The sequence below is a fragment of the Biomphalaria glabrata genome, chromosome 18 (genome assembly GCF_947242115.1).
Source record: "Biomphalaria glabrata chromosome 18, xgBioGlab47.1, whole genome shotgun sequence".
Taxonomy (NCBI): domain Eukaryota; kingdom Metazoa; phylum Mollusca; class Gastropoda; family Planorbidae; genus Biomphalaria; species Biomphalaria glabrata.
In genome coordinates this window covers 8,158,705-8,218,666 of record NC_074728.1, presented here as the reverse complement: position 1 = coordinate 8,218,666, position 59,962 = coordinate 8,158,705, and the positions used below count along the sequence as shown (strand labels likewise).

The window sequence follows — 59,962 nt, the reverse complement described above, 5'->3', positions numbered from 1 at the left end:
ATATTATCGCATGGTATAGACTTCTATTTTTAGTTTTCGGAACTTTCCGTCAGGTCCCGATATCGTGACCGTAATTATAACCTCATGATATTTGCTGATAGACATGTTTTTACAATATGTTAAACAATAGAATACCCACTTCTTTCTACTTTTAAGACTGTTGTTGGGTGTTTAGTTTTGGTTCTTGCTATGCCATGTACGCCTTCTACGGCCTAGAAAAGAAAGAACGACTTCGATATGTAGATATAGCTTCAAGAGTACACGAATGCAAAGTTATAAAGCAGTGATGCTCAAAATATGGCCCGCGGGCCAGATCCGGCCCGTGACGAGGTTCCATCCGGCCCGCCGAAACGTCGGTAAAAAGTGTAGAAAATCTCCCCACCCATTAAGAATATATATAAGGTTGAAAAATGTATCTTTACCTACGTTAAATTGGTACCAAGAGATTTAACACTTATGCCTTTATAAAAAGGAAATTAAGAATCTACAAGAACCATTTTGGTCATGTGGCCCGCGACACGAGTGTCGGAAATTTAAATGGCCCGCAGGCTGAATTAGGTTGGGCATCACTGTTATAAAGGAACTGATTTTACGTGAAAAATAAGTTGGCAGGTAGACTCGGGTAGTTACTTAAACTTTGAAAACTGTCAGGCTAATGTCTTAAATCGAAGATGTAGATATCGATCAATCAGACTTGTGTATCAAACGAATTCTGTCAAGCATTGGCTTATATTAAATCTTCTAGAGTCTTTGGTTCTTTCCATTCATTGTAGGTCCTAGGTTGTAGGTCCCAGGTTGTATTGATTCACACTCAAACGTTCTATTCATTCAACTAAAACCCGGATTCTCAACTAATGGCATCTTGACCCGATGTATGACCAGGTTCTAGTCAACCAGTGCTAAACGTCAAGCTGATCTGTATCCCGGTTACGTCGCCAGGCGTCAAAATCTACCCTTTGTGTCAGGTTTGTTATGAATAAGGCAGGCATTAAAGAAGTTAAGATCTCAGGCAGACATTCAAGAAGATAAGATCTCAGTTGTTTGTTTTTGTGTTGTTTATTGGCAATGTTTTCTGTAGCTCCGCACGTATCTGGTAAGTTGGTTTCCTCATTTGGTGCTGACATAGTTTTGCAGAATCGTGTTAATACAAGAGCTTTAATTTAACTAGCGCCTAGCAGTTTTGACGACACTTGTAGATCCAATCCACTATTTACAATCCGTCTTCCTCTCTCTCTCTCTCCCTTTCACCGTTTATTTCACTATCTCAATCTCTCCACTCTCTTTGACTCCCTCTCTCTCTATTTCACCAGTTCACCCTCATTATTTAACAAAGCTTCTATCAAACTCACTCCTCTCTGTCTGGTAGAAGTTTTGTACACGTTATTTTACCACTCCCGATTCTCCGATCAAGTTGAAACTTTGCACCATTATTCATGAATCAATCAAAACAATTAACCAAGTCGTTAATTAATTAGTGATGATGAATTAATTTTTGTTTTACTTAGAAAATGGAGATAAATCTTGCAGCATTGAGAAATATATCTGTAATTAATCGGTTCTTTTCCTTATAAAAGCTTTTATTTTTTTTTTTTAATTTTTAAAAATAATATCAATTCAACATTTGTGCCTTCAGAAACAAAAGAACGAACTTGTTGAGAGAGAGCTACATGCTACCCGGCTACATTGATAGGCTAAACATTTTCTAATACTTCTCTGTAGCAGTTTTTGCCTCAATGTCAGAGTAGAAGAATGAATGTCGCTTGTTGTAGTTCATTGTAGCTCCTCAATGTCAGAGTAGAAGAAAGAATGTAGCTTGTTGTAGTTCATTGTAGCTCCTCAATGTCAGAGTAGAAGAATGAATGTAGCTTGTTGTAGTTCATTTTAGCTCCTCAATGTCAGAGTAGAAGAAAGAATGTCGCTTGTTGTAGTTCATTTTAGCTCCTCAATGTCAGAGTAGAAGAAAGAATGTCGCCTGTTGTAGTTCCCTTAGCACGGAAATAAAACAGGATTCATGGTTTGTTTATTTCGCTGGGATGTGTTGGTGCTGCTGTCATGCTGAACTATTATGTTTGAGCTTGTGATGAGATACTGAACCGAAGACTTTTTTGAATTGATTTTGTATAGCGCATTTCTCACAATCAGAAGCATCCTTGGTGCGCTTGCTACAATCTCTTTTGTGGACCAGTGTGTGTGTGTGTGTGTGTTTGTGAAAGGGGGGGGGGGTATCTAGGAGAAGGTATAGATGCTGTTTTTAGGGTTCAGCAAACACAACTCAGCTCGAGTCGGGTTTCAAACTCAAGCCCTTTGATAGGTAGCCAAGGCGGCCATTCTGCCACATGACCCTGATTCCAAGTGTAATTCAACCTTAATATTCAAAGTAGATGATTATCAAAATATTGTTTACAACTTTGCAAGAAGAAAACAAGAAAAATATGTTTTAAAAAATTGATTAAGCTTACTTTTATCAATTAGTTTGCATGTAATTAAATTTGTAATAGATCTAGGGATTCTAGACTATCAATAATAAATCCGAGCGATTAGAAATATTTTTACCAATTGTTTTTGTTTAACGTAACTTCATGTTTTTATATACGCTATGATCTTATTACTTGTCTGGACCAGTTGAGAAAAAGGGGGGAGAGAAGAAGGGGGTCTCTGATTAATGTCACCGTGATCGCTTTAAAAAAAAAGTTGTACTACTTGAATTCGAACTCTGATAGACCACTTTGGGAATCATTGAGCTAGATAAATAGAACTGAAATATAACAGGATGTGATAAACATATTTTATTTTGGCCCATCAAGTCAATAAGGTGGCCGACCCTGGTGTAAGGAGGCGCCGTGGCTGAGCGGTAAAAGCGCTTGGTTTTCGAACCTGAGGCCCCCTAATCCTGGTGAAGACTGGGCTTTTAAATTTCTGGATCTTTGGGCGCCTCTGAGTCCACTCAGCTCTAATGGGTACCTGACAATAGTTGGGGAAAAGGCGGTTGTGCTGGCCACATGACACCCTCGTTAACCGTTTGCCACAGAAACAGATGACCTTAACATCATCTGCCATATATATACTAGATTTTTCTAAGGCTTTTGACAAAGTTCACCACCATAGTTTGCTTAAAAAATTAAAATATTTCGGCATTAATGGTCCACTGCATCAGTGGATTAAAGATTTTCTGATAGGGAGAGAACAAACTGTAATAATAAATGGCTCTAAATCAACACCGTTAACAGTAAACTCAGGTGTACCCCAAGGAACAGTCTTGGGTCCACTACTATTTTTAATTTACATAAATGATTTACCAATTTGCATTACTTCAGGAACAAAAGTCAGATTATTTGCAGACGATTGCATAATATATTGAACAATAAAAACAACACAAGACACAGATATTTTACAAAGAGAATTAGATGAATAACAGAAATGGGAATCAAATTGGAGCATGTCTTTCCACCCAAAAAAATGTCAGTTGTTAAGAGTAACAAAAAAAACTAAAACAAATTAATTCCACTTATCTTATTCATGGCAAACCAGTAACAGAGACTAAAAACGCAAAATACCTAGGTGTTATAATAAATGAAAAACTGTCATGGAATCCACATATTGATGAAACTACAAAAAAATCAAACAAAGCATTAGGATTTATTAAAAGAAATTTCTATAAATCAAATAAGAACAAAAAACTAAAATGTTATTTAACCTTAGTTAGGCCAATAATAGAATATGCATCCTCCGTTTGGGACCCCTCAACTCAAGAAAACATTAAGAAACTGGAACAGACACAAAATAGAGCAGTGAGATTCATAACAAACGAATATTCACATTTAACTAGAGTAACACCTTTAGTAAAAATCACTAAATTTAGAAAGCCTTTAGGACAGAAGGCTCAAAAGTAAAGTAGCAATCATACATAAAACACTGAACCATAATCTTCAAATACAAAAACAAAATTTAATAAAATACTCAGAAAGACACAAAGATAAAGGCACATTCCTCGTCCCATATGCTAGGACAAATTTGTACAAATACTCCTTCTTCCCTAGTGCTATTAGAGCATGGAATGGGTTGCCTGAGCTAGCCAGGAAAACCAGTGACTTGGCAGAATTTAAGTCATTGGTGAATATGCATGACTAAATGCATGTCGCGTAGGACGTAATCATCTTCTTTTTTGAAGTAACGTCTGTATTATATAAGATAAGATATCACAAGTCTGAAAGGGGAACTTTATTTTTCTTTTACTACCCTGGTGTAAACAATACAACAGACGTTGAAAAACCAAATCAGATCCAAAATTTAAAAACAAAACGTGGCCTGGGCTACGAGGCCTTCTTCAGTTACAAACAAACTAAGAAAGGAGATATACTAAAGACACAAAAGCTAAGCAGTCTAATATGAGTTAATCATGCAACATTTTGCAGACTTAATTCTTATAATGTATTCTTGGTATAATATGTCATCCTAGGTTGGTTCACTGTCTGTCTGACTCTGTGTACAGCCATCTTACACCTGTCTGATGGAGCTGGCTTCTTCTTCGGTATGTGGCATAGAATATAATGGCAATGTAAAGAAGAAAACATGCAAGGCGCTATGGCCAAGTGAAAGTGGAGCGTGTAGAATTGTAGTGCAAAAAAAAAAGCAATTACTCGACTATTATTATTAATGCTTTTGAATAGCTCTAATGATAGATAGATAGACAGACAGAGTTGATATAAGCTTTGTATGTTCAAAGGCTCTCCACTAGCAGAGTGGTTGTTTACTCTGTTGACTTGGGAACCCTGAGAAGACTTCAGCCATGAGTTCGATCCGCCATTTTTTAAATAATTTTTTATAAATGCTTTTTTATTGTTAGTCTAGAATAGATCTAGTACAAATTTAATTACATGACTGATCCAAATTAATTGATACAACTACGCTTAATATATTTTTTCAAATTTTGTTTATATTTTTCTTTGTATTTTTCTCAATGTGTCCACGTAGCTAATTATACATGGACGTTTCCTGTGTTTACCACTTTAACAACAACCACAGGCACCACCAAGTCGACTACACCTACAACAGAAGCTGTGACCGTATCCACCACTATAGCAGTTACTACAGCTAGCAGCACATCTGCGGCTACGGCTACCACTAAAGCCGCGATCACAGCTAACAGCACGGCTGCACCCTTGTCAGGTGGATATAGTGACACCAGCGTGCCATCGCCGTCTTTACAAAATGACACTACCACATCTGCGTCTTTGTTGAGCTTCAGCAACAAAAGCTATACTGCATTTAATACAACACCAACAGCATTTCCAACGTACAATACGACGTGGTTCAGTTTCAACACATCCTCCAACCCCAACGCCACCCTGGCCACGACCAAGTCTGCTGTCCTCACACCCTCTGGCAGCAACACATCCACTTCTGCTAACAACGCCTCGCTTGCACAAAACACTACATTAGCACCGCCAAACGTCACCACAGCTACGATCAGCACAACTTCTAGTTTGACTAAACTGAATGCCACAAGTGCAGCAACACCATCGTCGTTCGACACATCTCTGTTCACAGCGACTATAAATTCGACCAGACAGAACCTAACATTCACCACTCCTGCTAGCATAAATGCTGAGACAAACGTAACCACGCCCCTTCAATCTGCGTCACTGTTAAGCACAGCCACTCAGAACATTTCAACAACAGCCACGCCCAACAATAACAGCTCACAGACAGTAACGCTGGCTCAGACTACATCAAACCCGAATTCATCTGTAACGTCTATACGCAACGCAACTTTGTCATTAACAACACTCACTCAATCATCAACGACACCCCCTCAATCATCAACCACACCCCCTCAATCATCAGCTACACTCACTCAGTCATCAACCACGCCCATTCACTCATCAACCACGCCTATTCAATCATCAACCACACCCACTCAGTTGTCAACCACACCCACTCAGCCAATCACATCAAACAAAACTGTTACAATATCAACCCTCTCCACTCAATCTGCCCCAACTACCACATCTTCTATAAACGAAACCACAACACCCAAGCAGACACAGACAGTGACAATATACCCCAAGCAGGACGAAGTATCTGGCACGGAGCACTTTTACTATCTGACCCTACCACATGTAGCAAGCGATCTAACTGACAACCCCAACACCACACTGACCACATATTTAACACTCGCTACAACTGAGGGTAAAAATGTTTCCACCAATATTACCGTCCAATCTCCTGTCTATCAAAACGTCCACCTCAGTGTTCAGCCAGGCATTGGTGTCACAGTGGAACTATCACCATCGCTGGTGCCTGTCATGGCAGGCTCATCAGCGCGAGGAATTAAGATTCAATCCTCAGGGTGTCTTCATGTCATTTTATATTGTATTTTGGAAGGTAATTATAATCTAAAGATAAGTTAGCTTTAAGATGGTTTTTACCCTGGTAAATTGGGTTTATTAATAATATGTCTTGATAGATAGATAGATAGATAGATAGATAGATAGATAGATAGATAGATAGATAGATAGATAGATAGATAGATAGACAGACAGACAGACAGATAGATAGATAGATAGATAGATAGATAGATAGATAGATAGATAGATAGATAGATAGATAGATAGACAACATATAGAAGAATGATTAAAATCAAAATATTGGTTTTGTGATAGACTCTCAGCTTGGAGTTGTGATGTCAGCGGCGTCAACCTACATCCATCCTCACTTCAGTCTGTCCTACGACTACCTAGTAGTGATGTCACCAGCATCAGTAACCACACTATCCCGACTTTACATCGTGTCTGTGGCAGACAACAATCACGTGACATTGAGGCAAGCAATTATTATTACACAAAGCTTATATCAACTCACTCCCTTTGTCTGTCTGTATGGTAAAAAGTTTGTACATGTATTTTCCTATACCTAATCTCGGGTTAAGCTGAAATTTTGCACAATTATTTCTTTTTTAGTTAACAACACAAGAATCTATTTGTAATTAATTATTTTGTTTGGTATATTAAACAAATGGTACTTGACCAATGTGGTGGTATAATTTGAATTAGTCAACTTGAAGAATCTTGAGCCCTAAGTGAACATTCCCCCCCCCCCACACACACACACTGGTGCAGACAAATGATAAGACCATAGCGCATTGAGAAAGCTAAAAGCTAAACAAAAACAATTGGTAAAAGTATTTCTATTGCACAGATCAATACGTCAAGCTTCAATGCACACATAGCAAAAATGCTTTAACCAAACTAATTAATAAAATTACATTTAATATTAAGAGCTTTTTTTTTCTTGTTTTAAAGTTTTTTAAAAACTGTTTTTCTTGTTTGTACATTTTTACTTGACCGAAATGATAGATCATAGCGAAACATTGTTGCTGGAGCGTTATGTCCGGTAATGGTTTTGGCTTCACAATTTCAGCAATCCTTTTACGACTGCTATCGATCTAAAGCTGATTTTTACTGATAAGTGTAGTCTGAAAAGACTGTTTTAGTTTTTGACTGGACGTAACTAGTATACGGCTTTTTATTTTTATTTTATCATTTTAATCGTTTTATAGCTTCCTAGTTGTAGGGTATGCACTTCAGACTGTCCATTTTGAACCTCGCCGGCTGCATGACCTAGAAAATCTTTGTTCCTGAATGAAGTTCCAAATATTATTTCGTCTATTTATTTGTATCAAACTATCAAATTGATTATAAATAAATGAATAGAGTACCAAGTTGTTGTTTTTTTTTTAATTAAAAGTGAGTGTTACAGTAAATATAGAAAGAAAAACATTGGGGGAAAATATATCTTCTTTAACAGGATGACGTCGTACCCAACGTCTGCAGTCACAGAGTTTATTATCAACGGTGTCCGAGTGACTAATCCGGACGTTCTCGGCTTCTCGTTGAACCAATCAGATGTCTTCTTATTGGAAAGCCAGTCCGACTTGACAGGTTCCAGAGTCACGGCTACATCCCCTTTTGCCGTCTTTGTAGGAGTGAGGCAGGTTTGTGTAGCCAGAACAGCTAGATCTAGATCCAGAGGCGTGAGAGAGGTCTCTAGCATAGGGTTCCTTTTAAAGGCTCTGTCCTCCGTATCACTCTGTTGATGCGTGGCATTATATATTATCTATCAATCGAATAAGTCTTTTATATCTTGTAGTTTAAAGTTTAAACACACAAACTCACTCATAATTAGTAGATTAAAACAATGTCATGAATACATGTTCGTAATGAAATCTCTTTATTTATTTATTTTTAATGGCTTTTATATAGCACTACTTTCATGCTTTTGGCATGCTCAGGACGCTAATCTCAAGTGTGGGGGAGGGGGTATCTGGGAGAAGGTTTTTCCGTGCTGCCTTTAGGCGCTCAGTAAACCTCGAGCCCCCTTCATAGGTAGCCAAGCCAAGTTCAAACGTACTTGGCCTCTCGACCACGCTTCCCACTCTTCAAAGAACTAAAAGTAAAGTTCCCCTCTCAGACCTGCATTATTACCTTATCTGTATTAAATAAGATAAGATAAGACCTTGAGATCTATAGGGCAGATGGTGTAAAGGCCAACTGTTTCTGTGGCCCAATGTTAATGAGGGTGACACGTAGCCAGCACAACGACCTACCGCCATTACTTTTCCCCAACTACTGCCAGGTGCCCAGCTGGCTGGACGTGGACTCAGAGACGCCTTAGAGATCCCCAAATTCGAGCCCGGGACTACTTAGCAACCGCGACTCCTAGATATTCAAAATCTATTTAAAAGAATCATGTTAATCAGACCTCTTCAACGACTTGAAGATTTCCATGTGCGTTTCCTGTTGTAATGCTGAAAGTTTTGCGTTTTTTGCTGATGCACTCCCACTGGACCTAATAGAGACAAATATAGTCCAGTGAGGAGTATTTTTTTCTCATAGAGTGAACTCTGGAAGTATAAAAATGAAAGTGCTGGAGTTTTGAGTGTAGACTATTGTTGAGTATACAAAACTAGAAAAATATATATATATATATATATTCAAGCCTAACAAACAATTACAAAAGCTAGTCGAAGTGAGCCTATCGAAAAAAGAAATCCTGACTCGTCTTGACACACTTTAATAACATTGACCACAAGTCTCTTTCAGGATACTGTCAAGTCAAGCTGATTTCCAACGTCGTCAAGTCAAGCTGATTTCCAACGTCGTCAAGTCAAACTGATTTCCTACGTCGTCAAGTCAAGCTGATTTCCAACGTCGTCAAGTCAAGCTGATTTCCAACGTCGTCAAGTCAAGCTGATTTCAAACTTCGTCAAGTCAAGCTGATCTCAAACTTCGTCAAGTCAAGCTGATTTCCAACGTTGTCAAGTCAAGCTGATCTCAATCTTCGTCAAGTCAAGCTGATTTCCAACGTCGTCAAGTCAAGCTGATCTCAATCTTCATCAAGTCAAGCTGATTTCCAACGTCGTCAAGTCAAGCTGATCTCAATCTTCATCAAGTCAAGCTGATCTCAATCTTCGTCAAGTCAAGCTGATTTCCAACGTCGTCAAGTCAAGCTGATCTCAATCTTCATCAAGTCAAGCTGATCTCAATCTTCGTCAAGTCAAGCTGATTTCCAACGTCGTCAAGTCAAGCTGATCTCAAACTTCGTCAAGTCAAGCTGATTTCCAACGTCGTCAAGTCAAGCTGATTTCCAACGTCGTCAAGTCAAGCTGATCTCAATCTTCATCAAGTCAAGCTGATCTCAATCTTCGTCAAGTCAAGCTGATCTCAATCTTCATCAAGTCAAGCTGATCTCAAACTTCGTCAAGTCAAGCTGATTTCCAACGTCGTCAAGTCAAGCTGATTTCCAACGTCGTCAAGTCAAGCTGATTTCCAACGTCGTCAAGTCAAGCTGATTTCCAACGTCGTCAAGTCAAGCTGATTTCCAACGTCGTCAAGTCAAGCTGATTTCCAACGTCGTCAAGTCAAGCTGATTTCAAACTTCGTCAAGTCAAGCTGATCTCAAACTTCGTCAAGTCAAGCTGATTTCCAACGTCGTCAAGTCAAGCTGATCTCAATCTTCGTCAAGTCAAGCTGATTTCCAACGTCGTCAAGTCAAGCTGATCTCAATCTTCATCAAGTCAAGCTGATTTCCAACGTCGTCAAGTCAAGCTGATCTCAATCTTCATCAAGTCAAGCTGATCTCAATCTTCGTCAAGTCAAGCTGATTTCCAACGTCGTCAAGTCAAGCTGATCTCAATCTTCATCATGTCAAGCTGATCTCAATCTTCGTCAAGTCAAGCTGATTTCCAACGTCGTCAAGTCAAGCTGATCTCAATCTTCATCAAGTCAAGCTGATCTCAATCTTCGTCAAGTCAAGCTGATCTCAATCTTCATCAAGTCAAGCTGATCTCAATCTTCATCAAGTCAAGCTGATCTCAATCTTCGTCAAGTCAAGCTGATCTCAATCTTCGTCAAGTCAAGCTGATCTCAAACTTCGTCAAGTCAAGCTGATCTCAAACTTCATCAAGTCAAGCTGATCTCAATCTTCGTCAAGTCAAGCTGATCTCAAACTTCGTCAAGTCAAGCTGACCTCAACCTTATCGAAAACATGATCTCATATAACTGGCTACGGCGGATGACTTCCGACCGAGAGAAAATGGAGCGCATTTGGTTGGAATCATCGTCACGGTCAATCCACGAGCTTCAATGTTTTAATTGTTTCGTGATTTGCCTTTTGAAAAAGAAATTTGGGTTTTGTGCTTAGTTAGAATGGAAAAAAAGGTTTTGTAACCGGCAAATTTTTTTCTCTCTCTCTCTCTCTCTTAGGTCAGCGGTTCAATCGCCTTTGAACAACTTACTCCTGTGACTGAAGAAACGAATCAGTTTGTGACGTGGCCGCCTTTAACAGCGTTGACGTCAGTCTATAGAATGGCAACCGTTGATGCCGTGACGTCACTTCAGGTAGGGTTAGACGTTTGTGTGACATTATTGTCTTTAAAGAAACAAAAAAAACAACTATAATTGAAAATAAAACGGATTTATCGCATCAACTGAAAGTGCTGATTAAAAGCTTAATACGATTAACAACAAACGCTATATTTGGACTGTAATCTTCAAGCATGATGTTAAATAGAACATTATCTTGGTTACCAACAACAATCAGGACTAGGGACATTACTCACGCACACAAAAGTACATAGCTCATGTAATACAAATATCAACAGAGACCTGGATCCTGGCAGCAAATCTTACACAGAATTACGTATTCTGTTTTAGGGCCAGCACAAAGTAACCAAATTAAATATAATATTATTTTAAATAGGTAAATTGGAAAAAGAAGTACGTGCTGAATTGTTTGATTTATAGGCCTAGATTTTTTCTTAACAATAAAAAAAAAAAAAAAAAAAATTCCGTCTTCTTCATGATGATAAAGTTTTACACTAAATTACATTATAATTGCATCTGTTCAATGTCTCAAACTTCTATCTCCAGAGACATGTAGTAAAGTAATAGGGTTTCTTTATTAGTGTGTGTTATCATTATAAAATCATGAGGTGATAGTCATTTAATGGAACTCCCATTATAGACATTTTTTAAACGGAAACGAATTGGAAAGTAGAGATTGTCCACTGGGGAATTTACTTGCTATTTGGCAGATCTGCAGCTTTAACAAGAATCTTAAGTTAATTCATAGCCCGATTGATATATGAATTGCCTGTTGTAACCACCCTTTCAACTGGCATTATAATTATTAATTTGTTTCTTTGATTTAAATAGCTATTCTAACTTTTTAAATGTCTAAATGTGCATATACTTGATGCCAAAGACAGAATACAGGTTCTGTTTATGACTTCAGATCAATAGCAGCAGATGGTGTGATCTTCCAGAGCCGGGAGACACCTGCGAAGCTCAGGTCCGAGGAGCTTCTCAAGTCACGGCTGACAAGCCAATCACAGGTCTCCACGCCATCTTCAAGAACGAATCGAATGCCGAGTGCCTGCAGCCACTTGCCTCTAACGGAGCGTGGAGAGACCTTTACACGTGGGTCATTCCGCAAACCTTTGTGAAAACTTCCGGTTTAACGATTGACCTCTTTCTTATTGTCGTTATCAAAGATGTAAGTTGTTTTTAAAAAATCGTACAAACGTGTATCAACATTCCTCCAATGAGCTTGCAATAACTGGTGGACGGGTATTCGAAAACGGCTCTAACGATTTTCCTACACATACATTTTATTTACATCTTTAAGAAAAAAAAAATCTAATTGGTCACACTCTAGTTTGTTGGTTGTATTTTGTTTTCAAAAATATAATTAAAAATAAATTTTGGCTTATCTTTGTTGTTTTAACACTTTCAATATACGGCTTCATCTGAAATTCTCGCACTCCAATGTTTCTTTGCATTCAGTAAAGAATTGAATATATATATATAGAGAGAGAGAGATACACATCATTTTACATGACGGAATTATTCAAAACTCGTTGGGGAAACTCCTTACAAAAGTAAAGCATTAGGAAAATTGTATAGAGTGTGAAAATTAAAGACTACCACCAGCAGCAAATTTCAGAGGAGGAATATCTTATACCAAGTGGCATTGTAACAATTAGTTTGCATCAGTCATATAATTATATTTGTAATGGAATTAGACCAACAACAGTGAATCTGCGACTAGAAATATTTTTACCAATTGTTTTTGTTTAGCGCTGTTTTATGCTTATAGCTTTTTTTTCAATACGCTATGATCCTATCACTTGTCTGGACCAGTTGAGAAAATCGGGGAGGGGGGAGGGAGGGAGGTCTGTATAAACGATCCGAATATGAGACTATGAGTTAATGGCTTAAGCCGACATTCTAACCACTCTGTTAGTAGAGAGCTTATGAATACGGAGGTTTGTATACGATATTATAGATACCTGTTGTTTGTTCCAAACTTAATTTCAAGCGGCGAGCTATATAGGGGACTAATTCAGCTTATACCACCAGGTTCAGTCAATTACAATTTCTTTCCCTTGCTCGAGATACCAAACAAAATAATTTATTACCAATAGTTAATTAACTAATTAGTTTATTTTAGTTTGTATTGACTCGTGTGTTGTCAAGTAAAAGAAATAATTGTGCACATTTTCAGCTTGATCCGAGATTTTTTGATGCTAGAGAAATAACGTGTACAAACTTTTTTACCAGACAGACAGAGTGAGTTGATATAAGCTTTGTAACAAAAAAAAAAAGCATCTATTCGTTATTTGTTTTTTAAAAAAAACTTTTGTTGGAGTGCACTAAATTAAAGAAAATTAATGTGTGTTAAAGAAATAAACTTTAAACTATTATTACACATTCTGTAAATCTATATCTTTTATATATAGTCTATGGTTTTTTCTCACATAGAGCCACTATGAACAAATAATTTTATTGTATTGGTAGAGTTCAAATTTTATTAAATTTGTATTGACTGAATACTTTTTATTGATGTTAATAACTATAGGTGTTTTTTTTATTAAGACGCTATTGAGTGTAGGGTTATATTAAATATTGAGTCAATACTATCTGTTAGAGTTTATAGTGAACAGTTGTTTTATATATAATTCCATATTTCTCAAGAACTTGAAAACACAAATATCATTGGATGATAAACCTTTCATTCCTGATTGGGAGAGCGATTTAGAACCTAATGGAAATTATAGATTTTTAACTAAAAGGTGAGTTTGTTTTTTTCTTCTAATGCATTTTTAATAATTTATATTTGTTTGTAGACAAAGAAGAGCTTTTTTTTTAAAAAAAAAGGAAAAGTTTGACATAGGCCTACTATTTATTTTTAGATAAAGGTTTGTTTAGGGCTTACAGAGACGACCCGAGCTGTTAAGCTCGACACTCCAGACTTTAATTTCGGTATTTTAAACAATAGCCTGTAGCATCATGATAAATATGCATCCATTCTTTGTTGTTTGTTTTTTTTAATCGCCAGTCATTAGGTGAATTAGCGTCAATCCAGCCGTCAATGAGAAAAAAAAACGGTTGTAACAATTTTCCGAGCAAAATGACGGCTTATGTATATCTTTAGGAAAAAAGATATGCCACACATCCACTAGGTGACTAGCGGTCCGATGGGTGGAAGGCGATTGCATGAATCGCCCCTCCCAACTTGTACAACCTTTTTCATTTAATATTTACTAATGATAAAATTTGAGATTAGATTGTGGTGCGACATTATATAAAAATGGGTTCACATATCAATAAGTAGCTTATATTATATAGATATTCACCTAATTTTGTTCACAAACTATGATATCTCCATAAAAATAGGACCGCCCCCAACCACTCATGGGACTAGAGTGGGGGGGGCAATAGATGCAATCGCCCCCCCCCAGCCCACCAAATCGGCCAAGATACCAGAATGGAGCGACATAATATAAACATTGTATAGTAATTCAACCAAGTTTGTTCATAAACGACAATTTCTCCACAAAAATAGGACCGACCCCCCCACTCAAATGGTTTTGTTGGGAAGGGCAGTAAATGTATTCTCCCCCCCCCCCAATCGGCCAACTAAAGAATGACATAATATGACGATCAGTTAAAATATCAATAACAAGTTTTAATCATATAGATTGATTCTGTTAACAAGCTGTGATTTTTACAAATAAATTGGACCGCCCCTCCCCACTCGAAAGTATATGGAGGGGGGCGGGATTGATACCATAGCCCCCTCCCCACCCCACCAATTCGGCCAACATACTGGAAGGGATGGGGGCGAAATAATCTAAAAATAGGTTGAAATATAAATAAATAGTATATATTATTAACATAAGTAATAAAATCGTATACAACTTGTGTGATTTCTTTACTAAAATTCTTCCGCCCCCCCCCACCTGGATCCGCCAGTGCACACATGAAAACTCTGGTTTGCACGTTAAATTTTATCAAAATACAATCACCTTAAAATTAAATTTGGATTACGTCTTTTTCTTTTGCACACGGCCTCAGCGGGAATTCCCGCACTCGCCTCCAATGTCTTATTGTATTCACGAAGCATTAGAAGAATTAAATAGAATGAGAAGTTCGAGACCCCCGTTGGTTTCATACAGGAGAAACGGATTCTTTATTCTACGTTATTTGTTTTTCTATTTCCTTCCATTAGCTTTCATTTGATCATAGTGAAATGATGAGAGATGGTCGAAAATTGAAACGTTTTAAAAAGCACAAGTAAAAAAAACAACTAATCTTTTATTTCAATCTAAAATTTAGCACACAGTAGTATGGCTGGAGAGCAAAGTTGAATAAAACGCCGCGCTAATAAAGCGAGCGTCGTGGGCTCGATCGAGACCATTTGTTTTAGAAGGCCTGAACATTGACCTGCAACGTCGCAACCTGTGGGCAGTGGAGACTAATAGCTCGTTGTCACGTCGTACAGACCTGTGACATTGTCAATCGGTTCACTATATCATTTGAAGTGGGAATAGACCAGTGACATGTCAATCGGTTCACTATATCATTTGAAGTGGGAATTGACCAGTGACATGTCAATCGGTTCACTATATCATTTGAAGTGGGAATTGACCAGTGACATGTCAATCGGTTCACTATATCATTTGAAGTGGGAATTGACCAGTGACATGTCAATCGGTTCACTATATTGTTATAAACCTGGTGGTGGCACAGATGGGGGTAGTGGTGTGTGTGTAGTCAGCCGACGCAAATCGCCCCAGGCCAGCGCTAGACGAGCGGTCAACCGTGACGAGTTACGACTGTCAGCCGAGTCGAGTGTCAACAGGACAGTTCGGGAAGGATCGCAGCGTCACGAGAGTTGTAGTCATCTGACCACCCAGAAAGGTCGAGCGACGTTCTGTCCGGTTCTAGAAGGCCAGCAGGGGCCCTATATAAAGAGCGAAGGTATCAGAGGCCAGGCAGTCACAACATCCCGATCTACAGTTCGTTACAACGGCTCAGTACAAGTCCGAGACGAGACAGAGAGACCAGTGCAAGAGTTGATACGGCGGAGAGATATTTGTACAGTCTTGTGTTACGTGCTGCCAATTGTACAGTATTGGCTGTTATTTATTGACATTAAACTATTACGTTATTTTCAAGGCCTGAGTTGTCAAGTTCTTACAGTTGGTGGTGTCGTTTGGTGCCATTTGCAGCGAGCCTGGATAGGGAGATTCGTAACAATATCATTTGAAGTGGGAATTGACCAGTGACATGTCAATCGGTTCACTATATCATTTGAAGTGGGAATTGACCAGTGACATGTCAATCGGTTCACTATATCATTTGAAGTGGGAATTGACCAGTGACATGTCAATCGGTTCACTATATCATTTGAAGTGGGAATTGACCAGTGATAAGTCAATCGGTTCACTATATCATTTGAAGTGGGAATTGACTTTTCTTTTCATGTTACCGGTTGCCTACTAGTTTTATGGTAATTTTTGTTTGTGTTCTTTGACAGGCTTAATCCAGGTCACCATAGTCTCCGAGGTAACGAGTCCAATTACTTTGGGGCTTATTTGCTTGGCAACATTCAGTCTGCAACCTTTTGTACGACTCTTGGAGTGGACCACTTGGTAAGTTAGATGGCTTTCACGCAGTTATGCCCCTTCGAGATATAGTTTGATGTTAAAACTACAAAAAGTCTTTAGCTTGTAGGAAAACGTGTCTACATCTTCGCCCAATAATAATAGTAACAACGAATCTAGACGTTTCTTCAAAAAAAAGAAGATGATTACGTCCTACGCGACATGCATCTAGTCATGCATGTTAACCAATGACTTAAATTCTGCCAAGTCACTGGATTTCCTAGCTGGCTCTGGCAACCCATTCCATGCTCTAATAGCACTAGGGAAGAAGAATCATTTGTAAAAATTTGTCCTAGCATATGGCACGAGGAATGTGTCTTTATCCTTGTTAAAGAATGTGATTAAATTTTAAATGTGATGCAGAATGGTGAAAGGGTAGTTGTAGTAGAAAGTGGGTTGGAATATTGTTTTTAACAAGAGTTTGTTTAGCTGTTGAATGCAACTGATGGCAGCCAGATTTTTCCAGTCTCTACATTTACTCCAAATGAGCTGCTAAGGATATTTTCTATGGCGATTTTTTTAAATACCTGTATTTCTTTTATTTAGAGCATCTTTCATCCTATTGCATGCTTATTACGCTATAGTCCCATCTCTTTTGTGGACATCTAGATGGATGCCTACGGCGGATCTTTAAAATAATGTAGCAAGATAAATAACCAATGAGGAAGCGCTACGAAGAGCAGAGTGCCACGACATCCGCTGTGTAATCAGCAGCAGACGCTTTGGCTGGCTTGGCCACGTTCATAGAATGCTAGTAGGTCGACTTCCACAAGACATTCTGTATGCGATCTAACAGAAAGCAGGAGAGCTGGTCGCCCACTTTTACGTTATACGGATGTATGCAAACGCGACATGAAGCTCTTCAAAAATCGAACTAGCAGCTGGGGAAAAAAGTGGCACTGGATAGATCCGCATTTAGAGCTAGCATAAAGAAAGGGTCCCGGTTTGCAGATGTCATACACACCAGTAGTAGAAAGAAGGGTGAAAGTGCAACGGCGCCTGGTGATTACATATATGCCCAACCTGTGACCGCAGCTGTGTATCAAAGATTGGCCTCTTTAGTCACACAAGAAGTTGCAAAGACGTTAAATGCCACAGAGGTTGAAACTTCACGTGCTGTATATTCTGTTGTATTTTTTGCACACACACACACACAAAATAATAGTAACAACGAATCTAGTTAACTTTCTTTTTATGCTAATATTGTTATGAGCCGTCCAAACCAAAAAGTCCTTATGCCAGTTGATGCCAGGTGTTCAGAGGTGGGTGTGAACTCATAGCCTTCAATCAAGAATCAATCAATAATAAATCAAGGAAAACCTTAAAATTTGGATCGTTTAACAAACTTTCAAATATAACTACAAATATGCAAACTATTTGTAGACATATATACATGCTTCTTATCTTATCTTATATAATACAGACGTTACTTCAAAAAAGAAGATGATTACGTCCTACGCGTCATGCATTTAGTCATGCATATTAACCAATGACTTAAATTCTGCCAAGTCACTGGTTTTCCTGGCTAGCTCAGGCAACCCATTCCATGCTCTAATAGCACTAGGGAAGAAGGAGTATTTGTACAAATTTGTCCTAGCATATTGGACGAGGAATGTGCCTTTATCTTTGTGTCTTTCAGAGTATTTTATTAAATTTTGTTTTTGTATTTGAAGATTATGGTTCAGTGTTTTATGTATTATTGCTACTTTACTTTTGAGCCTTCTGTCCTGAAGGCTTTCTAAATTTAGTGATTTTACTAAAGGTGTTACTCTAGTCAAATGTGAATATTCGTTTGTTATGAATCGCACTGCTCTATTTTGTATCTGTTCTAGTTTCTTAATGTTTTCTTGAGTTGAGGGGTCCCAAACAGAGGATGCATATTCTATTATTGGCCTAACCAAGGTTAAATAACATTTTAGTTTTATTTTCTTATTTGATTTATAGAAAATTCTTTTAATAAATCCTAATGCTTTGTTTGATTTTTTTGTAGTTTCATCAATATGTGGATTCCATGACAGTTTTTCATTTATTATAACACCTAGGTATTTTGCGTTTTTAGTCTGTGTTACTGGTTTGCCATGAATAAGATAAGTGGAATTAATTTGTTTTAGTTTTTTTGTTACTCTTAACAACTGACATTTTTCTGGGTGGAAAGACATGCTCCAATTTGATTCCCATTTCTGTAATTCATCTAATTCTCTTTGTAAAATATCTGTGTCTTGTGTTGTTTTTATTGTTCTATATATTATGCAATCGTCTGCAAATAATCTGACTTTTGTTCCTGAAGTAATGCAATTTGGTAAATCATTTATGTAAATTAAAAATAGTAGTGGACCCAAGACTGTTCCTTGAGGTACACCTGAGTTTACTGTTATCGGTGTTGATTTAGAACCATTTATTATTACAGTTTGTTCTCTCCCTATCAGAAAGTCTTTAATCCACTGATGCAGTGGACCATTAATGACGAAATATTTTAATTTTTTAAGTAAACTATGGTGGTGAACTTTGTCAAAAGCCTTAGAAAAATCTAGTAAGATAGCATCTATTTGTTCACTATTATCTAAACCTTTTGAAAAATCATCAATTAGTCCTATTAGTTGTGTTTCACATGATCTATATTTCCTAAAGCCATGTTGGTATGGTGTGAGGACATTATGTTTGTCTAAGTGGTTTATGATGTTGCTACATATTATGTGTTCTAGGATTTTACATGTGATGCTGGTAAGTGATACTGGTCTGTAGTTTCCTGGGTCAGATTTTTCTCCTTTTTTAAATAGGGGGGTGACATTAGCTTCTTTCCAGTCCTTTGGTACTCTGCCCTGGTTAAGTGAAGCCTGAAAGAGTATTTTGAACACTGGGGCTAGCTCATTACTTAGTTCTTTGAGTAATCTAGCTGGAATACCATCAGGTCCAGAAGCTTTATTTGGTTTGGTGTTGGCTAATAGTTTTTGAATTCCATTTTCTTGTACTACTATATCTTCTATGTTGTCTACTTGGTTCAAATTCAGTAAAATGTCTTTGTCTCCTGGGGCTGAGAATGCTGATGCAAAGTATTTGTTTAGAATGTTTGCTTTAGTTTCATTATCATTATGTATTATGTTATGTTCATCTTTTAATGGCGCTACGCCTGTTGTTTCCATTTTCTTAGACTTAATGTATGACCATAGGTTTTTGTTGTTATCTTTAGATATTACATTGTTTATGTATTCACTCTGTAGCTGTCTGCTTACTTTTTGGGTTAAGTGTTTAATTTTTATATACTTTTTGTAAACTCTTTCTGCATTAGTTTCTTTAAATTTTCTATATAGGTTTTCCTTCTGTTTACAAAGCTTCTTTAGTCTATTATTAAACCAGCATTTATTTATTTTATTTGATGTGTATTTAGTTGGTATATGATTTTCTATAATGCTTTTAAGATGGTTTTTAATGAAATTCCAGAGGTCATCGACTGGTTGGTTAATGTCTTTTTCTAATAAGAATGTTTGTTGAAAGTTTAATGCAGCTTGGTGTAGTTGTGTTAGGTTACATTTATTCCAGAGTAAGATTTTTCTTTTGGGTTTTGTATTGGCTACTGCTTTTATCTGACTGTGTATTTTTATGATCTCATGGTCTGATAGACCAGGGATAATATCATAATCAACTACCAATCCAGGTCTGTTGGTTAAGAAGAGATCTAATGTGTTGTTTAATCTAGTTGGCTTTTTAATGATTTGATCTAAACTTAGGTTGTGTAAAGTTTCCATGAAAAGCTCATTTATGTCCTTAAGGTTTTGGTGTTTATCTATGGTTAGTGTTTTCCAATTTATATCAGGTAGGTTGAAATCACCCATAATCCAAAAAACTGCATTTTTATTTGTCTCTTTAAGTGTAGTAATCTGATTACATAGTTCCTGCATGTATTCTAAACTAGAATTTGCTTTATTCAACCATCTTGTCGTGTGATATGAGCTCTGGGCTGTCATCACGATAGTCCTAAGTTCGAAACCTGTCCGCCGCCACCCCCCGCCGTCCTGTTGGAAGTTTGGGGTATGGCGTAATAATTTTCAGTTTTGAATACTGAAGGAACATCCGAAAGATGTAAAACAAACAATGAAACAAGATACTAATCCGATAAGGGAAATAATTCATGTACAACATAACGTCCCATATTAACAGTATCTAAGCAGCTTGGTCTTTGAAATATCTGTTTATTTTATCTAAGTGACATCTTAAAACCAACTGCACTGTGCACGCTACTTAAGAGAAAAAAAAATGCAAATTCACATAATTGTGAATCGATACCACAAATTACCTCATGCAATTCTATTGAGTTTTTCACTGCAACTCAAAACGTGGAAGAAAAATGTAATCGATTCTCAAGTTAAAAGTTGATTAAGATCAGGGAGGACAACCTAGGGGCCGCGGGCATAATCCGGACCGTGTTGTGATGCTAACGGCTTCTTCCCACACAAAATGAGTCCGTGTCATTGAATAAAGCTGTGCAACAGTGTGTGTCTTGGGGATGGGAAGTGCAATTACCCTTGTGATAAACCAATGGACCCTAACCTCATATCACCTAACTCACCTTCCCCTTAGTCTGTTGAACCGTTGGGGCACCATACAAGATCTGTTGACCGTCTTTCTCCATCCCTGTCTTTTGCCTAGGATAGAACCTCTTTCAGTGGCAGGCCCGTCCATTCTTTTACTTCGACTTCCCATCGCATTCTCTGTCTGCTTCTTCTTCTTTTTCCTGGTACTGTTCCCTGAAAGAAAGTTTTTGGCGAGCCCTTTAGAACCTTGCGATATGACCATAGAGTTTTTAGTTTGCGCTTTTTGACAATACGTTAGCTCATCGTGTGATCCTATTGCTGTATTAATGTTGTTTGTAATCTCTTCGTTTGTGATGCGGTCTTTGTATGTGATACCTAGGATCTTTCCGTAGCATCTCAATTCCATTGCTAGGATCCTCCTCTCTAGTTTTATAATTTTGTTGACATTGATAAACGTGCAAGTACTCACCCAGTGATTTTGTTTCTAATTTTGCAGAGTCAGCATTTTAGGAGTGTTTGTGAGTTCCCACTGAACGGTAACAAGCTTTATCACGCCACCCCAGGCAACGCTTCATCACCTTCACCCAGCGCCTATACCACGGTTTCCTCAACGGAAACATCTTCTCTCCCGACGGGGACATCGACGTCCACCAGCTCCCACTGGTACAACAACAACAGCCTGACGCTGGAACAGGTCGACGAGGTCCTGAGCGATATCAGGCAAGCCCTTTACCTGGACAACAAGAGGTTGTCCGCCTACAGCCGCAAGCTAACCAGCGCCCGCGACGACAGGCCGTCGTGCAGGAACTTGGGCTGTGTGGGCGTGGCTCTGGTGGTCACTGTCCTCCTCCTAATGGTCATCGGTGACGTTCTCCACGTCTGTGTTTGGACGTACGACAATCTTCACGTGCGCCACAGATGGTATCTCCTTCCAAGAAAGTCTTGAGCAATACTAGTTTCATTTACTCTATAACAAGCAAGGCCGGCCTTAGGCATAGGCAAACTAGGCAGCTGATAAGCGCCTCCGATTGGTAGACGCCTCGCACTGGACTCGAAATAATATTTTTGAAAAAATAAATAGCGAAACTTGTGCCCAATGTTAATGTTGGACTACATTAGGTTTTAAATATATTTTCTAATTTTATTTGTTTGCTGCTTTTTTTTTCTATTGCATTTGGGGGGCCACCAAATTTAGCAATTCGACAAATCTTGCAACAATTAAACCTACTCACTTACGTAACTTATCGTTTCCAATCATGGTCTTTCGATACTAACTTATCACAAATTATTATGTTCAATATTAATAGGCACCTGAATACCTGTAACTTCACAAATTAATAATGTAATTTACTTTTCATTGCTAAGACAATTAAATTAAAACATTTACAAATTTAAGCAAATGGTGTTGTTGTTTTTTTAAATTACCTCAAGACATGCTAAGATTGCAATATAAACAATGAAATGTGTGTACGTATGTCGAAGAGGGCGTCATTATTTGGGGACCTATTTCTATCCTTGCGATGCCGGTATGGACAGGGCAGAGCACGTATCCCGTATGGGGGACGAACTAATGCTAAAGACCAAAAGCAGTCTTTTTTTTTGTGCGCTGAAGGGGAGGTATCCCTAGAGAAAATTGAGTTTTAGGTCTAGGATATCGATTTTTAACTAATAACATAATTAAGTAGATCAATCATTTTTCTTTACATTACAATCATTTTTATTGCTTAAATCTGTGTCTAAAACATGTTTTTTAAATGTTTTTGTAAGGTCTATGAGACAAAATCTTAATAAAATTTATACTTTAAACTCATTTTTCTCAGAATGTTAGTTTTTGCACATGTCATTGTGCTTTACTAGGAATTTCTCCTAAACTACTTGATAGATTTTGATGAAATTTGAAACACTTCTTAAGGACATCATTAACTTTACTCGTACAATGATTTTTTTTCAATATTTTATTTACTTTTTTTTTTAAAGAATTTTTAATTAATATTTATCCTGTTTTTTTAGGTCTAAAAAATACTAAAAATTAAAAAATTTGTAAAAAATTTAACATACTTAAATCTTTAATTCTGACGTTGTATCAATTTAGAGGATCCTTTTTTCTTATCTTTTAATTCAATTTCATGTATTTCTGATCAATAGTTTTTACAAAATTCAGACTTTTAATTTGTATACAATAAACAATATGGCCGCCGTTACCATGGCAACCATCATTTCAAAAAACTTTTTTTTAGCATTATTTATTTTAGAATATCATTATATACTACCATAACAAATTTCAAAGGCCTAGCTTCAGAAATAACAAAAATAAGATTTTCAGGGATACCTCCCCTGAAAGGTGCTCGACGTGAGAAAATCTAAATAGACCACCGGCGGACAATGATTATGCCTGCGCTATATGTGGTAAAATATGTAGGTCACAGCTGAGGCTGCGTAGCCACGGGAAATACTGCCTTCCTCATTCATCATCGGACTCGAAGACAAGCCTTATTATTAAACTAAAACACTTAACAATGTTAAGGACACTAAATGAGTAGATCCCCAAAACGAAAGCGCTCTTCTTCAAGGAAATTAAAAACTCTAACAATCAAGATATCCTGTTAATAAATTCTAAATGTCAATGAGATTTTGCAGTGCAGGGGCGTAGAAAGCATAACTGGCTCCCGGTGCAAGGCACTTTATACACACACCCCTGCTTTATTTATAATGTGAACAAACTCAAGCTGAAATGAGCTAACATAACTGTAGTAGACTTGAGTCATAATATTTTTTTAACAAAATTTAACTCACTCCAATAAGACAAGCTTTCAATCTCACGCTCTGGAGTCGTCTGTCCTTAATAAAACCAAGTGACGACAATGCCACCTATCATTCACAACCCATTGCCAACCTCTTCCCACCGTCACCATATCAAAAATGTATTAACAAATGTTCTGAGCTTTCTTTTTTACGAATGTCACAGCCACTTGATCGGACAAGATATCTGAATTTTAAAAAAATCAAAAAGATGTTATACCATCTAGTTATAGCCAGCTAGCTAATCCCAGCTGTTGACATCCATAAATAGTGCTCGAATGTTTCTTTAAAGACCATAATCATTGCTATTGTTGGAAGTTACAAGGTAGATAATTCTCATTGTGAACCTAGCGGGTATTTGTTTACAATACAGTACAGACAAAAGTAATTTCTAAATATTTCAATGAATTCAAATGAAAAAAAAAAATCTGAAAATATGATGATAAAAATAATTTATTAAGGCTTAAATATTCAATAATTTTATAGACATGAATTCATGGCTTGCATATTATGTTCATAAATTCAGAACAAGAGAATCACATGACATTCTACATAAGATGGAGTCCCAAATGAACAACAAAACGAAATGGAACAGAAATCTTCTTTCAGCCCATAACACATCAACAAGCAAAACAAAAATATTATAAGGAAAAGTTGATAAAACATAACATTGTGCCTCTACCTTGACTGTACACTGATATGCAGTGCCTCTACCTTGACTGCGCACTGGAGAGACACATTTCAGTACATCTATCTAAACTTAGTGTAATATGTCTGGACTGTGTAATTGTTGGTTAGTCCTTGTAACTAAGATGTTTACTTATGTGATGAATCAGTCTCAAAACTGCATATTAATAATTTTTTTTTTAAATCTCAATAAAACGTCCTCAAAATCCAGAGTAAAAATAACTCCTTGTTAGGACTTAAAATCGTGACTCTACTGAGCATACTTGCAGACGTGAACATCTTGCTTCAGTTTTGACTTTTACATTAAATTACGAGGTCAATTTTTCTAAATGATTATGTTTATTTATCAACTACATAAGACAGTTTTGAATTCATTTTCATGTGACTGACCAATATAAGCAATCATTATATATATATATATAGACAATAAAAATACAGAATGTGAAAACTAGGCCATTTAATAAACATCAATAGTAAGCTATTCACTTCAGAAATACCAAGTACTTTTTACAATTACTAAAACACTTGATGTTAGCCATCTATCTTTATCTATAATTCTCTTCATGGCTAAAGAGTTTGGACAAGAAATAAAGGAAAGATCATTCTTTTATTTCTGCAAGTCGGACTTGAGTTACCCTACGAACAAAAAAGAGGGGGGAGGGAGAACAAGTAGTATTCACCCGTCACAAAATAGCAGGGCCGGACTTAACCGTTGTGACCAAGAAGTCATGGAAAGATCACTCTTTTTATTTCTACCCCAAGTATTTTTATCGGCGAAAAAAAAAAGGGTGGGGGAGGAGAACAAGTAATCTATTCTGTATTCACCCGTCACTAAATAGCAGGGCCGGACTCAACCGTTGTGGGGCCCTACTCGAAACGGATTTCGCGGGGCCAAGTATGGGTAGGGATACGGATAATAAGTGAAATTTAAAAGTTTGTAAATTAGAAAATAAATTCGTCTTTGCATTTTATTCATTCTTTATTACGTACAGAACTACTTTACGAGCCTTGTGTGTAGCGAAGTCATACAGTATATCATAAAAATTGTATTACCTACATAGATCACGCTCAATAGCAATAATTACCAAATGTTTCAATCTATCTACGAGAATTGTTGACCTCAAGTAATTCTTCATTAGTTTGAGGCGCGAAAAACTTCTTTCGCCTGATTACACAATTACAGGTAATACATAATGCTGTTTTTATTTATCGCGCGTAGGATTGGCATTTTTCATATTGAATGACACCCCAAAATTACAATTTTTGTCTATATATTTCATGAGATTTGTAAGAGTCTTCCAAAGATTTTTAATAATTTCCGGAGACTTTTTCTTATTTTTGCAATTTCAGGAGATTTCCAGGAGCTCCTGATAAATCAGGCGGCCGTGGGAAATCTGTTATAAGCTATAAAATGGTTTAATTTATAATTTACACCTAGAATTAGCGGCCGTCCTAAGTGTGGGACCCACTGTGGTCGCATAAGTTGCAGTGGCCTAAGGCCGACCCTGCAAAATAACGGTCATGGTTCTCTACAGGGTAAAACTAACAAGGATATCATGTGGCCACCTCAAGGACCAACAGATTTTTCTTTCTCCCCCCCCCCCCCAACCAAAAAAAAAAAAAGGAAAAGCTCTTAGTTTCTGAAGTACAAACCCATTTATAGTATTAAATATAGATTTCTTTTGAGTGATTATGATATGACAGTAGGTGAAGTATTAATCAACAGGAATAAATCTATAAAATAATGTACAGATTAGTTTTAGTTTATCTCAGGTGAATAAGCACATCTAGGAATTATACAAAAAAGTCTTGAGAGCACAGCACGCTTAGAATAATAGATACACATAGAAAATGATCAAAATGGGTATCAAAACATAACATATTGAAAATAAGAAAGGGCAATAATCAGATCACAGTTAAGACAACAGAAGGCAGGCCTAGTATGTTAGGTATACAGTTGTGAAATGAAACAACCATTGAAATGAATCACATCATAGAAACAGAATCTTTGATCAATAATTCAACAGTCTCAACACCCCTTGCTACTATAAATGAAGCCATTAACATTTATGCACACGTGCAAACATCCTTAAGACATGAGCATAATTTAAGACACTTTCTTAACTCAGAAGTCAGAAGAGCATCATGTCGAGATAAGTAAGATTAGTGAATTTCAAAAAACCACCTTTGGTTAAATTGTGCTCATCAGACTCAAGAGACATGCTTTTACTTATAGACTTCAAATGACATTCATAACCTCCAATATGCATTTGTTTCTCTTATTGTGGGCCTAACTAGTTATTGATGACTAAAAAAAAATATAACATGTACATACAGTTCTAATTTAATACAAAATTCTATTTTGAGGATGTAGCTGAGTTCTCTATGCTCTGACTACTGTTTGAATTATAAACAAAGGATTTTGCTTTTAAAAAATTGTATTCTGTGGACTGAAACTGATAAAGGAAGTCCCCTAACCCTAAAGAGAACAAGTTCTATATTTAACTAGCCAAAAAATATAATGCACAACATTACTTAAAAACCCCATGTCAGTGTTTCCAAAAATTTTCCCTTCATGGAACACTTCACACATTCTGAGTATTTAGGGAAACACTTAGATTATTTTTTTTTACAGAAGTTAATTTAAATGGTGGCCTCTACGAATTAATTCTTCCAGTAGTTGGTGAAACACCTATTGAGGCCTTGTGTTCCGTGGAATACAGTTTGGGAAACACTGCCCTATGAGATTTGAACCATATACCTGCCATAACTTTGACCACAATAACTATGCAAGAAAGTATATTGTTTTAATGATGAAATGTCACTTGAACAATGAGACCCCAATATCACATGGAAACAGCTTCTGAGAGAATAAATCCTTACACTGAATATCTGACATTTAATGCTGATGTTCTGCTAACCTATTCCCCTAGCTGTTTCCTTGAAAAGAGACTAGGACACACATTTACAACTAGTTCTAACTGCATTCTTGATAGGCATTTAAAAAAAAACACTTTCCTTTTGGCCATTCATGTATTTTATGAATGTCACAAGGAAATTGTATAGGTCTTTAGGGGAAGTGGCGTTTTAATGGAACGGAAGGTTTTTGCTACTGCTTTCTTAAAAGTGTCCAATGGAGCATGGTGGGGACCATGAATCAAATTAAGCATCCTGATCTCTATAGCCAAGCACCCCAATCAAGGCCATGACAAACTTTCCTCAGACAGATTTTCACCCAAAAAAGACGATGACTTAAAAAAAAATGACATGGCTAACTTTCTCCAAAACAAGGAAAATCAGCCACTTAGAGCTGGGTGAAATCAGCCAGTTAGAGCTGGGTGAAATCAGCCACTTAAAGATGGGTGAACCTAAGTCCAAATGATATGAGGAAAAAAACACAGCCTTCCCAAGACTGAACCCCAGACCTGTATAATAACCACCAAGCAATTAACATCTTAACATTCCTTAATAATTGATTTCAACTAATTTGTATGCATCACATAAAAAATCTGGACATACAAATATGTGTGGAGTCAATGTTTTGACATAAATCCTTACTTCTGGCTAAGTTATTTTAAGAGTTGTTATTAAATGTTATATGAGGTTGTTTTGTTTTGTCAGTTAATTGGGAATAAAATCAAGATCTAGATCCTGACTAGAAAAAGGTTTGCTATAAATTAAAAGTGTTATCTCTTGGCATTACATCAAAAAAAAAAATATATTAAAAAATCAGCAACTATTACAGCAAAGTTGTTTGGGATAAGTTTGGTGAGTTCAAATTCCATCCACACACACATTCTTTAAAGTTTGAAGACACTATTTACATTATGTATGAGCTTATGTGTAAAGCGTTTAGTCTACACCAGTTGTAGCACAAATATTAAAAAAAACTTTTTGGAAAAGAAATAAAACAAAATACTCCAGATAAAAATTTGGCCTCTAAAAATAAACTATCATAAAGAATGACTTGATTACAAAATTGAGTCGCACGCAAAAGAATTATAAAACAACGAGGGGAAACTATGCATATGACTTTGTATCTGAAATTGTTACACACCAAGTTTCCCAGCCCAGCCTTTCTCAACAATTGGTCTTCAGTTAAGACATTGGCATAAATAGACTGCAGATACAAAAAAGTAATACAACACAATATTGCTCAAGTGTACGACTGTCTGACAAGCATTATTTCACTGATATGCTGATAGTGACCAGCTTCTTTACTATTGTTAAACATGGAAGGGACAATGAAAGAGTGGGTTATTTTCCTCTCTTTAATACACCTTTATGGGTCTTACAGACAAAAAAAAAGTTTAAAAGACAAAATAACTGGACACATTGTGTCAAATGTTACAGTACCGTACGAGAATGAAAGTTCACTGATTATCATAAGACAGTGAGTGCAATATTGACCAACATGGTATTTCATCCTGGAGTATTAAAAGTACATATAGCTCACATATTTTACACCTTCATTTTTAAGCATTTCACCTGTAATTGAAAAATCTGATTCATAAACATTCATGAAAATCAAAGAAAAATTGATTCCCTATGTTGATTTATATTGAAATTACTATATATTTGTGAATAAAATGGAAATAGAATAGATTATTTAATTGTACAAAGTCACACCCATGGACAATGATTATAGAATTACCATTATGTATTCCATTAGAAATAACATTCCTTGGATGAACAGTTGAACAAGAACAGCATGGACGAAAATACAATTTTAGAATTAAACTTTTGGATGAACCTGACATAAAACACAACATGAAATTTGTGAAACAATATGACTGGATGAGTAATTCAATCAACAATTTAGACATCAGATGAATGTAACTGTGACAAAATATGTCATGGGGATTGTGCTGCTTCTTTTACTAATCTAAAAGCAATCTGTGTTAACAGCCAATGATAAACCCAGATAAACCCATGCATAGAGTTCTACACAGAATCATGTAGTCAAATGTAGCGCATGTACCATGAACTCATTCTACAGTGCATATAGATATACATATCACTTGAGAAACACATTCACACTAATGCTTTTTTTTTCACAACTACAAGATAGTTTTGGACATGTTGCATAAAAACATTAGCAAACAATAAAAAAAAAACTCTTAAATTACATCATTACTTCAAAAGAGAAGATAATTACATCATAAGCATTTCATGTGTCAATCTAGTCATGCATGTTAACCAACTCTAAATAGTTGGTTTCCCTGGTTGATTCATGCATCCTATGCTTTAATGGCAGTAGAGAAGATGGAGCATTATTATGAATTTTTTTTAGCATATGGTATGAAAAATTTGCCTTTACCTCTGTGTGTCTTTGGTTTTATTTTTGTATTTGTAAATTCTTGTTCAGTTTTACTTTACTTTTTAGTCTTCCCTCCTGAAGCATCTCTAAATATAGTGATTTTACTAAAGGTGTTATTCTAATCTTGTTTTCTTGAGTTAACGATTCCCAAACAGAGGATGCATATTCTAACCTAACCTATCCAAAGCTAAATAGCATTTTTAGTTTTATGTTCTTGTTTGATTTGTAAAAATTTGTTTTAATAAACCCTAATGCTTTATTCGACTTTTTAATTAAAAATTCATCAATACAGGGATTCTACAAAAAAATTTGCATTTATTATAACTGCTAGATATTTTGAAATTTTATTGTGTAACTGGTTTATCATGAATAAAATAAGTAGGTTTTGTTTGTTTTATTTATTTTTTTTTGTTATGATTAGCATTTTACTCTTACTAGTAAAGTGGCATCTAGGGGGATTCAACTGTTACATCATAAACTAGGAGGAAGTAGCTCCTTGTATGACTGGAGGATACCATCCCCTGCATTTTAATTCTTTTCACTACCAACTGAAAGTAGAACAAGATTTCTGATTCTTGCATAACTATACACACTAGTTACAGTCCACTTTTTGACGAAGAATTTAAGGATAACATAGTTAGGGTTAATTTCTTTTAATTTCTATTGTACGTGACAAATGTTTGTAAAATGTTTTAAAGATACAAAATTCTAAAGATAATTACATCCTAAACCTTCCGAATGATGATGGTGGATGACAGTGGGCAGGGTTTGAACCCTGGACCTTAAGACCACGGATGACAGTTCAGAGCACATATCACATCATCAGGCAGTTGACATCACTAACTCTGCATTGATGATTTGTTTTATGACTTTCAGTCAAACCCATTACTTACCATCACTGAAATTTAATAAGCACTTAAGAAAAAGTAAATTAGCATTGTGCAAGTCTACCTAGGCACACAACACATAAAGAAGTCTAATATATGTTTAGTGCGAGTCTATCTAAGCAAAAAATACATGATGACGTCTAATATATGTTAAGCTTGAACAGAATACAAACAATCTGGTTAAACAGATAACCATTGTCCAAGTGTGTACATTTTACAGTTCACTCTAGTAAAAAAAAGTTTTATAGATAACAAAAGGTCTAGAACTAAAACAATGTAATATTATATATGAAGAATCTAAAACAATAGAAGAGTTAGTTAGCAATATCTAATTAAAAACTAGAAAACTAAACACATTATGATCATTAAAAGTTGTTTTTTTTTTAATGTAAAAAAAAAAGTCTTGCAGTTGACTAAGAAAACAAATCAACATGTTCCAAACATCAGTTGAAAATGAATATTCTGATGAGCTTCCAGGGCTAGCATTAATCTTGATGGATCATATTGAGCTGCAGAAGTATGGAGCAAATCCAAAGTTGTTAAGAATGAAAAAAAAACCACCAAAGTTTGAGCTTTATTTTGTTTTTACAGCTATGAGAAGTTTGAGGGTCAATCTCCCGTGATTAAGTTAGTCTGCGACTCTAGCCAGTTCTTTATTCTTTCTTTGTCAATGATTCGATGGTGACTTTTACCTTCATCCTCCTCCTCTCTGTTGTCCTCGTCCTCATCAATGTACTCGTCCACGCCCCCGCTGTCCTGCCTCGTCTGCCTAATGTCACTACCACAGACAGCTGAGAGGGAAGATGGTGATAAAGGGGATGGCCTTGGCGAGCTTGCATGCTGACCTTTTGACCTCTGCTCGAGTGGCAGTGAGGAGTGCTGGGAGAGAATCTCCTGACCCAGATTGTAGTTCTCACTGTGTATAGAGTCAATGTGTTCAATGTCTCTCCTTCGTTCCTCCTCCTCATTTTCACTTCCTTCGTCATTAAGGTCCTCCAATTTGTTGAACTGCCCTCGCAGACTGACCTCGTCTGCTGTCAACGTGGACTCACTCACATTGCGGCTCAGCCTCCCGGCGGTCACATCGCTACCCTCTTTGTCCTCGTTTTTCTCAGCCTCTGAGCCGACAAGATCTCCAAACCTCACGCAGTTGGGGTTCTTCCCCATCTTCTTCTTTCTTACCTTCTCCCCAAAGTCTTCTATATCGGCTTCATTGCCGTCATCAATGTCATGGCCATTGGGTGGGTGAACAATGTTCCCTGCAGCGTCCCTCACTATCTCGTAACCCTTAGATATAAAACAGAAAATGATGAGATGCAGATTAACAGAAAAAAAAAATAAATGTATGTTTAGGTCAATAATCTACTCATTTTAATTAGAACTGATGGCATTATTCACATTAGATTGTGGTAATGAAAAAAAAAATGATATATATACATATATATTTATATAAACTAATTTTACAATTTCTCAGAGGTGACCTACTTACTTTACTATCTACTTCTGGCTCAGCATGAGGAAAATTCTCCGAGATTGGCTCTGACAATATGGAGCTAGTGAAGGAGATGGCACTGCATCCAGAGGGCGTCCTTGAATGTCCCATGTGGGCTGCAAACAGGCCAGGCACACCACCAATGCTGGATGTCTGAGAGGCTGGGTACTCGGATACCTCCTTTTCCACTGCCAGAACCATCTCATTGTAGGCGGCTCGTGCAGTGGCAGTCAGAGAGATAAGGCTGTTGTACTTTTGCTGTGCAGATCAAAGTTATAAAAATATTAGTTAACATAATGATCATTTATGGGTATCTGTTACAAATAAATAGCACACTCATAATGAAACTTAATTTCATTAAATACATTCAAACACACTCATAATGAAACTTAATTTCATTAAATACATTCAAAATCACAAGCACTACCTTTGAAAACCATCTTCTAAGAGTTGGATCAAATATTAGATCTACTTGCTTTCAACAGCAGAACATCCCGCTTCACCCCTAAATACAAATCTATTCCAACTTTTTTCCATTTACAAAAAAAAGATCAATATTTCTTTTATGATAACTAGGATTGCATTTGTAAACATTAGCTGAACTGACCTCACAGCCTTCATAGTTAAATATGCCCACAACGCTGACAGGAACAAGCTTGGCACATGCCCGGCCTAGGGCACACCGTCCTAATGCAAAGACAAAAGGAACACTTTGCTCTTGGCACATGTTAAGAATATTGTTCAGCGCTTCATCGAGGCCTCCTGAAATAGCAGAACAGTTTTACAAATAAATTGTGTTTAAGTTCAGGATATTTCCCATGCAAAAAACAATAATGTAATAATGTAACAAGATAAATATGGTTCGTTCTGTCTTGAAAGACAACGAATGAGCCTAGATGGGTTACTGGTGTCGATTTTTCTTAGGGCAAAATATGCTGTGTCTAAACAAGCTGATCCTTGAGTTGGCAAACTTTACCACAGTTTAAGCATGTGAATGTATTTTTTTTAGGGCTAGGGATAGGGCTGGATGGGGAAAGAGGGGACATTACAATGGGGGGATGTTAAGGACAATTCTGGCAAATAAGAATAACTGGATTTCAGTTAATAAGTTTAGTTCTAATGTAACAAGTCTTCTGTCATTTAATTAAATTTAATTTTATTATACTGAATCATTGCATCCCAATAAACTACTGTTACTGTTCATATTACATAGAGTTTCAATTAATTAAAGTTTAAATGATTGTTTCATCGCCTGTGGGTTTTTTTTTTACAACCTGCTTCACATTCAATAGGGAACAGATAATTTGAGCACATAGGGACATTCTCATTGAGATGGCAGCTTACATATAATAGTTCAATGATTCAGAACAAAATAACTACAGTAAAATTTAACCTGGCTACAGTCTGATAGGAAAAATAAAAACCATTTTACCTTTCGACTGAATTTTTTCCAGGTTTGGAGAGATGACAACACACTTAATCTTCTTCAATTTTAAATGCTTGGTGACCTCCCTTAGACCAAGGACAACTCTTCTCTTTGATTTCGCCTACAAAATATAGTTGAAAAGAATTGTGACTATCTCAGCCTATTGCTCTTTATATGTTAAACATCTTCAAAACTCTTTTTTTTTAACTTTAGCTTTTCAATAAGACGTTGCTTCAATATTTTCTTTAAGAAAAAAAAGTTCCAAATATGACACTCAATCAATCCAAGGCCAAGGCTGAAAATGTATTTGATTTCCAATCTTTCCTAAATAAAATTATAGACATGTCGGGCAACAAGAATATTTAGATTAGAAGCATTACATGTGGTTCTCATGCATCTAGAATGATCAACTCTACATATGAACTAAAAAAATGTTTACTTTGACTGGGTCTTTGTGATACATCCTGTCTTGAAACTTGACCAAGTCCTGGAGCAGAGAGGCACAGCACTGATCTATTTCTTTATCCAGTATCTGTGTACAGTACCTGAAAATCAAATCAGATTGAATAAATCAAATTAGTCTTTAAAACAAAATATGAAACAGCAGTAAGGCATTAAAAATATGAAACAGCTGTAAGGCATTACAAATCTGCAAAGTAAATAATTCCACCACAATGTGAAAAATATTTCAGTAGACAAAAAGTTCAACAGCTTCTATTACTGTGTAGTGACTACTTTCTTCTTGAAAGACATTTTCACATTAAGTTCCTCTTTCAGACTTTGTGATCTATGGGATATGATGTAAAGGTCATCTGTTTCTTGTACAATAAATTTATTACAAATATTTATAATGAAATACATTTTCAAATATCTTTTTCAATATATTAAATGATGATTTAGTGCAGTGTTTCCCAAACTTTTGACCTATGTGTACCACTTTTATAATTTTTGTAATGCTGAGTACCCCTCGCCTCCCCACCACACTTTAATTTATTAACAGAACATAATAAATGGGTATTTTGAAAAAATCAGCATAGTTAATGAGGTGCAAAGCCTATCCCCCTGGAAGTACTCGTAACCCACTTTGTGAAACACTGACTTAGTGTAACATTTTGAATTAAAAAGTAAAATGTTTTCACCTTTCTCTACATATGATGGTGACACTTATCTGAACTGAAGGTCATGAGTTAGAATGCCTTAAAAGCGAGAGGGTTGTCTTTTTTTTTTTAATGTGAAACATTGTGGTATTCTTGAGTTTATCCAGCTTCATATGGTACTTAAAGGAAGTTTAGCTGTAAAAGCATGTTGGCAATATGTTGACCACAAGACATCCACGGCTCAAATTTACTTTATACTAAAAAAATATTTATTCATTGTCATATTAAATTTCTTTTATTTTTAACGGTGTCAACTTTAAATCCGCTTACGTCATTTGATTGAGGAGGGAATACAAAATTCTCCTGAAAACAACATTGTGACAGCAAAAAGACTAAACCCATGACAAAGGTAGCTAGTTCATTTAAAATGACAGACAATACAATTATTAAGGTTGAAAAGTCAATGATATGACTAAAATATACCCACTCTCTGAATCTGCGACTGTGTATCTTCATCAGAACAGGATCACGCCCTATGGATCCAGTCACAGGGGAATTGACCCCTGAGTTTCCAGGTGAGGCAGGAGACATGGAGATTGGTGAAGTCTGGCTGATTGGGGAAAGGTCAGCTGACAGTTCGGCTGCACCGCTCTCCTCGCCTCCATCTGAGACTTCGGATTTAGAACTCAGTGCTGTTAATTAAAAAAACAACAACAACTGAAGAGCGTTACCTCTTTTTTATGATTAATATAGTATAGTATATAGTATCTAAAACAATTTTTTTTACTGTGCTTCATTAATGAAATATCATCCAGTCAATTAAGTTGAAGATATATAAAATAATTCTCTTTCCTTTCTACAACATTTAAATGATCAAAAAGTGAGTTAAGAGGGGGGGGGGGCTGAATCAAGACCATTTGTTATAGAAGGCCTGAACACTGACCTGCAACATCACAGCCTGTGGGTAGTTTAGACCAATAGCTCGTTGCCACATCACAGGTCTGTACGACATGGCAACGAGCTATTGGTCTAAACTGCCCACAGGTTGTGACATTGCAGGTCAGTGTTAAAGTATTCAATAACGATTGGTCTTGGCTGAATCAGCCCAGCTCCCATGAAAGAATGGGTTTAGGCAGCAGGAACTCAGTAGCAGCAGTTCAGAACTAAACTGAATTCTATACATTTGTTTTATAAGTTTCAGAAGTTCCTTCAGAAAAGAATATTATTACACCCGAGTCTAAACTCCTGCAGGCTGGCAGGGAAAAGAAGTAGGCAGGGTTCCAACAAAAGATCATTGTGTCAACAGCCTAAAGCACTAATTAGATGACGTGGCAGGTTTTTTTAAATTGTAGAACAACACTTAATTCTAAACAATGTAGAAAAAAAAATTTAATCCATATTTTTAGTTTTTAATGTTCAATAAACTATGCATGGAAAACAATATAATTAAATAGAAAGTGCCTGTGTTGCCAGTAAAGCTGGCCTTGATTTGTACAACTTACCATCTTGACTCAGTTCACTCTCTCCACCAACAATCCCAACTCCAGAAGCACTGAGAACAAACCAACAAAAAAGCAGCAAATAATTTTGATGTTCTGAATGTTTACAGGAATGTTAAATAAAATTAGCTCTTATTATATGGCTATTTAAATTAATATTTATACCAATGTTACAAATGTAACTACAGCTGAGATTTTAACTTGAGATGATGTGCATCTCACAAGCTAAGGGCAACAGAGAAACTTCTCCCCAACAAATGCCCACAAGTGAAATATGGGCCCTAAACATGCTTAACTCTTTGACTGCTGTGTTTTGTTTTCAAAAAAATGCTACTTTTTTTAAAAAATAAGAAAATGTTCCAAACATGGCTAAAACAAAAATTTATTGTTTAAGTACCAATGATGCTATAGTAACAAATTTGGTATCAAAGTAAAGGTAAATGAATGGAGAATGTGAAAATGTAAACATCTTTCTATTTAAATATAAGATACAAATTATAATCTAAATAATATGACACTCAGAAAAAAAAATGGATGCCAACTTTAGAACTTTTGAGACCTAAATTTAGATTTTGTTCTTTGTATTACTGTTGAAACAGCATATTTAGACTATTTACAGCATTTTCAAAAAGAAATGTGATAAAACAGTCAATAAAAGATGATGAATCATTGATTATATTATTATTTTTACCTTGTTTTTTAGTCAGAAAAAAAGTGAAAATTATTGCGCTTTTCATTACTACCAATAACAATAGATACCAGTACTAAATCTATCAACCAAATGCACTCAAATATTATGTACATTTGAATCAATGGGATATAGATCTAGATTTGTCTTCTTTTTATTTGCATAGGAACATCTTTCATTCTAATACTAGACCAGTGCAAGACATAGGCTAGCGAGAGATCAAAGCCTAAATCTCTAACTAGATGAAGGACAATAAAAATCCTAATTCATTTTACCTAAGATTTAGACATCGAATAGATCATTATTACTGTTCCTTTGTGATATTTTCAAAAAGAAATGTGATAAAATAGTCAATAAAAGATGATGAATCATTGATTATATTATTATTTTTACCTGTTTTTTTAGTCAGAAAAAAAAGTGAAAATTATTGCGCTTTTCATTACTACCAATAACAATAGATACCAGCACTAAATCTATCAACCAAATGCACTCAAATATTATGTACATTTGAATCAATGGGATATAGATCTAGATTTGTCTTCTTTTTATTTGCATAGAACATCTTTCATTCTAATACTAGACCAGTGCAAGACATAGGCTAGCGAGAGATCAAAGCCTAAATCTCTAACTAGATGAAGGACAATAAAAATCCTAATTCATTTTACCTAAGATTTAGACATCGAATAGATCATTATTACTGTTCCTTTGTGATAAATTATGGATTTAGAATAGTTTTATATTTTACTTTTATTTAGTAGTAAACCTTTTGGAGTGCAACTTGAACCAGTATAGTGATGGTGATGATTTTTACCAAAAAACAATACTAAAAAAAATTGCTAGAAAATATACCAAGAAAAGGCCCAGCATGGTGGATGAATATTGGATTTAGATCTGCCATTTCTGTTGTTTTCATTTATCTAAGGGTTAGATCTATAGGAATCTACAAAGGTGTAAAGATAAAAGCATAGATCTAGTCAACCTTGATCTACATTCAAGACCTAGCCCTAGTCTAAGGCTAAGGCCTAAGCCTAAGCATATAAGGCAATACTAGATCTAGATCTAAATCTAAATGCTAATAATGTCCAAGTCTGCTTCATCCTATGCTAAATCTTGATCAAGATCTTCATTATTACAATTCATAGAAGTATAAATAAAACAATAATAAAGCTTCTTCAGTAGTAAACATTGTGGGTGTGTCTTGGACAAGCATAGCCATGATGTAGATTTTTACAGATAAACAATACTAAAAAAAAAAAAGAAAATGGGGAAAAAATGCCCACAGTGGATGATTATTTGATGTAGATCTACCATTTCCTTTCTTTTTATTTACCATAAGCTTAGATCTAAAGATATATCTAGATCTAGAGTCCAAGTCTAGAGATAAAAGCTTAGATCTAGTCAATCTCGATCTACAGACTACACCTAGCCTACTGACAATAATAGATTTAGATCTAAATACTAATAATATAGATATAATCATATAAATACGCTAAATTTAGACCTACCTGAATCTAATCTAGATCAAATTCTTCATTATTACTATTTATTTGTGATAATTTTTAGAATAATTATAAAGTTTCTTCAGTAGTCAACATTGTGGGTGTGTCTTGGACTAGCGTAGTCATGGCGACGTTTTTTTACATTGTAAAAAAAGTAATAAATAAATGTCTAAATAAAGCCAAAAGCTTCTAATTTCTATGTAAACAAAGGATGAAGAACTCTTTTATAAATTAAAAATAGTTCCACTGTTGTTAGTTAAAATTTTTAATTTAAAAATGCAACGAAACAAAGGTAGGGTAAGAACGTCTATGGGATAGACGTTCCGTGCGTTTAGGGCAGACAGACCGTCTATGGGATAGACGCTCCGCACTCATTGAGTTAAGCAGCATGGAGACACAAAATAGTTGACCATTAAAGTGCACACTTACCCAACGGAGTCTAGGTTAGCTGTATCAGGGTCTTCATCTAATAGCCTCAATCTCTTCCTCTGTTCTCTCTCTTTCAGTATGACTTTCTTCAGAGGACTGGGCTTCTTGGCCTTGCCACTCTCTCTCTCTTTTCCTCTCTTCTGGATGGGGGCTGAGGAGTCCAGCATGTTTCCTGGCATACTGCTGCCAGGTGAGCCTTTCTCCTTCTTGGCTCCCTTGGCTTGATTTGGAATGTGCTTGTTGGGCGCTGCGCTAGGCTGTGATGGGGGAGGTTTTTTCTAAAGTGTTTTAAGGGGGAGAAAAGCAAAGGATTAAAAGCTTTTGAAAAAAAAACACAAAAAAAGTTTTTTTATTCTAACTGGTTACAACTGCTTAGGATAGGAAGGCTTAGTGCTAACAAGTTAAATTAGTAAGAGGACCTGGGTTTGTTTCATGGTGGTGATCTGGTCTTTTGATGAGGATCTTATATAATACAGACGTTACTTCAAAAAAAAAGATGATTACGTCCTACGTGTCATGCATTTAGTCATGCATATTAATCAATGACTTAAATTCGGCCAAGTCACTGGTTTTCCTGGCTAGCTCAGGCAACCCATTCCATGCTCTAATAGTACTAAGGAAGAAGGAGTATTTGTACAAATTAGTCCTAGCATATGGGACGAGGAATGTGCCTTTATCTTTGTGTCTTTCAGAGTATTTTATTAAATTTTGTTTTTGTATTTGAAGATTATGGTTCAGTGTTTTATGTATAATTGCTACTTTACTTTTGAGCCTTATGTCCTGAAGGCTTTCTAAATTTAGTGATTTTACTAAAGGTGTAACTCTAGTTAAGTGTGAATATTTGTTTGTTATGAATCTCACTGCTCTATTTTGTGTCTGTTCCAGTTTCTTAATGTTATCTTGAGTTGAAGGGTCCCAAACGGAGGATGCATATTCTATTATTGGCCTATCCAAGGTTGTTAAATAACATTTTAGTTTTATGTTCTTATTTGATTTATAGAAATTTCTTTTAATAAATCCTAATGCTTTGTTTAATTTTTTTATAGTTTCATCAATATGTGGATTCCATGACAGTTTTTCATTTATTATAACACCTAGGTATTTTGCGTCTTTAGTCTGTGTTACTGGTTTGCCATGAATAAGATAAGTGGAATTAATTTGTTTTAGTTTTTTTGTTACTCTTAACAACTGACATTTTTCTGGGTGGAAAGACATGCTCCAATTTGATTCCCATTTCTGTAATTCATCTAATTCTCTTTGTAAAATATCTGTGTCTTGTGTTGTTTTTTATTGTTCTATATATTATGCCATCGTCTGCAAATAATCTGACTTTTGTTCCTGAGGTAATGCAGTTTGGTAAATCATTTATGTAAATAAAGAAAAGCAGTGGACCTAAGACAGGATGTGATTGAAAGATGATCAAAGTAAGGCTACTTGCTGCTGTGCTCATCACTTACTAAACTTAACCAAAACTCGCCCTTCGTGACCAAAGAGGAGCACAACCATTGTCTTGAGGCATCAAGATGAGGCTTGTTACTAAGAAGTTAGGTCTAGATATAAATGTATTCACTCTCGAAGAATCAAGATATACAATTGAAATATGTTCAGTCATTGTTCAACATCGGCAATCTATGATCAACTTGCTGAACTATCTGATGCTGAGTATTCATTGTTGATAAGGTAGTGAATTCAGAGAAGATAAGAATGTAATAGAATGGGGAATGGTCTCCGCAAAGTAAATTTTTTCAATTCTTTTGTTTTAGAAACATTCATAACTTCTTAACCTTATGAAAACAAGTATTAGTTTAAAATGCTTGCTAATTACAAATGAATAAAACAAAAGATAAACATTTTTTCTGCACAAATGTTGCTTTTTTCAAACTTAAAGAAAAAAAAATAACAGCTATGTAATTCAATGTACCTGTATGGCATCAATCATGGCTGCTATGTCAATGGCTATTGGCTGCTGGGATTTCTTGCCGCCACCTTTACTTGCAACAGCTTTTTTGGCCTCATTCACCACCACAGTGTCTGTGATGACACCTGGCAAGGGCTTGCTGCTGAGACCCTGGCCAACAGCTTTCTTCAGTCCCATTTCCCTGAGCCACTGCTGCTCCAGTGAAATTTCTGCCAGCTCAGCTTCGGCCGCCTTGTTGGCTTGTTCTCTGCGCTTCCTCCTTTTTCTAGCTCGCTTGGACTCTGAGCTGGCTCCTGATATACGATGAAACAAAAAATACCACTTTATTTCTGGTAAGTGTACAGAGCTTTACATAATACAAGATTTACTTGAACTCAAAGAAAAAGAACACTTTATTTCTGGTAAGTGTTCAGAACTGTAGCATAATACCGGCACAAGATTTACTTGAAACCAAACAAAAACAAAACACCCAAGATGAGGAGCTTTAAAGGGAAAAAAATCTTTATATAAAAATTTTATTATGAATATATATAGGCAAAAGAATGCAGCTATCTATGGTTCATCACTTTTAAATAAATAGGACATTCAAAATGAGAGATTCAAATATGTAAATGCACATTTTGATTTGTAAAGGGGCCATGCAACATAACAAAATAAGCCCCAGAAAACTTCATTAGGTCAAAATAAATTTGTCGATTATCAGATTTAAAAACAACACATTTTATATTAAACGGTTCTCTCACAGGAAGTATCAACGCCATTAAAACTTGAAGCAGTAAACTGTTTACCTGTTCGACTACTGTTGCCCTCATCATTGGCGCCCACATCCTCTTCAGATAGACAGGAACCAGTTAGGGACTGAGGTCTGCTCTGGCTTCCAGCTTTTGAAAATGACTTGAGACATGAAAAGAAACATGTGTAACTTTTTACATTTAGGGAGAATACATTTTCAAGGTTCTAAACAGATGGAAAACAAAAAACAAACAAAAAAACAGACTTTGTTTTAAAACGGAACAATATATATATTTTAATAAAGTCAAGGTGTGTGAGTTGTAAAGCTAAGAGTTCCTGAACCAAGAGTCTTCAATGAGGACGGCAGAGGAGGCTGGATTTTAAATTTAGGATAAGAGAAATGTTACGTAACATAAAGCAACTGTTGCATTAAGTTTGTATTTCTGCAGCGCAAGGTCATGGTTGTACGCTGTTGACAAGTAATGACAAGTTTATTTTAAATGATAATGGTTTTTCCATAAGCTCTAAAAATAGTTTGCGCGTTACTACAAAGATGAGGTAGTATTTAGAGGACAGACACATTCATTTGAAGGAGAGTGACAACTAGAGTAAAAGAATTTAAATTAAATTGTATTGTACATTTATGTTGTGTGCGTATTATTAAAGTGATTACTATTTCCTGAATTAAAGCTTTGTATTTAATTTAAAGAAGATTTCAGTTTTGAGTTTATACTTTGAGTAGTATCTCAGGCATCACTATATTGTTTGAGAATTCAGAAATTGTCTAAGGGAGAACTGTATACAAAATTATAACATCAGAAACCCATTGTCTGATCAATTCAATCTTATCAAGACATCATTGTCATCTGGCACTCAAACTTATATACTTGTATCATCACAAGAACATATGTAAGACCATTCAGTTCTTATAATGGACCTCCTTCACCAATCGTAAACAAGCAACATTTAGCCAAGTGATATTATTGATAAAACAATTTTTTTAAAACGTATCATGTGACAGCCTTTATGGATTACGTAATTTGTATAGAAGAGATAGAGAATCACGTGGCTAAATATTGTTTGTTTACGATTGTTGAATGAGGTCCATTGCTTGGCACTAGGGGGAAAAAAAGATGACATTGGCCAGAAATGAAAAAAAGATGAACTTGAATCACCTGTACAACAATGTAACTGTTTTATTCTTAAGTTGTGACATGAAAGTGTACAAGAGGAAAGTGAAAGCATGACATATAACATGGCATCACACCTTCTTAGAAAGCCTAAAATCCAAGTGCACAAGCTGTGGAGAGAGCTTGCCGGCCTGAGCCGAAAGGCAAGGGAGTGTAAGTTTAGTTGTGGCACGAAGGTGTAAAATATGTACAGTCTTTGGTCATTTTTAATTTCACGATCTTTGGGTGTCTCTTAGTCCACTAGGTACCTGACATTAGCTGTGAAAAAGTAAAGGCGGTTGGTCATTGTGTTGGCCACATGACACCCTCGTTAACCATGAGCCACAGAAACAGATGATCTTTACATCATCTGCCCTTTAGATCGCAAGGTCTGAAAGGGGAAACTTTTGGTCATTGTAAACTGTAAAAGTTAAAGTCAAACATGACAATACCTAAGAGAAATCACTATTGAGGAAAAAGGAATTATTTATGCTTTCATGTAGTGAGAAAAAGAAATGTGAACTATAGTTCCATAGTAAAATAAAACTTACCGACTTAATAATGTCACTGTACGACAGTGATGTGCCAGAGAGAGTTGATCGTTCATTTACTGCCCATGTATCCTCTGATGCCCCTTTAGAGGGCATAAGATCTGGAAACTCATCGACATCTTCAAAGTGAAGTGTCGTGTCAGATGATACTGTCTGAGACAAGTGTGAGCTATTAGCGACTCCATCCTCCTCCTCATTTTGCTTAGACTTGTTTCTCCGCCGCCGCCGCCTGCGTTTCTTTTTCTCCTCTCCTTCTTTCAGTTCTGTTTGGCCCTCGGCTAATTGGTCAGAGTTGGAGGGACCATATATAGTCTGACTGTTACTTTGATTGAGGCAGGCACCTGGTTTATCCCCACCAGGGCCAGAGTTAGATCTCATCCTGCCCCTGCCAGCAGAAAATGTATTGACTTTGGGTGCTGTGTCATAGCTCAAAACTGGTGCTCTGAGTTGGGAAGCATAGTTCATAGAAGTCACAGGCTCCACAGCAAAATGTGGGGCATGGTGCCCCTCATAGGGAATAATGGCTGGAGGGGGCTGAGATAAGGCAGCACCAGGAAAGAAAGGAAAAGGCTGGACTGGAACAACTGGAAAAAGTGGGGGCGGGAAAAGTCCGTTTTGAAAAGTAACAGGAGGGTGACTAGGAGGCTGGCTGGCATTTGGTGAAGACAAACGTATACCCTGTGCAATGTTTGCATAAGACCTGTAAGAAGGGTCACTTGGGTAGACAGGTAATACTGATTGCTGTGGGGCTAATGCTGAAATCAAAAAGGAAAGTTATTTCTCTTATCATAAAATCTTTTTTTTTTCTTTACATTATAAAATATAGAAGATATATATATTAATTTATAATTGGGTAGGATCCAACATCTAGTCTAACAAAGTCATTATAAAAATTGATTTTTAAAATATGTTGCTTTTAGTTGCCCTGAATTTTCAAACGAAAATTAGACTTTTTTTCAATAGCTATTCTTACATAATCTATTTAGGTCATTATAACACAATTCAAGACTTTATATTGCAAGAGAAATGCTGAAAGATTAATGCAGCATCTAAATCAGGGGTTCTCAACCTGTGGGTCATTACCCCTTTGGGGGTCAAATGACCATTTGCCAGGGGTCGACCATTCAAAAATTGTTTTTTTTGTTGCTTTTTTTTTCATCTGAATTTTTTTTTTTTTTTTTTTGCTTCCAACATGATGTAACAAGCATATTTGTACCATGAAGAAACAAGCAAATTTGTACCATAGTTGATATACATTTACATTTGGATAATGGGAGAAAAGAAAAGGACATTACTCGTATTACACTAGTATCAAACTAATTATAAAATGATTGTCAAATATCAATAAAATAAAATAAAAAGTGGAATTGAGAAATATAGATAGAATATCTATCAGTGGAGTGCCATTACAAAGACAATTATAGTGCTGCCTCCATTTCTACCAATGTCTTACAAGCTCTTTACATTCTAGAAGAGCTATTTCATGAACTTCATGGTTTTAAATATTTACATTGACTTACAAGCCCAGCCTTTTTAAATATAGGAACACTGTGACATAATGGGGAACTAACTATTTTTGATTACTTGTAAAGTTAGGAGTGATTCCCCTTATGTAGTTTATAAAAGGCCTTTCAAACTGTGCTTAGTTGCCACTTGCCCCTGAGTTACCAGCTTGACCACTTGACCTGTGTTGTGAATAGTATTTTTTTCTGTTAGTGGTCGTGTGTCATGGGGTACTCGGAGAAGTGTGCCCTGCTCTGGAGATCTTTGGGCTAAGTATATCTTTAGTATAATTGTATTTTGTGTAATGTATAATTATTAGTGAAATAGCCTCAAATGATTTCCAGGCAGTATATTTTTACCCTGATGTTCTGCATCCTGGGGTACTCCCAAACGTGACATATTTTTGTAACCTTTTTCTGAGGGATTCAACCTGTATTGAATCATCAGATGGACTTTACATATTTTTATAGCCTTGTCTCTGAGGGATTCAACCTGATTGAATCATCAGATGGGCTTTACATATTTTTATAGCCTTGTCTCTGAGGGATTCAACCTGTATTGAATCATCAGATGGACTTTACATATTTTTATAGCCTTGTCTCTGAGGGATTCAACCTGTATTGAATCATCAGATGGACTTTACATATTTTTATAGCCTTGTCTCTGAGGGATTTAACCTGTATTGAATCATCAGATGGGCTTTACCAAACGGGTGTCTATAGGTGAGATTCTATGAAGCTTGTATGCTCTTAGGTTTCCCTGAAGCCTATAGTTCATCATGACCATTTTGTTGTTTTTTTTGGGGCTAAAAGTGGCTAGTGTAAAGCTTGTAACCCCAGAATGGTCAAAAGTGGTCATGTGTTGACCTGAGGCCTGTGACCTTTATTTTTGATAACCAGAATGTGACGATAATGAAAAATATGACTAGGGCTGTGTGCCATACTATTTCTGAGTATCTTTTGTTTACTTTTTGTTGTGTCGGCCTGTGAATTGATGGCCATTTATTTACCCATTTATTTTACTCATGTAAATAAACTTTGTATATATGTTTACCTGCGACTTTGTAAAGTCTTTTGTTACATACATTAGTTGAATTGTATACCTGGAGGTTATACCTAATAACCTAGGCAGTACAAGAAGGGACCAGTACACCTCTGGACGAACGTGCCAGCACACTTTTAACACTGACCTTTTGATCTAAATACCTAAGTCTAGCTATAATTCTAATTGAATATTTTTAGCTATACCCGCTAATAGGTAATGTGAACTGATTATATTTGTTCATGAATCCTCTTTAGGTCACAAACACATAAAAGACTAGTGGTTTTAATTTTAATTTCAGTCAGGCAGCTATAACTAGTTAGCTCAATCCCTCCTCATGGCATAGAGCCACAGGTCTCTTCAACACAATCTATGAGGCAAAGGAAACAGCCATCAGCAAAGAATAAAGAGAAATAAAAAACAAAGAGCAAAAGCAGGCGACATTGCAACCTTCCCATGTCTTGTGTGGGGTCAGCTTATCAATTGTGTGGGGGTCAGCTTTTCAAATAAAAGATTGGACTCCACATGTCATCTTCGAGTTCAAAGGAAATGAGATTGTGCTCATCTTCACCCAAGTAGGAGGAGCTATTATTGTTCTAGTTAGCTCTTGAATATTAAACATTTTTACTTTAGAAACAAACCAGTGAATTCAATGAGGGTTTCCTGTAATGTCACAGAGCAAAAGGGGAAATAATCCTAATACTACAATACAGGGGGAAAAAACACTAAATAAATGCAAGTGAATGGAGAGCATGAATTTCATTTTTAGATAAATCTAGATCAGTGGTTCCCAAACCTTTTCCTTTGCACATTCTCAGTATTTAGCAGTACACTTTGATTATTTTTTTGGAGAGATATAATTTACTTGGTGGCCAACTAATTAATTATTCCAGTAAGTCATGGAAGACAGTCTGGCCTCACAGAACACTAGGGTTCTGCGGAACACAGTTTGGGAAACACTGATCTAGATCAATCATAGTTACACTGTAACTGTGTGTGTGTTCAGTGACATCCTAGCCTTTAATTTTCTTGTTCACTCATAAGTTTCCGAAATACTATTTAAGCAGACTTGAGAAGGCTGTCAAGGCTCATTTTGTTACATTTATTAAAGGAAGAAGATGGTTGTTTCACTAATACTATTGTTTTGGCCTCATAAGGACACAGAATAGCTGAATATATTTTTTGACTAGCTTGACAGTAAGGAAAGTAAAGCTCACCTTTGTTTCTGTAATCATTAGCTCCTATTGGGACAGACCGATTGGGGTCTCCACCTGTCAACTGTGAGGCATAAGCGTTACTTGAAGCCACTAAGAGAGTTGATGCGGTGGTAGTAACCATGGACACCGTGGTTGTGGTCACAGTTGATGAGAATGTTGTAGTTGTCACTGCCCTGGTTACTGGCATCGGTTCACAGACTGGGTCTTTAACTTGACCTTTAAATTTGTTTTTTACATCACCCACTTTTGAGTTTTTATTTCTTTCTGTAGATTGATTGAGTCCAGTAACACCTTGCTCTAGGTTGCCAGTTTTGGCAGTATCTGTGGCAAGCCCAGGTTTTTCATGGGACTGCCTGTTTCTTCCCTTGTGTTCCCCTAAAGATGATGCCTGCTTGTCTCCACTAGATGACCTAGTTTTATCTGCACTTGAAAATTTAATGGACCAAGGCGGTTCATGTGCAGACCTTTCTATAGTTAATGTCACAGGCTGATTTGAGGTTCTGACAGGTGCAGACAAACGAGGGGAAACTGGAGGAAAGTCTGTCCAGGAGTGAAGATCTATTTTCTCATCATCGTCATCATCTGGCTTAGTGCCTGAGGATGATATAGACGATGATGACCTAGACAAGAGTTTTGTATTGGACCCCAACATGCGGTTAGCATCCCTCTGTTCTCTGTTCTGCCTCTTTTTCTTCTTTCTAACCCCATCTGGTCTCAGATCATCACCTGACTTGGTCTGACTAATGCTGCTTGACCCAGTCAATGAACTGGTGGCAGGCTCATGCTGTCTGCCTGTGACAACACTGTCGCAAGTATTGTTTGTCAAACTTGAAGGTTCTACCTGCGTAGCTACTGACACATGATTTTGTTGGTGAAGTGGGCTGTTGTATCCGCTGTCCGAGTCATGATCACCTGTCAAGATTAAATTTTTAAAAAATCTTTATGATCAGTTAATTCTTTTAAGTTTGAATACATGACATACATTTGTTGTGCTTAAGATTTATCAAATAACATATAGCAAAAGAAATTAAGTAATGGTCTGAAATAAAATACTTTCACAGATTAAACAAATATCATTCTACAGTAGAAAAAAACAAACCTGTGAAATACTTACAAACAATACAGTTAAATAAATCCTTGAAAACAAATGCTTCAGAACTTGTGATAAGTATTTTAGCTAAGGGATGGTGGTGGAGGGTAGAAACATTTAATGAGCCTGTTTTGTGTGAAGTAGGGATTCAAGGACCTTGAAATGTGATTAGGGAGTATGGTTGAGAAATGTTTCATTCTAAAGGTACAGCCAGAGCTTGGCACTGACATTTTAACACAAATAGACAGGGCAGCATGATTCATGTATTATAAAATAGACATTGGTTTTGCTTTTTTTCTTATTACAAGGTCTGACTGAATTAAGTCATGCAAACCTTGGCTGCCTGATTGTTTGGTTTATAGTCACGATCATCCTGAATTTGAACAAAGACTGCTTCGACAACCTGCGTGCAAATCCTAAGGGAGATTTGGGTTAGGATGTAATAATTTACATTTCTCAAGTAAAGTCTTAAACAAACTTACTTGACTTGTGTCTTGGCACACTGTGCAAAGATCGAGCTCTGTTTCTGTTAAATGACGGACAGGGTTTCTCTTTAACAGTTAAGTTTTTTATACTGGCAGGAAAGTCTGTCTGGGCTGATCTGCTTATCATAATTGGTGATGCTGAACGGACACCAACTTTTTGATGTACTGATGACTGCTTGGGCTTATAAAAAAAATACATGAAAAGTAAAAATATTACTTAGGATACATAATAAAAATTTAATATTAATAAAAAATAATACAAAATGCAAATGGTGAAATTATATCTTGACTCTTTTTAAGGCTATGTCATTTTTTGACAAGAAGATTTGGTGCGGCTGGCCTCACAAAAAATAGTTAAGCTTACAAATAGATTTTTGTTAGAAAAGTAAATATATTTAAAATAACAAAAAATAACTTACATTAAAATTTGTAAAATTGTATTCAAAGGTATAATATAAATGATTTTGCAACATCAAACTACTAATTTGAAATGTGAAGGGTCTGCCAAGGGCAGCTGGTTTGGTGAAGAAAAATGTTATATAAATTTGTATTTTTTTTAAATCATAACTTAGACTTAGACTTAGACTTAGGTCCTCCCGCGCCGTTCGGCGCATTGGGCGGCAAGCTGTCTCCATAATGATCTGTCACTGGCAATGTCTGGAGCCTCCTCCCATCTGGTGTCCACTGTTCTGAGGTCCTCCATGAAGGTGTGTCGCCAGGTAATACGAGGACGTCCCTGTTTGCGCTTTCCTCGTTTTGGCTTCCAGGTTATCGCAACTCTTGGTGTGCGTAATTCATTTTGACGTAGAACATGTCCCGCAAACCTCATGCGACGCTCAATCACAACCTCACTAAGTGTTCGACTCCCAGTTCGGCATAGGATTTCCTTGTTTGAGATCCGGTCTGTGTAACTGACTCCCAAAATCCGTCTCAGCCATCTCTGTTGAGCCACATTTAGTCTTTTCTCAATTTTGACAGATGACTTCCACGTCTCACATGCATATGTAGCAGTTGGAATGACGATTGTGTTGAGAAGGTGTATTTTTGTCTCGAGTCCAATGGCTTGGCTAGTCCAAATAGGCTGCAGCCTTTGGAAAATGCTCCCTGCCTTTCCTATTCGACATGCTACATCATGGTAAGCATCTCCATCATTTGTTATGATGCTGCCAAGGTACGTGAACTTGTCCAGCTCTTCAAGCTTTGACTCGCCAAGTCTGATGGGGACACCCTTTGCCTTATATCCCACTCGCATAATTTTAGTCTTATCCAAGTTTATGCGGAGGCCAATTTTGGGTGCCTCTCTGTCTAGGCTCTCCGTCATTTCTTGAATGCATTTATTTGTAGCCCCGAGTAGTGCAACATCATCAGCAAAGTCCAAGTCCATCAATCGGAGTTGTTCATGCCATGGAATACCAAAGGCAGTCTGGTTCATTGCTCTCCTCATTATGTAGTCGATGGCTAGGAGGAAAAGGAAGGGAGATAAGATGCACCCCTGTCTCACACCTGTCTCGATTGTAAAAAACTCTGTTGTTCCCTCTTCTGTTTTAATGCAGCAACTAGACTGACTGTAAAGGCGTCGTAGGATCTGGACGAATTTTTCTGGGATACCGTATTCTCTAACTATTTTCCATAGTGATTCTCGGTGGACACTATCAAACGCTTTTTTGAAGTCCACAAAACTGATCATTAGCCGTTGTTGGTACTCAAGACTTTGTTCTATGATATTTCGTAAAACGAAAATCTGCTCTGTACATGATCTGCCTCTTCGGAAACCTGCTTGTTCTTCTCTGAGCCTTTCATCTACAGACTGTTGAAGCCGTCTCAACAAAACAGTGCTGAAAACTTTGCCTGGGACAGAGAGGAGAGTAATGCCCCTCCAGTTGTTGCAATCTGCCAAGTTGCCCTTTTTTGGAAGCTTTACAATCACTCCCTTTTGCCAGTCCTCTGGGACTTTTGAAGTTCGCCAACAGAGATTTAAGAGATCAGTCATTCTGTTAACAATGCACTGTCCCCCATATTTTAGCATTTCTTAGTAATCATAACTTAGTAATTGGAAAATATTATTGTACATTGCTGCATATAATTCTCCTTACATAAATATTAACTGTGATCAAATTCTGAAAACTACAATTTTATCTTTTTATTTACTTTGCCATTTATAATTTCATTATAATAGTTGACATAGCAAGAAATGTAAATTACCATTTTAAAAAAATATCATCTAAGTAGCACTGGTTATTGCCACATAAAAGTAACATCACACATTAGACGAGATGCTCATTAAATCCAAGATAAGCTAGGTCAGTGATGCCTAAACTGCAGCATGCGAACTATATCTAGCCAATGACATGGTGCTATCCTGCCCTTTAAAATTTTTGTAAACCAAACCCCGAAGGCCAGTTCCACTGAACACAATGTTTTGTGGTGATGTGGTCTGTGACAAGAGTGTCCCGGAGGATTTCCAGCTACCCGTCGCCTCAGCGTGGCCCTCCGGTGGAAACATCCAGAGGTGGATCTGGACAGGCTAAGAACGAGTAGTGAACCAGGCCTTCTAGCAGGTCTCCCTGGGTGAGCTTTTGTTTTTTTTATCTCACTCGGGGTGGGGATGGAACAAGTAACCTGCAACCCAGTCCAAAAAGTCCGCCACGCCGTTCCACAAAGGGGGTCGTCATCAGTTCCGGATTGCTGGATTGGCGGCCCTTGCACGGAACAGTGGCGGTTACAGTATAGGAATATGAGACAAGCTCCCTGACATTTATAGCGGGTGACTTAAGATTCGGGGACGGTGCGCTGTGTACACGGCACGGCCTGGTTTTACCAGTCAGTCAACCAATATGGCCGCCTACCGTTGGGTGCCCTCAGACAGGACAGGGGTGAAGAACCCCATGTCCAGGCCTGGTGGTTGGATAAAAGCCTTTCTAACCATCAACGGGATAATGGCGCCTCCGGTGCCGATTCCCTACTGGACTTCATCGAAGGTGACAAGAGTGTCTGAAATTTATATTTCTGACAGTTCGAAAATGGTTGAGCACCACTGAGCTATGATAAGCTAAAAGTAATCAAGTTAAATAAACTGTTAGCCAGATAAGCTAAGAATTAGCAAAAAAGGTTAAGTGTTAGCAAGATAAGTAAGCAAAGTGTTAGCCAGATAAACTTAAGTGTTAGCTAAATAGCAACATACCTTTGCACTACTGGGTATGGTGCTGGATAAATTGTTTACAGAAGTATTGGTATTTGATTTTGATGCTTTATTCCCAGCTCTGAAACTTGCCTGTGCAACTGGTGCTGAAGAGATGCTCTGTGAAGAGATGGGCACGGTCGACGATGCAGTCACAGTGGTCGCCGACGAAATAAAAACTGGTGGCTGGTTCACATATTGCTGAGGGTGTTGCTGAGACATGTACATATTGGATAAGGAGTTCACCAGCCAGTTAGAGTTAGGGTCTGGGGGTGCCCCCAACAGTAACCCTTGTCCACCCAGATGACCAAGTGCCATATTCATTTGAGGAGGAACTGAAATATATTGTACAGTCTATGTTATAGAATGTAATCAAAAAGAATTTTAAAAAAAAAATACATTTTGCAATAAATTCAAGTTCCTCAAACGCATGTTTAAGTAGACCCTATATAATTTTAAACTGACCTTTACATTTACAGTTATGGTGATAAGATATATATCTTTCTAATAGCTTATCTTATAATGTACAGCCTCAAAAGCTAATTAATAAAAAATATGTAAATGTATTATTTGAATTGTTAATGTGAAGATGGAAACTAAAATCATAGACTGTATCAGTGTTTCAAAGTCATGAGAAAAAATATGTCCCATATATCAAGCATAAAATCAAGCCAGTAAATCTTCTTTCTTTTAGAAAAAAAATTTGAATCGATAGACGTCAAAATGAATTATGTTATTAAGTAGGCTATGAAACTTTAAACTGCTATTACTTGTAAAAATGAAAGATAACAGGGGCATTGCAGTGCCTGACATGGCGAATACTGAAGCAATTGTTCAATTCCAGAATGACACAAAAGATGCTACGATAATTTAGAGTATTCTAAGAGGTTATGTCCCACCTTGGACACATATAGGTATTCGATCCTCTGAGCACACTTGAGAGCATAGAACATTATGGCCATTGTAAAATATACGCACAAATCAACCACCGAGTGCAGTACAAAGAAAGGACAGGAAGTTGTCAACACTTAAAGAATGGCTAATTTAGTGCTTCCATAGTGCTACATGTGACTGATGTCTCCAATGGGACTACATATGAATGATGTGGTGAATTTCACAGTCTAACGGTACTCTTAATTGTACGCTCACAACAAATCTTTGTACCTTAGACTTAAAATAATGAGATGATACAATAAAAATTTTAGGAACTTATGCATGGATTATAAAGACATAATAGAAGAACTTTGCTAAAGTCAAAACAAATCAGTAAGTATGGGCATCAATTAAATTAAAAAAAAATCTAATAAAAAAATATATGAATATTTAACTGGACCCCACGATGACTTGTTAACTATCGTCAAAAAACACAAACTAAAACTCTGTAGCCATATCACAAGGCCCTCAGGACTTGAAAAGACCTTCCTTCAGAGAACAGTACCAGAAAAAAGAAGCAGAGGCAGACAGAGAAAGCAATGGGAAGACAACATAACAGAATGGATGGACCTGTTAAGAAGGAGATTCTATCCTAGGAAAAAGACAAAAGAGAAATGGAGATAGATGGTCAACAGATCTTGTATGGTGCCCCAATGGTCAAACAGACTATGGGATAAGTGAAGGTGAGGTGGGTGAAGGATATTTGAAGACAACAACTGTTACAACCAAATGACGATGTAACTTGTTCTATTACCTTCAACTTTAGTCATATCTAAAGACAATGGAGCCATGCCACCATATGAGGTTGGTAAATAACTTCCCATATAATCTGCATGAACTTGAGGCCACGGTGGGCAGCGCATTGGTGTGGCAGCAGACATATTGCCTGTTTAAAAAAAAAAATTAGTAAAATACTTATCAATTATTGTTTTAACCATTTAGAACTTTAAAAACTGCAAAACTTTTTTATCAATAATATTTTAAAATTATACTCATTTTAACAAGTTTAGACTATATTGATTTTATAAATTAACTATATCAAAAAAATAGTTGTTTTTTTTTAGATTGGATATAAACCTGGGTCTATCAACAGACATCTTAAAGGCAAAAATGTATACATTGTTAGTTTTCTTTCTTTCTTTTTTTTTCCCAATTTATCTATTCTATTTTTTTTAATATGAAAAAAACATGGAACTGTGGACTGATTACTACCTTGAAAATGAAATGGTGGCTGGAATCTTGGTGTTTCCGATCTGTAAATAGAGAATAGAAAGTTCATACTATTTGAAAATTTCATTCCAAGTATAATGCATTATCCATTTATGATAAAATTCTTCAACACTAACTTATGAACTATTTAATTTAGAATAGCATACTACGAAAATAAAATAGTAACTGTGATGATTCAGAAAATCAAGCCAGTAAAATAAAATAATATTTAATAATTTAATAATAATAATATTTAATAATATTTAATATTTAATAATAATAATAATATTTAATAATAATAATAAAATAAAATAAGAACCATAATAAGTTAAATAAATAAGAAAACAAAACAGAATGTATGAGATTCTGTAACCAGACATTAAGGATTTGAGATATCTGGTTAACGCAAATCACCAAGAGTTCTTTTAGTTTCTGACAAAGGTCAAAATCAGTCTGCTTCAAAGAATTTTGTATATGCTTAGTTTATAAATATTTTTTAAGGCATTATCATTAGCCACAAAGATTAGTTTACATGGCTAATAAGACCCTTAAGACTCTTGTGTCACCTATATTTTAGACAGAAAAAATGATGTCTGCCATACTGCCTTTTTAGTTGAATAAAAGGTTCAGTCTGCTTAAGTTAACCTAATTGTACCATTACTGGCCTAAATGAAGAATGCATTTTTGTTAAAAAATAATAATTTATATATTTACAAAGTGATATTACATAAAAAAAATGCCAGTAAAAATGTAAATGTGCCAATAGCACTTAGAATTCAAAATGTTTTAGCCTCTCTTGGGAAGAGTTCAGATTTTTATTCTTCGGACTGTTTTAGTACCAAAATGAGGACTTATAATGTCTTTTTCTTGGAAACTTCTCAGAACAAGACAATACAACATTTTTGTTTTAAGTAGCAGCCTAATGCTGTTACTTACCTATATTTAGAAGAATCTGGTGGTACAAATGGATAACAGCTTGTCAAGTATCTTGGCACTTCATTAATCTCCACAGCATTTCTTCTTTTCCACTTTTCCTGGGCACCTGGGTGTTTTGACTGTCCAGGCTTACTTATCTCTGACACCCTCAGTGGCACAAACTCAGCAGCATCAGCTGATAGTGATGAGCCCTGAAGAAAATGTAAATAAGTGAACATGTTTTTCTCTTGAGATTTAAAGTTTGGATGAGACAATAACTTAGTAATAGTTGCTAACCACATACTTCAGACCAGCTATATCAGTAATATCCGAGCATTGCTCTTCAAAATTATTGTTAGAATTATCTTTGAGAAATAAACATTAAGCTAAACAGAACTCAGCAGAGATGAACTCCCAATGCAATCAATACTGAAATAACTATTATCCTTCCCTGACTACAATGGTGGCTTATCTGCACAATGCTATGTAGTTCCTGTACAGGTTAAATAATTACCTGTTCGACACTTTTAAATAAGTTGGCCGTTTTCAATCAATTTTTTTTATTAAGCCTGTTATGCTCTCATAGTGCCTTTCATTATGTTATAACAGAGCTTTATAGATTAAATGGTTAAGATCTTGGCCCCTAAGCTGAGACATCTCCGGTTCGAAAACTATAATAATAAATGCCCAACCTATGACCGCAGTTGTGCATCAAACATAGGCCTCTTTAGTCACATTAGAAGTTGCAAAGGGAAAAGATTGTCTATATAGATTTAAATTGCTGTTAGTTGTATTTCACTATCATGGATCTATATTTTCTAAAGCCACATTGGTATGTTATTCATAGTTGTTTATGATGTTGCTACATATTATGTGTTCTAGGATCTTAGATACTTTCTTGTTGGTTGGACATACTGGTCTATAGTTTTATGAGTCAGATTTTTCTTCATTTTTAAATAGGTGTTAATATTTGATATGTAAGTTATAGCCCTTAGTCATTGTGAGTTATGCGTCTTTTGTTGTGAACATGTCCTTCCTGCCTAAGATGGCGTCCTATGTTGATGATTAAAAGTGTTCGGCCCAACTACGACAATTGTTGCCTCAATTCTTCAGGCCATACTTAACATGGTGGCAGCAGAAAGTGAACCACGTAAGTGCTTTCACTCTCGCTAGAAGTAGAAGACTAGACGTCAAGGGAGAGATTAATGATAAATTGAGAGCTATATCGGACAGTCTACCCACAAGGTCACGTACGCTTAGGCCTATCAAGGGAGGCAACCAAGAGATTTATAAATCAGACAGTAGAGACAGAGTTACTCAAGATGTCGGAAAATCTACTGACGCCACCCCATTGCCTGGAACTAACGGAAGGAAATGTTAGCGAAAATTTCAGACGGTCCATATCAAATATTAACATCCTTCCCTTTCTTTAGACGAAACATATTCACTACAACATTCCAAAACAAGCACATGGCAGAAACATCCTTCTTTCACCACGAACATTGTAGACAATAACCTGACATTTGCTTCTTTCCAGTCCTTTTGTACTGTGTCCTGATTAAGAGATGCCAAAAAAAGGAATTTTGAACACTGGTGTGAGCTCATTGCTTAGTTCTTTGAGTAATCTAGCTAGAGTACCACCAGGTCCAGGTGCTTTATATTTTATGTTAGCCAATAGTTTTTGGATCCCTTTTTCTTGCACTTCTATATCTCCTATTTTTCATCTTGGTTTAAATTAAGTAATATGTCTGTTTCCTGGGGCTATGAATGCTGATGCAGAGTATTTATTTAGAGTGTTAGCTTTGGTTTCAAAACAAATCATTATGTGTTATCTTCTCTTTTCAATGGTGCTACTCCTATTGTTTCCATTTGCTTAGATTTAATGTATGACCATAGTTTTTTTTTGTTGTCATCCTTAGATATTATATTGTTTATGTATTACCCATGCAGATGCCTGCTTACTTTTTTAGTTAGATGTTTAATTTTAATATACTGCCTTAGTGTCTTTAAATTTTTTATAGGTTAAAGTTTTCCTTCTGATTGCAAAGTTATTATTATATTTGGATCTAAAAAATCAATATATTATTCTACATATTATTTAATATATAAATAATATAATATAGATAGATTTATAGATCTATTTAGATAGCATTAGTGTAAGTCGATTAGTATTAGCATTCTTTACCAGTGAGTCCAGTGTACCAGTCTTTCAGTTTCAGTAAGTTAAAGTTAAACTTACAACAATTACAATATGATCAGTAAAGTAACTTAATAACTAATCAAGACAAGATTAGATAGATCTAAGATTAAAATGAAACTAAAAGAAAGTTTATTATAATTAATTTTATTATTTAATCAATTTTAGTCATAACTTATTATGACATATTCACATAACTTAACTCGCGATCATCGATGAGGTCGATTGGACGTCACGATTGATAGACAAAATTATACTTAATACTATTATACCTTTTTATCCATTTTGAACTCTTAAGATAATAAGCTCATCTCGCATCTTGATCATCTAGCTGGATATAGACTACTAATATTTGTTTTTCGTTAACTTGGTTGATAAAACTATAGAAACAAAAATAATCGAGATTCGTGGTATGTCACGTTATTTATAACAAACTAGAAATCTAGTTTACTGTTCTAGTAAAGAAAAAAAAAAGCGGAAGTACACATTATTATTGATTGATGTCACGTGATTTTGTCCCCAAAATAGTCCGATTAGGGCCTTTGACTTTGAATCACCTATGCCTATTGACTTTATTTAGAAAAACAATGACTTTCACCGTAATAGATCTGTAAATTTACTAGACTCAAGCTATAGATCTAGTCTATATTGAATATCAAGTCTACATATTTCATTTTGTGTTTTAGTCTTAGATCTAGCTCTACATGCTTCAACAATGCTTGGGCAACCCGTGGCTCGCGAGCCACATGCGGCTCTTTGGATGTGAAGCTGCGGCTCTTTCGTGCCATACGCAAATATCATTTATTTTATCGAAATTTTTTTTTTTCAAAAAGTTCTGAATCGTTTAACCAGGATTAGGCACTGATTCTATCTTCAGCCACTTGTACTCGCTTTTCACCACACTCCTCCCCCATTACACGCGTCGTCACTGTAATCAGTCTGTCGGAAGCTCTTGAATGACGCCATCATCTGATGCTTCTATGTACGCTTTAATTCGCTTTTGGCTGTGACGTATAGTTTATTGTTTCAGGTAAATGAGTTAAAAGCGAATTATCTTCTCAACGTTAGAAACAATCTACAAGTAATGCTGTTGGGGTACCAGTACCAGTGGCGTAGCTAGAGTATATGATGCCTGGTGAGGTACCTCATCTTGATGCCGCCCCCCCCCCCCAAAAAAAAAGCTAACTAAATAATAACATTGCAAAACCTTACTTTTTTGTTCAAAATAATATGTATTCATTAGTCAAATATTGTTAATTCAAAAAATAACTTTTACATAAACATACTACAAGTGAATTTTACTCGCTTTCTTGCTGGCAAAAGTATCAATAATTTTATCGAAATCAATTTGATTGCAAGTAATTCTTGATCAGTTTAACTTTGGAAAAACTTCTCTCGCATGTAGCGACGCTTACCGCAATAGTAAAAAATATGCGAATCATGATGACGATATTCGGGACTAAATCATCTAGCTGATATTCTTTTTATAAATTTCATGAGCTCAACAGGTCCTTGTTTTGGAAGTTCGGAGTCTTCTGATGAAACTGTGAAAAACCGTTGAAGCCTCTTTCGCTTTAGCAGAAATTCGTTTTTTATCAATGTTGCTAAGAGTACTATTGGGATTGATTTCGACCTGAGGATTTAATAGCTGGGAAGGCGACAAAAATTCATATCTATCTGCTACATCATGAAGTTGCTCGAATCGGGTGATTATTTCTTGAACAATCCTGTCCAAGGTAGAATAAATTTCCCTTCGTAGCTCTTCTTTGTGTGTAATTACAGAGTCGTCACTTTTCTCACCAGGCATCTTTTTCTTATGGCCAACACGTTTTTGAGGTTCTGTACTGAATCTCAGATCTGAGCACACTCTTTCGGCAAATGTAATGCTGGCTTCAGCGATGTCCTCTCGATTACTACTTTAAAATGTCTCTAATGTTTTTAGTTTGAGTGAGCAGTCTCGAATAGACAATCCTTGTTTTTGAAGGTAGAATTGCGCATCATTAATTTCAGTTAATACAGGAGCCCAAAATCCAAGATAGGTGAGAAAACTAAAAGACAGAATAGCAACTAATAATCCACCTGCTTCAGATCTAGTCGATGAATTTTTATCTCTGCTATTTAATGTCTCCAGAGTTTCTATAATTTTAGAAAATTTATCCCTAACCATCTTGACGGCTTCTCCTCTGGCGCTCCAGCGGGTCTCAACTAAACGTTTAAGGCTAGTTCCGGTTATTTTGATAAGGATATCCCAGCGGTGTGTTGAAGTTGAGAAAAAGGCGTGTAAACGGTCCAGTGTACCAAAAAATGTTACCGAATTGACTTCAGCTTCAGCAGCTCGAATTCCTGCTAAATTAAGAGAATGGTTTGAGCAGGCAATGAATAGTGCTTTGGGATTGACTTCTAGAATACGTTATTGGACACCGTAGTTTTAACCTTTCATGACCGCAGCATTATCATAGCCTTGACCCCTGCAGTCCATTATGTCGAAGCCATCCGAACGCAGTTTCTCTAGAATCATCTCAGCGATTCCAGCAGCATGCTTGTCCTTTGTGTCGATGAAGTCAATAAAAGACTAACGAACCTGCACCCCGTCATTATCCATGACAACGTACAGTAAAATTTGGGAAGTTTGATCCAGCTTTGAGATGTCAGGTGTACTGTCAAAAATAATAGAGAAATATTTGGCTTGTTGTATGATTTGTTTTTTAACGTGATCCCCCAATATTGTAATAAATTCATTTTGTATTTGTGGAGACATGTATGTATTCGGTCTGGAACAAAACTTAGTTGGAAGCACATGCTTCCTCAAGAGTGGATCGTACTTTGATAGTAATTTTACTAACTCCATGAAATTGCCTTGATTTTGCCCTTCCAACACTTCTTCAGCTCGCTCGCGATGCCCACGTAGTGCCAGATTTTGCTTTAGAGAAAACGAATGATGTCCAAGATTCTCTTCAGGTAG

General features: G+C 36.3%; 2 protein-coding genes across 3 annotated transcripts; one reads left to right on the top strand and one right to left on the bottom strand.

Moving 5' to 3' along the window:
• The first annotated feature begins 932 nt into the window (after positions 1–932).
• LOC106066210 (uncharacterized) lies at positions 933–22,394 on the top strand. Its single transcript, XM_056017607.1, has 10 exons — positions 933–1,093; positions 4,457–4,528; positions 4,972–6,384; positions 6,663–6,822; positions 7,807–7,993; positions 10,764–10,898; positions 11,794–12,054; positions 13,536–13,633; positions 16,384–16,498; positions 21,536–22,394. The coding sequence occupies exons 1-10, from the start codon at positions 1,066–1,068 to the stop codon at positions 21,983–21,985; spliced, it is 2,919 nt and encodes a 972-aa protein (XP_055873582.1). The 5' UTR covers positions 933–1,065; the 3' UTR covers positions 21,986–22,394.
• Positions 22,395–24,273: 1,879 nt separating this feature from the next.
• On the bottom strand, positions 24,274–57,450 carry LOC106066208 (selenocysteine insertion sequence-binding protein 2-like). Of its 2 annotated transcripts, XR_008775863.1 has the most exons (19): positions 57,273–57,450; positions 54,825–55,015; positions 53,892–53,932; positions 53,434–53,565; positions 51,750–52,081; positions 48,566–48,749; positions 46,994–47,905; positions 43,233–43,987; positions 41,569–41,674; positions 40,784–41,073; positions 38,863–39,140; positions 36,250–36,299; positions 35,235–35,439; positions 34,090–34,195; positions 33,657–33,771; positions 32,832–32,986; positions 32,222–32,482; positions 27,216–32,019; positions 24,274–27,180 (listed from the first exon to the last, which is right to left on the bottom strand). XR_008775863.1 is itself a non-coding variant. In XM_056016980.1 (18 exons), the coding sequence occupies exons 1-18, from the start codon at positions 57,282–57,284 to the stop codon at positions 31,342–31,344; spliced, it is 4,803 nt and encodes a 1,600-aa protein (XP_055872955.1). In that variant the 5' UTR covers positions 57,285–57,450; the 3' UTR covers positions 24,274–31,341. The 2 variants fall into 2 exon arrangements, 1 of the variants encoding a protein (XP_055872955.1); XM_056016980.1 differs by having other exon boundaries at positions 24,274–32,019.
• Positions 57,451–59,962: the final 2,512 nt, after the last annotated feature.

Excerpts from the sequence above, each read along its gene's own strand:
- LOC106066210 (XM_056017607.1), top strand. The coding sequence starts at position 1,066 with ATGTTTTCTGTAGCTCCGCACGTATCTG. Across the intron at positions 6,385-6,662 it reads TTTATATTGTATTTTGGAAG|ACTCTCAGCTTGGAGTTGTG; the intron begins GTAATTATAATC and ends GTTTTGTGATAG. Across the intron at positions 10,899-11,793 it reads ATGCCGTGACGTCACTTCAG|ATCAATAGCAGCAGATGGTG; the intron begins GTAGGGTTAGAC and ends TTATGACTTCAG.
- LOC106066208 (XM_056016980.1), bottom strand. Across the intron at positions 53,933-54,824 it reads CCAGATTCTTCTAAATATAG|ATCGGAAACACCAAGATTCC; the intron begins GTAAGTAACAGC and ends CTCTATTTACAG. Across the intron at positions 53,566-53,891 it reads GCCACCATTTCATTTTCAAG|GCAATATGTCTGCTGCCACA; the intron begins GTAGTAATCAGT and ends TTTTTTAAACAG.